Here is a 62379-nt window from a genome sequence, read left to right as displayed (position 1 = left end):
TTTCGATTTTAAAAATTGATAAACATGCACATTTTTTTTTTAAACTTTTGTTGGCAGGATTTGAGAGTAAACGGAAGGAAACATGGATTGTTGCTCCTGAGCAAAAAATAAAATTTTAAGATGGGGAAAGCTAATATTGAATATCTTTGACATTCTAAAACGACTTATACAAATCGATATAAATACTATTGTCAAACACATATTTTGCCACAATATTTGTCAGTTGTGTGATAATAATTCAAAGCAAATATATAACTTTGTCGGGTGTTTTGTTGATTTTAACTAGTTACTGTTACGAATTACAGTTTTAAATATAAATAAATGTGTATAAATATTATGCGCATCTAACTCAAAACGTTGAAAAATTATTTTTGTAGTACAATGTACCTTCTTATGGTGTTTGAGTTACAATTCAGAATAGAATAATGTACTATTAACGTTTGTCTGAAGCTTTAAGCACAGAGCGAGGACGGAAAAACGAAATAGCACCAAACAGAGATACATCGTTTTATCTAACGTGCGTAGAGAAAATGTAACATAAAGACATCTTGCATAAAAACAATGACGATCCTGGTCAAAATTGTTGGTTAATTAAATTCGATGAGGTTGAAAAAAACGGACATGCATACTTGCAAAAGCGTATATTGCTTTATAGAACGGGTTCGTGCAAAATGAAATGGAACTTAAACATTGAGTACTTATATGCTGCATGTCTATTTTAAGAGACATATGAAAGGAAACGTTAAGCACTTGCATCTAAATAGGATATTATTTTAATGTTTTTACAACATATATAATTAGGTGTATTTATCTTTTCTTCTACGTATTGAATTATATACCCGTGTAATAAAACCCTGCTTCAGCGATTTGTTCCCAAGTTGGCCTCTGAAATCGTGAATGCTGGTTTGCAAATGTATCTCGTCGAGATTGTAATGGTCGGAACTGCTCTTGCTTTGGCATGGAAGCGTCTTTCTGTGAAATCTAAAATAAAAATATACATACTCGTGCAGATGTTTCTGTGAAGTCTATTTAAATAAACATTATAAAATTGAAACATACTTTCAAATCAATATATACACACTTTGTCGAATATCAAATTTATTAGTCTAATTATTTATTTTGTTTGTTTTGCGAATACTATAACAATGACGAACGTAATTTCAATGGGTATTAGAAGCGAACAATAATAAAAAGATGTTCAAATTATATTTTGTTTGCAGAAGTCTAAATGTATCATATGCCACCGTGCAGTTTTAATCCTAGATGCATGATTTCTAAATACATGTAATATTCATTTCGATCATAACCTTGTCGTTGCGTAGAAGCAAGCTTATTGTCTTGATAAGTTTTCTGTATGATTGTGACCGCATGGATTGGGCCAGTTTAAATTTAAGAGACTTGATTCGAACACTGTTGGAATACAAGCATACAACGAAGAAAACATTTGCCAACAGATAAAGCAATATGTAAACACCATCAAAAAAGCTAGTTTGTCTTTAACAACAGAAAACAAAACAAATACTGTAGGTGATGCGTTAAGAGTAAATCTTTACATAAATTGAATTTGGAAGATGATAAAAAAGTAACATAAAAAACATTATAATACAAACTTAAATAAAAATAATAATTTACGCGACCTACCTTGAACGGGAAAAAACACATATATTACTTTCCACGATGTTTTCCTCTGCATTGCTGCCTTGTCTGCAAGAGCAACTTATATTGTTTTGGAATAAGCAGATGTGTTTTTTATGAATAATAATTCGATAAAAGTAAGTATGTTATAACACTTTTCATCATCGCATCATGTACATTTTTCTCTTATGTTTTGCTGCAATTTAATTTTGGCGAAGGCTTAATATGTCTACTTTTGGTTAGAGCAGACTAAATATACATGCTACATGTCACATATTGGAAAACAAAGAGTTAATCGAAATACCTGTCTGACTGTCTTTGATATAATACAATGGTTGTGGGAATCTCGTCTTCTAAAAATAAATAAAGTGTGTTTGAATAATGAATCTGTTGAAAGAATCAATATTACATATTTCAACCGAATTCTTACTTTACGTATTCAAACAAAATGACTGATGAGCAGGTGTTGTGTTGTAATATTAATTTGAAGGATCATTTTTACGCTGTTGATACATTGACAAAATGTTTTTCTTTGGATTTGCTAATTTTCGTTGTAGTTCTATTTTTGCTAGGACACAGTAATATTGAACATTTACCATGCTCTGAAATATAAATTGTATTTGCGTTGGTTGCATAACACAATTTTAATAAATAATACATGACATTGTTTTACATCTTAATAGAACAAGATGAAACGAAATTTGCAGAATGTTTTGTGCTCAAATTTTTTTTATCACGTCTTACATAAATACAAAAAAAATGCTGAACGAAATTAGTCAGTAATCGAGTTAATAATCTTTAAAATTTTAATTAGATTTTTAAGAGTCTGATGTGTCGCATGATGCCTTAAAATAAAGTGAAATATGCGCAATTATGTAATAAAGTATCGCTGAACAGTGTCTGATATTATTTACACAAGTTATATTTTGTGCGCCAAAGCGTTTAGGAAGAATCAGGTACCACATAAGTAAATTGACGTTTAATCCTTTCACCATGTTGAAAATGTTTTGATTTTATCAAGAATTTATTGTCAATCTCAAACAACTAAATCGATGTTAAAATGACAGCATTTCAAATGAAACAAAATAAAATGAGATTCACTTGTATAAAACTGAAATAAATTTCGTTTAAAACAAATACAGTCAATTAAGTGTAGTTTTCAAACGCGCTTAGCGCAAATAATATATATACATAACTTCAAGTGTGTTACGAATTTAATAACTAATGTATATATTCCACAGGAATCGAACACACACTTAAAATATATACCTTGTGTTATAAGAATTGAAACAAAGACATATTATTTATTAATCGCTAACGCTTTAGGAAGAACTCTACATTATAATCCGTAATATAATATGAATAATTATTATATGAACAAAGTATGGCATTTGCAATATGGCTTGATACTTAAATTTATAAACAATTATTAGACTACTCATACTCGTTTTATTGCTTTGCTCTTGAAACTGTTCCCGCTCATTTCGCAGGCGTACTTCATTTGTCTGAAACAATGTTGAAACCAATAAAATCAATCACCAGCATATTCGAATTAAAAAAGATTATGTACAGCTTATTAAATGTTAACAATTAATGGATGCTCGCTTAAATCAAAATCTAAAAACATCCTTTTAAAATATCAAGTAACCCTTACAGCAATAAGGCTGAGATAAAATATGGCTTCTAAAGAAGTAGTAATACGGTTTCTCGAAGATCTGACTTGTAACTTACTGCTTTTTTTATCAGACCATACATATACTAACCCGTCTAAGATATTTGGAATAAATGGTTATTATTATGACTTTTAGATTGGTAACAGGGTTTAAATAAGTTTTGACATAAGTGGCATTGTTAATGGACACACGTAACTAAGATGTAAAATTGGTCTTGATATTGTCACGACAATATTCTGACCAAAGGTGTATGTTTAATGTTTATGTTTAAATGAGTCGTAAATATGGTTTCTGGAACGTGTAATGTTCCGTTTTCAACCGTTTAATCTATGTTTTACACTCAAGCCACCCGCAACTTAATATATATATCGTCAGAATACACTCACATCTGTAATGATTTATAACTGTCACTTATATATTGTTAATAACGTTTTTTAAACATAGCATTATGACCCACGTTGTGTCTCCCATTGACAAGATTTCGAACTTGGCTTATTGCCAAGATAGCGTTTCTGACCAAGTTTCCATCAAGATTAAGCAGACAATCTGAACTTTTGAGTGTTAATGACCTTGACGTTGATGACGCGACTCGCAAGACGCACAACGATTGACGCGCTAAATTGGATTTTTACTTTTACAATAGCTGAACGAAATTGTTTTACATGGAATGTACCATCATTTGATATCAACATTAAACACATTTTCCGATGTACTTTTAATATAATCTAGAATTTAATTATTGCATAATTGCTTATGACAATTGTTAGAAAATTTTACCATATCATAATGATACTATTACACGACATGCGTTGTCCGTTCAATCAATTTAACATCAAATAGAAAACGAAAACCTTTAGAGCAAAAGGTCCATCGCCCTAAGGCGCTCACCAGAGAACAAAATAAAAAAACTATTCTGACTTCAAATATGACATCTAGATGTTAATAACATCTTAAGTTGACTTGCTAATCTCCGTTTTTTGTATCTCAAAGAACCCTGTTTCAATTTTTGCCAACATTTTATAAAGAAAAAATATTCTGAAAACTTAGAACAAGATTGGTCTAAAAATGTAACTTTTCGCTTTACCAAATTTACGGAAAACTTCCCCGATTCCTGGCGGCCGAATTTGCCAACAAACCAAAACCGATTTCAAAATAGGCACAGATATCACAAAAATATTCTGATAGAAATACACAAAAATTGATTTACAAGTTGGACTTCTTCAATGTTATAAGCAAAAATGTCACGCCCCTGTTGGCCATGTTTTTCAAAGGGTCGAAACCATTTTTGAACGCATCTAAGATATCATTAGAACAAATGTTCTTACCAAGTATTATGGGGATTGAACAATAATTATGACTTCTAGTGTCTCAACAAGATTAACTATACCATACAAGGACAAAAATCCCGTCCTCTGGCGGCAATACTTTTTTAATGAACCGAAACAATTGATATTATTTGAAGAAAAGTTCTGTCCAGCTTTTATGAACATTGGACAATAAATGTGACTTAACGAGTGTTTACAAAGTTTTACAATAGTCAGATAAGGAAAACTGTCCCTCCACCAAGTTACCATGTTGGTAACAAGACCAAAATCATTTTCGAACTCAGCTAAGATATCTTTACAAAAATGTTCTTATCACGTTTCATACATATTAGACCATGCATGTGACTTTAAGAGTGTTAAAAAGGTTTTGCTTTAGCCGTATAGAACCGCTCCTCGCGGCCATGTTTTTAACAGACCGGAACCTTGTTCGAAATCGGCCCCGATATCATTAAAGCAAACATTTTGAACAGGTTTAATGCAGATAGGACAAAATAAAACTTCTAAAATGTAAATGAGGTTTAACCATAGGCATTTGAGGTACACTATCCCGCCAATGGCTGGCCATGTTCTTCAACAAACCTTAATCACTTTCAATGTCATCTAAAATATAATTTGAACAATTGTTCTGACAAAGTTTCATTAAGAGTGGACAAAAATAGAACTTCAATAGTGTTAATAAGGTTTTTCTTTAATTTGACTTACTTGATCTAGTATTTGATCTCAAGTGGGCCAGTTTCAAACTCGGCCAAGATATCATAAGGAAAAAATGTTAAGACCAAGTTTCATAAAGATCAACTTTAAACATGGTCTCTCGAGTGTTAACAAGGCAAGTGATGGCGCTGCACGACGGACGACGAACGACAATCATAAAGGCCCACAATGATCACATTACGCTCAGTAAGAGCTCAAAATGCTATTGTATTAATATGAAGTAGAGACTTGTAAGACAAATCTTAAACTGAAACAAATCGTGTTTCTTTATTTGACTGTAATTGCTACGTTAATGATCTTTCGTTCTCTTACCGGTAAGAGAGTTGAAAAGGACTCATCTTCAGAACTAGTTTCACTTTCTTGAAGTTGGTTCCTCACACTAAAATAAAACAATACATGCGTTTGCAACTACACGCTATTTTGCAAGGCGCGTGTTATATTGTTGCGCACCAGCTGCTCCGTGTTCGTGTCAGGATTCTCTCAATAATAATATCCCTTACGCTTATTAAGTTAAATGCAGAAACAAGTCATTTTAAAGCGTTATGTACCTGTATTCTTTATAAGTCAAAACTCATACCATGTATTATGTGGCTGTAACAAGGTAAAACGTTAACATTGCAACATTCTTCTTGTAAATCACATAGAGCTGTAATTTCTCAGAAAATAAAACATGACATCAAGCAGTCAACTACCACAGTAGTATATTTTTTAAGGAATTATACAATCTGTTATATATTAATGAAGCGGACCTCTTAATTTGTTAGGTCTACAGTCTATTGTATTATAATACTAGCCATGGGCACTCAGTATATTTAGAATCTCTAACACTTTTCTGAATATTTAGACATTGACGTTCATGCCCTTGGTGTATAGGCCTGACTGAATTGCTCAACACAAATTATTGGCCATTTTTTATTCAAGTGACCAAAAAGTTGTTCACTGACCACTTTGACCTAACCTGACCAAGAATTCTTGGTCACTTGCCCCAAGATTAATGCTAAGCGGCTAAAAAGTTGGCCATGGTGACGTAAGTCGACACTTAAATGGTCATGACCGCACAATAATTACATAATGCAAAAATACATCGTTATATTAAATTTAGAACAGAACTTTATGTAAAAACAAATTATTGGCACTTAGAAAGATGGTTACACCACTTTAAACGAGAATAAGACATATCTAATCATAAACTGGGTCAGGCTTTGTTGTATTGCTGCCGAAATAGCTTAACATGACCAAAATTGAACGCAACAAAATGGATGTAACTGATCAGAAATCTGAGTGATCTCACACTAACGTACGAAAAATGTACTACTGTATGCATATTAGATAGATATGCAGCTAAGATGAAAAGTACGGTCACTTATCATCGCTGAAGCTTTATTGTGTGCGCACACTTAGATATCATAACATGAACAGTCCAGACACAGCAACCACAACAACAACAACAAAGTGGAATTTGCAGTAAACGGATGAAATGTTTTTAAATAGCTATGTCTATTATTTGTATGATGTTCTGTGAAACAACACACGTTCACAAGGAAATTAAATCATGGCTGCTTAAATAGTAAATCCATGATTTGTTTAAAAACAGGCAAGTTATGTTTCATTATACATGCAGTCAAATGTTAGATCATTTAGTATTCCTATATGCGGGAATATCAATGTACGTTTATATTCGGTTTACATCTAACATGGAAAAACAATCTGGAAACTGTTATTATCGACTAATTTTTATTAAAGAATACTATTATAAATACAAAATATTATTAAAACAGCATTGAAACCGCAATGCATAGCTTTGGGAGTTAGCTACGGTTTTAGAGTTAGTCGAACATCACAATAGCGCGAGATTATACTAAAATGTACCCATGCAGAAAGAACATGAAAACATGGATGCCAAAACGTGATGTGTAAATCGAATACTACACACACTAACATGTAGTGTACTACTGTCGTTATACCTACCGGAAATATATTAAAGCAATTCTGGAATAGGCTTTAAAGTTATAAGTATACAATTATACATGGTCGTCTATTAAATGTTTAGAAAACTTTATAAAAACACGATGTTTTCTACATGACCATAAAAATTGTGAATCAAACTATGCGTTAAAAGGTTGGTAAATATATTTTATCAACGGAACAAATTGCTCTGCTGCTAGTCTCTGAAGATTAAATCTTACAAAATTGAAGATATTGACGGGGATCTAAAGCATATAGCAAATATTGTGTATGCAAATATATAAAATTCACGTAATTTATTGGCAATAAATAAAATTCTATAACATAACACTTCACGATTGTAAAGAAATGTTTTTATATCGATACAAATTGAAAAAGACAGATTCCCAGATACAGATCAGAGAATAAGAAGCGCAAAGAAAGTCGTGGCAATATGTTTATTTTAAGATAAACATAAGTAAAGATTGTTAATTTTTATTTTAACAAGAATGGTATCAGTTAAGAAAGTTCGTGTCAAGAATAAAATGTTTATACGAGTACCCAAGAAAGATCAAGTATGACGTCCTTCTACCGCTGCTCTGAATGTGATCAAAAGATCTCTGAATAAGCATATTTTTGTGTACACTTACCTTTTATCAATCTCTCCTTCGTGTGTTGAGTTGTTGTTCACTAAATTAAAGACATGCGTGTAAAACCAATATTCGTAAATATCATTACCTGAACGTCTATGTAATACAAAACGTATATGTGCAAACAAAAACTTTTGCCTTGCTAAAGATTTTGAAAATATAAAAGCTCATTAAATTACTTTTTGTAATGTTACACGAACTGAACTGTTTGTTGATTTTATGTCTAACTAGACATACGTCAATTTATTTCAAATCTCTGAAAGTACTCAACGTTATTTTTCGATATGCATAGATATTTATATTGGAACGTGAGGTGAAGCAAGTTGATATTGCTATTTTTGTTAATGTTAACCAATTAAGGTGTAGAAAATATAAACAAGAGGGGCAAATATGGACCAATATATCATCTTTCATGTAATTGGGCCTGGTCGTTTTTGCCACATATGAATGGTAATAGTTTAATCAATCAATGTAGAACACAACACTCAGATGTTAAATATACATATCAAAACTAAGTTCCTTCTTGTTTCAATGATTCAAAGAGTGTTTATGATATATATTCAATATAAATTATTATTTCATCACCTAACACACATACAATGCTGGTTAAGACCGCTGTAAGAAGTAAAATGCAAAATGTTACATCTATTTGCCTTATTGTTTCAGAGACGAATATTTTTTAGAGTTAATTCATTAAAATAGATAACGTGACCCTCGGAATAGGCCACTTTTAACCTGAGGGATATGATTGGAACAGTGTTTGTAAAGAACTAATAAAGATTGTAACAGACAACCTAAAAAAATTGTTGGCATTTTTGTTTCAAAGAAAACGAGTCTTTAAGTAAGCATGCTAACTACGTCTTTATAGATCATATGACTCCTTGAACATGGCCTATATCGACCCATTGACATGTCTTGGCTTAAACAAAGGTAATTAAGGATCATTATATGATAAAATATGCCAAGTATTTATCCCTTAACTGTTCGGTTTCAGAGCAAATGATTGTCTTAAATATTTACTATACGTCTGATTAGATTTAGTGACCACCGGGGCGCGGCAATTTTGACAGGAGGGGCATGATTTAAACAATATTTGTAGAAAACCACTACTACCTGTAACACACTTAATATCAAATCTCTGACCTTCGCGGTATCAGAGTATATTTTAAAGTAAACCTCTTCACAAGTCTTTGAACTGCACATGAACCCTTTGGCATGGAAGATTTTGACACCAGCATGTTGATTGAAACAATCGTTCTACTGGACCAGTATCTGGTGTTACATACACAATATTAAATCTATTTGAGTCGTGGTTTTCGATATGATTTTTTAAAATTACATAATATAGAAATTTTAGTTTGTACTAGGACCCCTGGGGCTTTTGCCAGTTGTAGCCACGAGGTCATCGTAAAATACCACTTCAGGTTGTTATATGTTAAATATAAAACTACCTGACTCTTGCGGTTTCAAAGAAGACGATTTCTTAAGTAATTTGCTATATTAGGCTACACAAATCATGTGATGTATGGGAAGAGGTAATAATGTGCTCAAATGGACCAGCACAATCGCATGTGGCACGTCTTTAAATAAACCCCTATCCGTTCCGTTTCAGAGAAGAAAATTGGTAAAAGTCATATGTCATATAAATCATGTTTACGGTCCGTTTTTATCACAGGAGCACGATTAGCACAACGTCAGTTTTGAACAGCTACACAGTGCTACATGCCATATATAAAACATCGATCCATGTAGTTTAAGAAAATATTATTTTTAATTTATTTAATATACTGGAATCTATATTCAGTACGTAACATTATGGCGTGCCCAGTTTTCTAACTAAGGGCCAAGATTTCATTTGTTTATTGAAGGACCACTATACACATAAAATAAATCCCTAATCGTCGAGATCTCGGAGATTTTTTTTTTTATTTTATCGTTTGTACATTTATTTTTAGCTCTGAGTCATATATGTACGAGTTGAGCGACTTTCAAAGAGGTTGTCCAAGATTAATGCCTGTGTAGTTTTGTTAAAGTCTTAACAATCCTAAAAGAGATTTTCTTTGAATAAAATTTATTTCGCCTACGCCAACACATGACCGGCATAAGGTGGTCAAAAGAGTTGACATCGTGTATTTGATAGGTAATATTAAGAGGTATTTAAACGCTCGTCGACCATGATGACTGTAAGTTAATGGATGTTCCATGTGCAAAGACGCTTGCAACTGCATTGGGTTTTAGATTAACGTTTTAATTTAAAAGCAATAAATACAACGAGCGTCATACTCTCCAGGTTGGCCAAATTGACGTCATATATGAAAGCTACGCCCTTGCAAAATGTATAAAACGCTTTTTAAAATACCAACTGTTCAATTTGCAGGTATTACCTTGAGAGGGATCTACATACTGGCTAGGTTCTGAAGTGCTTGCTTGGCCATTACCATTCCCACAACTGCAAGAAAAAAAAACATTTGTGTGATGCACTAACATACACGTTATTACGTGGATTACGTGAATATAAATGTACTCCTTTGATTTAGGCAAATCCAATTATCTTAATTTAGCGTACTTGAAGTATGTGACATGTGAATTGGGATCATTTGTGGCAAGGCAACATCATTATCAACAATACCTCGTTAGTTCTCTGGGATCTGTCGCACCGCTTGTCGGACGCTCATCTGTAAGAATTAAAAAAATGTTTCAACATAATTTACATACGTGGCGAATAGTCGACCGATACGATTAATAGAACATTTTCCATCACGGAATAATGATTTAAAACGCAGAGAGACATATACAACAGCTCCTGTTAAGTTGGTTGCATTTTGTTTCCCTTGATAAAATTACATCTAACAGTTAACATTAAATATATGAACACAACTGAATTAAACGAGACGCTGTATGCATTATGCAAAGTTCATTTCATATACACCACTATTTGTTCGTAAGCCAAAATGACTTATTGTTATTGTGGAAAAGCAACGAAACTAGATATGACACGTGTGAGCGCATCTCTGAGCTATTGTATTAGTGAGCCTTAAGTGTCTTATGTGAAATGGGGGAAATTGTGTGAGAAGCGAAATATATATCACATAAGTTATTGTTTTACCTAACCTGTTTTCATGATGGTATTCCAATCATAAATGATACTAAAGCACATTCATTAGAACACTGTGTTTAAGTGAATGTTTTCTTTGAGATCGCAACACGTTTAAGCAGCGAAGATACACAAATATATTTTATTCGTATGTTTTATCATATGATTATCCCAAATAAAATGTTATATCAATATTTTGTTTTATAATGAAAAACATGCTAAAATGATTTTAATTCAAAACACGGAAATAAATTATATGTATTTAACTGGTTATTATTTGGTTTAAAACTAAAGCATTTCGTTTGTTTCTTTTAAAAGCGGTTAACGCAAAAGAAATGTGTGTGTCAACATAAACTTTGGTACGAAATGAGTGTTTATAATATCAAAACCACAGCAATCATATGCATTTATCTGTGACTAATACTATTGTGTTGGAATAAGTTGCGGTTCTTTTAATTAATGTGAAAATGTAATGGAGTGTGTAAGTTAATATATATGTACATTTGATTACACATGGTACTAAGCTGCAAAGTAAAAAACAAACATAAAACAATTATATTGCGAAAGCGACATTGTCATTTGCACGAATTACCTTGCGAGGGACCTGCACGCTTATTAGTTTCAGTTCTGCATGCTGCAAGGTTACCATCTTCACAACTGCAAAAACGTGCATTGAATTTTAACAGAAGAATATACAAATTATGTTGTACAAAATCATATTTGGCGAAAGTATAGACATATTTAATGTCTATTAGGGAAATACCTTTAAATATTGTTCTCAGTAATATTATAAAACAAATAATTTCATGATCGCGTGCGCTAATGAATATCATAAATGTGTAAATGTTATCACTTTACTTAGATAAATATTTCAGGGTTTTACCCCAAAAGGACACATTTATTTTATGTTCATATTTATTGCGTGTAATACATTTCGCGAACTATTTTCAGAATGGAGCCGTTGTAACTGGGTTTACAAACCAACATTTCCGTTCCATACTGGACATAATTAAAACTGCCGTAGATTTCAAACGTATTATGAACGGGCGTCTCTACAGGTCCTTCATATAGGCATTGTAACCAGGGCCGTAATGTATTATGGTGGTATTAACCCCGGACAGAAAATACAATGCAATAGAGATGACAGGTCAGTAAAGGTTACCGTCACACATTGGAAACACCAAAGTGTTTTTGAAAACACGAATCGAACAGAGCAAAGTATGCTCTTTAAAATTCATAACTGTCAAAGATGTATAATGGTTATAAACATAATTTATGGTAGGATTTGATTGAGTTTTCTCTATTAATTGTAATTGAATTAGAAAAGTGACTTGAAAAATACGATGACGGCAAAGCACAACATCCGACAAAATATGACAAGTTCTTATGCTTGTTAAATTTCGTCAGTACTCTAAAAACATGTGTCTGGTAGTCACTTTGGCTCAATACGGCTGGAGGCTAAAGCCGTGTGGATTAATGTGGTAAAACGTTCTTGAACATATTTATTTAAGTTTTCTTAATATAAGACATAACTATAGTCATATAACATTTAAAATTCAAATTACATTGAGAAAAATACATACGGAATTATTTTTCCAGATCGTTTTTATTATTGTATGACTTAGGTAATGTATCATGTTCATACCTTTCACCATAACCACTAGTTTACAAACAATCTTTTATTATATGTTTGCGATTTGTTTTATGGAATATTTAGTGTAATTGACAATATTTGTAACAAGATAAAATTATAATCCTCAATACCTATTCGGCAGTCTTCGATCCGTTGCATCGTTGTTCTGTTCCTCGTCTTAAATATATCAAATATTATATCAAAAATATTAAAACGCGGAGATTAATGGAGTAAATATACATTATCACGTATTTCGTATTTTAAACAGTTTAATAAAAGATAAAACATTTGCTTACAAAACCATAACCTTTTGAATAAGCTAATTTAAAATTTAATAATTTTTTGAATGATTGAAGCCATGATTTTTTAGCATATTATTATTTTGCTTGTTTGAATTTAATTTCTTAAAATCTTCGATAAGTTTAGCAGGAAACTTTTATCTTTCATGTAAAAATGTTCGAACAACACAAGTAGTTGTCTCATTATACTTAATATGTATGGATACATTAAACTCTATAAACAATATCAGGACAAACATAATTTGTTTATTTGTTTCAATTAAAAGCTTAGGCTTAATTTCTTATTATATACAAGACAATTCATACTATGTGACATGAAAAATGAAAGTATGCTTAGAATTTGGTTCACCTCCTTGGAGCGGTACAAGCAAAACAAAGAGGCTTTAAACATTTTGAGGCTAGCACTGCCTTAATCTTGGAACATCAACTATTGCTTGAAAGGGAACGTTATAAACGACAGCATTCGCAACGTACACAGATACATAAAATGATTTAGCTGCGGTCATCGGCATAGTTCGGTCAATGTCAAAACACACTGTGGGCTTAATTCTGTTGATGACTAGCCTTACATCACACGTAGCCTAGAATTAATAATAAAGCACACACGTGTAAATAAACATTAACCCGATAGGAACTTAATTCAAATTACAATTAAATAACCCAATGGTTAAGATAAACCAAAACAACACAACATTATCCTTTTCACATATAACACATTCGAGATCATCGTTATATACCTAAGGCTTTTTTAGTTATACACAATATGACATGGCAAATGTATCAAATGAACATTTCTAGCGAATACAGCAAGTTACAAAGATACTTATATAATTGACATTTATAACAAAATAGGGAATTTATAAATAAGACTTAGACTGATTTTTACTAGACATTTCTCACATTACATTTTAAAAGCCAACTTCAAGACCAATTATGTGATTAACGTGGTTCATTTCTGACGAGATAAGAATCACAACATTACATTTACATAATCTTAAAAACTTTTAAACGTTTAATATATCAAATTAAAACATTGAACGATATCACGGTCCATCTCATAAAGCAGATTATGTACATGTAAACACGATCACACAAGTTGTCAAAGCGGTATATATTACAGAGTGCCGAAACGAGCAAAGACGAAGATTGTGACGCACATCGCGGATGGCGAGAATCGAGGTTACGTTGACAATACATTGAGTCAACGTTGTCGATACCAATTACCCTCATCGAGTTTCCGTTTACAACAACAACGAACATGACGAGATGTGCGTTATAGTTAAGAACAACAATGACGAAACATATGTTAAAGTTGACGATGATAACGACGGTGATTGAGTAAACTTTTAAACCACTGATATCGGAATTTATTAATTTGTAAAGAATTCTTATGTACAAGGTGTTGTCCGTGCAGCAAATCAGCTTAAATTTACTGAACGTAATGTTTTATTTTGAGTCACGATAGTCAACATATTTATAATGCTTTTAGCCCATATAGGATGATTACAAAACATACTGATAATGTAATCAAATATATATATATATATATATACTATTGCATTTAGTGTTATATTAATTCTGAAACTATTGTATATCAGCGATTTTTACCGATTCACAATATCTTTAAACGCCTGTTCGTTCTTGAATAAAGACTGTAACGACAAAAATTCCCACAAAGTTTTGACTACCCACTATTTTTCGACATGAATTCCTAACAGTACTCAACTAATATTATACATGCGACATACATGTATAACATGAATATTACATGAGCGTTGCTTCTATAGATGACGGTTTGATACCTATATTGAAATAACATATTTCTAATAAAGCCATATTTTAGTTAGCTCTTGAAAACGTACACGTTTATATTTACAATGTAAACACATCGCTACCACATACAGTTTATTAATGTTAACAAATCGACCTAACTGGCCTATTTAAAGCTTTTGTGATCCATTGAAGAAAGTTCAGAAATTAACAACCTGTGCGGAAAGCTACAACAACAGGAGACTGCAATCAAGAGGGCGATCAGCAAAGCTACACAGTTATTTACAACGCTTACGAATGAAGATCCGGAGAAATGAATTCTCATTCCAAGATCACGATCTTCAACGACAATGATTTAAAGGCTGATTTTAGGGAATATGTATCCTGTCGCCATGCACTATACCAGTCGGCATGTTGGTACTTTAACACAGAATTGTTTTGTCAGTTTGACAAGCACCGTTTTGCTTTTAATCTTATCTAAGACATTTTCATTATTATTATTATTAACAAAATCATCATCATCATCATCATCATCATCATTATTTTTATTATTATTATTATAATTATTATACTTGGAAAATATGTGTGTAGTAAACAAATGTGTTAATTTCAAAAAAACAATTTAACAATTAATGCGATCGGTATTTTTACCAGAAATCCTATGTTCCCAGATCAGTGCCTGAATCCCGTGTAATGAGCTGATAAAATAGGGATCAAAGCTGGTTGCATATACTCATTGTAGACAACCGCTCTTTTGTACTGTTTGTTTTAGAAAGGGTCGATTTTAGATTGACTAAACTTGTCCTTTACGTGTTCTGTGTTAAGGATCTTAGTGCTTGAATACCTTCGTCAACCTGGAAAAAAACACTTTCTTTCGGAAAAATGCCTTACACAAATTCTCAATATAGTCTGGCCTAAAACCATCCAGGTGAAAACCTACACATAAGTACAGGGATGCCGACAATTACTGAAAACAAAACGAAAAGAAGGTGCCTCCTTGTTCATATTATAAGAAAGCCTCCCGACTCGCCCTTTTGCCAAATGACTGACACCATATGTGAAACATAACATTTTACTTTATTTATGTACACATATAACAGCCCATGACGTTTCTCGACAAATATTGAGTGTATTTCATGTTTCAAAATGGATCGGTTACGAAGAGAAACAAACTAGCCGTCACATCAAGACTGTAGCATGTTGCAAAATGAAAATACCAAAAATATTAATTAATAATTGGAGTTTGTCAATAAAGAAAAATATAAACGTTAATTGCTAATAAATCAATTTTTAAAACATGGTATTACCTTCGGAACTTGTCGAATTTGGCCGTGAGTTTGATTCAACTCCAGACATCAATAACAGAATTTGAGTGATTTTATGCCTGTATGCGTGTGGAGATTCACATCCCGTCTCGTTCAACCTTTAAATAATAATACATATGTGGATTATACCAATCGATCAGTTCCATCGTTATGTTATATATGTGACTTACAACACAAACAACACAGCTATTTTGTCATAAAGTTTCATTTTATGTGATGTCTGTTTGCATAAAACATACAATTAACGAGCACTTAACGTTTGTCTAGTGATGTGCGTATAAAACAACATCACATGCGGAATTTTGCTGACTTTCCTAATATTTTTGTTTTCACACATATAAGGCATCGCAACCTAATTTACTCAGAACAATAATTAAACCTTGTGTGTGTATTTTTAAGTTTATGAGGTCCCTCCGCGTCTAAGGCTGCATTATGTGAGGACCCGAAGTGTGTCCCAGCACTACAACTTATGTAGCTTAGACTCACAAAAATTGGGACGAATTTTGAATGAAAGCTGCAATTTCCAGCTATTTATTATTTTTTACTGAAGATTTTAATTTTGAGGTGGTCTTGTGCTGTGGATGAAAACCGTACCCGGAGGAAACTCCACCTGTCCGATATGGTGACCACAAACCAGTCTCACATGCGTCAGGAACGGGAATCGAACCCGGACAGTCTTATTAAACCTTGTAATTTAAAATTTGAATATGAACACGTCTTACCAATTGTAAAGAAACACTAATTTTTGCAATACTTTCGTTATGGCTATATGTCAAATGAGAGGCCTATCATTATAATTCTTTAGCGCATTCAATAGAAAAACAACAGCAACTTCCGTGGTTCATAATTTTGTATTATCCAACTTAGCGAGTGTGTTCCGATGCCCTATATTCGCTAAAATAAGGTTCCGAATAAGGTACCAATAATCATCAGGTCGACAAGAAGTAAATGGCGTGTGCAAAAACCCCACCTGTAGACAACATTTCGTATTTAGGTTTAAATCTTAGGCACATGAACGTAAAACTAGTATTCTAACGTACACCAAAGAAATCAATCCAAATATATGTTTACGTTTTCAGGCATCCCAAGTATGGCTTATATAATATATTATTCTATGAACACTTTTTATTATGTGTACTTATTTCTCTACGTAAACATTCGACCATTTATTAATAGAACTTAACAAATGCTGGAATCCCATTAATGATAAGTTTTTTGGGTGTGCTAAAACTAAACAGGTAACGGAGGAAATTGAAGTTCGTAATCGATACTCTCTGGTACGATATTGGATCCCATAAACTATAACTCGCATTTCTACGTAAATTTTAAGACGAACCAAATACATTTAGGAATTCATAATTGACGAACTTCCTGGTTCAATGCTGTTCATGCACTTCATCAAAGGACATTTTATATTTTATTTTGCTTTCATTAACTTTTCTTTCAGAATGTTGAGATAAAATCAACTCCAGATATAATTACATTATACAAAAGACAATTACCTTACAGACACAGACTATGCCGATCAACCTAGTCTTGTCTTTTATTCGTTAACCTTTTACTCATCCTACTTCCGTAATTTGTGGTGGGTTTATTGTTCGTTGTGCAGCTCTATTTTGATATTGTATTACTACATAAGCTAAGCGCTTATGTTCAGGAGTCCTACATTTTAAAAAAATAAATAAAGTTCAAATAGTCATAATGTCGACAAAGAGACAAAGGCACTTAAACATATAACTAATATTCCAACAGGATCAGCAAATTTGGCATCTAAATGCTGTTTATTGTGCGGGACAGGGGTAGGATGGGGGAAAAAATTGTGAGGCAAGAAAGAGTTAATCATTCATTCAGTGTGTTGAAAACGTGTGTTCCAAAATTAGCTGAATTTCGAAGTAAACAACAGTTTTATAGTATGTCACTGAAAAGTATTATACCTTTTAGAACAATATTGAATCTTATTTTTTAAAGTTATATGGCCTAGATTGTTTGTAATGCATTCTAATAACACGTGTAATGTATGTTTACGGCATATCTCTGAAACACAAATAATGTGCATGTAATTCTTCTTGATATATTGTAAATTGTCATTATTATTACATTCGCACATCTTTATCTTCAGATTGTGTAATATTGATGTCAAACAAGACTAGTACTTTATTCTGTGTATTTGTCGTATTTGTCGTATTTTTCCTATTTGTTTGGATTGTGTTTGTTTAATTCTACGAGTTGAGTACAATTTACACTACAGTATGTGATGAAATTGTTATGTTTGTACAATTATAAAAACAATTTAATTTTGAGATAAACCTTACTAAGATGATAATTTTTTAGTAACCAATCATTTAGGGACATACGTAAACTAGTTTGCGTGACATCCCCCAAACAGATGCATTCACAATAACAATTTATGCTCTAACAAGAATCCTATTTCAACAAATACAGGGTATAAAACATTGATTATTAGAACCGCTTACGCGCGCATATACACGAAATATATTGACAACGTATGCGTGTGATATAAAATATTGGAAGTCCGGCATAACCAATGTGTGTTGATCATATCCGTATACATAAAGAATATAAGGCTACTAGCATACGCATTCTGCTTTTCTTGAAGTATCGTTTTTTCTAATATCAAAAACAGGCGGTCGATGAATAATGTTAACACAGCTTCTTGTTGCAGTTAGTTTGATTGTTCAAATTCTACATCTTTCTTTTCCAATTCTTAACATTCACATGTTTCTTGGTAATGGCAACCTTGTTAAAAATAACAATGTTGTTTTCTGTTCTGTTCGTTTGAGCCAACGAAGAGTTGTACTCAGTCGAACTACCAGACACATATATGTATACTAAATTAATTAAAGGTAGGAATTAACATTTTTTAAATAGCACAATGTACGTGTTTCGACATGCAAAACATTATGTATGATTTTAATGATTATTATTGTGTTACTAAAGCAAATGAAATGTACGGCACTAGTTTATGTGTTCACTGCAAAGAAGAATGGCGTGCAGAAGGTTTGAATTTAATAAAAATGGACTTGTAAACTTTAAGCAGTTTTAACACATTAATTTGTAAAAGTTTTATCCAATAGTACCCATTGGCTCTTTAAAAATATATCTACTGCAATGTATCACTCGGAATTTGACGTATTTGTTTTCTATATAAAATACTACATGTACTGATTTGCGCGTCTTTTTTTAAGTTTATCACCTGGTATTTAGCAACACGCACGCTTTCAATGCGTGTAACTGAAAAGACGACGGCAACAATTTAAATTTCATAAATAAACATTTTTAACTTAACAGTATTTTACGATATTTTTTACAATAGAAAGGCGTGATGATGATGCCCGACATCGTCTTCAATGTACTGTTCAATTAGCCGGCTACCGGTTTACCGACGTCAATCAAAAGTAATAGTCGCCCGTTTACCCCGCACTCATAAGTATGCTTAGAACCGATTGGACGGTGATCATCACAGTTTGGCGACTGGAAAGGTACCTGAAAATTTCTTTTGATGCAGCTGTGTCAGCATAAATGACTTTGTAATGTGACTTGAATATTCGATAATAAGTCATACTATCCCTTATCAGTTGATTATCTTTTACCACTTGTGGCGTTTATTGCGATTATGCGCATACATATGTACCGAGCTCTCTATTAAAGTAGGGAATATTGATACATTTATAGAGAGAACTTGATTTATTTTTACAATCGCCATTTCCTTCACATTTTCAACTTAAATCGCAAGTTGAAAGATAACTACGATATTTGCGACTTGGGCAATCGGAAACGCTAACATCGCAATAATTGTTTTAGCTTTCTATTATACCTCTTAATTGATATTCACACATGACATGCTTATTTCAAACTATCAAAGGCGGGTATGTACCTTTCAATGCGAAAATCTGCATTTGACTGAAATGTTACAAAGCTTCGCTAATGAATATCTCCTTGACTGTTCAAGTTAAAATTAAAAAGTGAAATTAGACTTGTACATTTTTATATTACCCTCAACAATGAAACTATATTATACATATTTAGAAAGAAACAATAAAGTTATAGCCAATGGCGGATATGTACTTTTCAATAAGAAAATCTGCATCGGCCTGAACTGTTACAAAGATTCGCTAATAAATATCTCCGATTATGTTTACGTAACAATCAAAACGCTTTCTTAGTCTTGTATATTTTTATATTACCTATAAACCGGAAGTATGTATAAAGAAACAATAATGTTATACTTTTCAATAGTCTAACTTGGCCTCAAATCTCTTAAAGTATAGTTATTTAATACCCGCTTAAAAAGTTAAAAGGATAAAGTTATAGACTATACATGTTGATATCATATATATATATATACTTTTACTTCGTTCATTATTTCCAAAACGAAATTATTAAGGTTTAGGCAATAAATAATATTAACACGTATCGTTATGTAGCATAGTTCGTGGGGAACACAATAACATAAACGTCCATTTCAGTTTTCTTTGCGATTTATATCCGACTAATTTTTGCTTATGAAACTCAACCCAACGTTTTCCAATGTTCGTTAAAACAAGATAAAAGCCTTTCGGCCTCGCGACACAAGAATTTGTTTGTCCGCTATGCCCAGTTGTGGTACTGTCCAGTTACCTAGGTCAAAACAGATATAAACAATTGAACAGTCGATTGTAACGTGTGCCAGTTCTGACCGGCCGTGTGCAAATTTACATGTCTAACAGTTGCAACGTAAATATGACGCATGCAACGGACACATAACGAATACATACGGAATTGACCGGTGCTAATTAGGATAAGTAAATAAACAAGGACTCATCAAGTATGATAAATGCCCTGAGAGTCCGACACTTATGGACATTTTATACCCGAGGCAATGAAATGATGGTTTAGGCGTGACTGCCTGTTGGAGATTGTATGTAATTTGGGTTATAGCGTTGATCAAAATTTCGATTATTACATTTATTGAATGATGATCCAAATATTCGTTACGTCAAATTGCTTACTATTGGTTCAGAGACACATATTTTTTTTCTAATATGTTATGTTTATTTTTAAATCGCGTTTAATTTATAATAATAAACGCGGTATAAATATTGAAACTTTTTTCATCTTTCACATGTTTTCAGTTCTTTTGTGAGAAATGATGATATGTGTATTTGATTCAAGCAAGTGGATACGCTGTCGAAGCTCATGATTACGCCTGATAACAGAAGGAAATAAGCGAACTGCCAAGTGATATATATTTTTTTTTTCGTTTTCGCCGCGCGAATTTCCGATACTTTCTTTTGGTCCGAATGAATGTCATTCAATCTTAGTTTTGTTTATAGATCTTTGCTTAAATGTAGCTCGCGATAGTAACTCCGCCTTGTTACCCCTACGCATGCGCAGTACTAGCTAAAGCTCTCATTTTTAACTCCGCCTTTTCACCCGTACGCAAACGTAGAGTGCTAGCATCCCTTTTTAGCCCTAGCAATCCAAAACAAACCGTTTTGACCTCCAAAAACTCCCGTAAAACTCGTAGAGTTGATTGTTAGAGATTAATCCCTAAACAACCCGGATTGTCCGACATTAATTCCCAAAAGTATTTATCTCTTAGCAACCCTTTATTTGCGAAACAAAATCCATAACTCCACTCGATAGCTATAAAAAGGAGATGTATTTTGTTTAATTTAGTGTTTTTATTTATGAAAAAAATCGACCTAAAAATTAAATTGCTATGCGTCCCAAATAATTAGGATTAAACATTAAAATGTAAGACACCTGATACAATGAATGCTTCAATGTCCTCTGTCAAACTATACAAAAATCGTAACCAGTTTCATTCCAAAATAGTTCCTTAAAATTCAATCTGTATGAAAAAGCAAATTTTGGTCAACTACATTGCACATTATTTAAAAAGGATCGTCGATGTGTTTTTGTTTATTTAAACTGTATAATATCATGAAACCTTTTGGTTGTGAATATGTATAATATATTAGATTATGAGCTGTCAGAAACCGTGTGTAGATAACATAATATTGCTCAATAAAAATATGCATTTAATTTGTATAGAAGAAACATAAAACCTGCTTGATAGTATTTAATTTAATAATTAGGTTAAAGGAAAACAAATAATTAAAATAACTTACTGCGATGCATAGTTTGATGCTTTGCAGTATATCTTAGCTTAATCAAACATATGCCAAACAGTTTGAAACGCACAATGTTTTACACAACTGTTTACTACCAATCCCCTCTGGAGGTTTCTGTCACTTCCAAAGCTACCTTGCACACTGTATGACCCAATGGCACCGATATGTTTTGATATCAACCCCCATCGTGCCTGCAGTGGAAACAAACGTTTTGACCATCGTCATGTTTCCAAGAAAACTTGTGCGGCATGAATAATATTTTATATACAATAAAGTGTACAGCGACAAGTTGTTAAAATTGTTTGTCCCTTTAAAAAGTTAATGGGTTTCATAGAGGGTTTATTAAATAGACATTAGGCAAACAGTCCATGAGTATACATGTTCAAAACATAAAAAAACATATATAAAGGCAGGAAATCAGTTTTGAATATTATTAATTGTCAAAAAAGTATCAAAACATGAAAAGGTATAGGACAATTGGATTACAGATTTTAGAATCAATTGTACAATGTTATAACGATAAAATAAACAACAACAACGGCAATTTACAAGATAGCGAGAAGTCAAGTTTAAGTAATAAATTATACATAATTAATCAAATTAATATTTATACAGGTTCCTTTGACTAAATACTTTATGTTCAAACATGACCAAGTTTATGTTGGTATTTGTTTTATCAGATTTCATTAATTTAATAAACTTTATAACGTTTAGTAGTTTCCAGTATTATTTATTTATATAAAATTTAATATCATCATATAATTAACATTAAAATAAAAATGATTTTCATCCTCAAGAACATTTAATTGTTGAAAATTTCTCTTTTAAAAAGGTATAGATTCAGGTGTATGCCATCTGCCTGATTCAACTTCTATTCTATGAGATGAAACCCTTAATATACATCGATCAAATCAAAACTTATTTACACTAACATTTAAAAGTTATTTAGCAATTCAAATTGACAAAACTGATTGTTACTTATTGCTCTTAAAGAATAATAAAGTTCTGACATCCAATTTTCAATTTTGGATAAATGTATCATTTAATCTAATATGAAAATCATTTATTTCATATTCAAAGAGGTATATAGTTTCAATACGTGGTATTCTACGGTCTTGAAATTTTACCGCAGTCTAAAACAGTATGAAATAAATAAATATTTTTAAGAATATTATTTACTTAAAAAAATAAAATGCACGTACGCTTTTCACAACATCACTATTGCATATAAAACAAACATTTTAGGGAAATATTGTATTAAGAAATAGTCAATATTTTAACGAATTGAGAAAACGTATTACCTTGGTAAAACAATAGCTTCTACCTTCCAAAATCGCTGCCAAATTTATCAATTTAAATTAAAAATAAATCGAAAGTACTTTCGTTTACACTGCAAATATACGAGTGCGCGACTTACCAAATACCCAATCATAAGCAAACTACCGGAAAACCCTTTAAATAGGATTAGCTGTTGAAATGTGTACTGATCCTAGGGGGTGGTGTATTCCTCTGTACAGACAACGCTTGCTCAATTAAATAATCTCCAGTAAATAGTGCGTTAGCTTTTCACACTACACCTCCGGGTAAGAATTAAATCAAACAACAACAACTAGGATAACGGGTGCTTTGACAAAACCGAATTAAACACTTTGTTAACGAATGTATGAACGCTGTAGTTCATAACAGAGGAGCATCTATTGACACCAACTTGTGTTAACGTCTGTAACGAAAGCATCAACATAAAAGTGTGAGTAATAAGAAATAATCGTCACAATCATATTGTTTACTTTTTTCTTAAGTTTCACAAGTTTAAATGAGGGCATTTAAGGATTGGCGCGAGAAAAAAACAGTTTCATTTCAAATTCTTAAAATAAGATAATGTGGGACGGATTATATATAAATTGGTTAGATTGCCTATCATGCCTGATTTTTTATTAGAACTTACATTTTCGAAATCGGCCGAAGGTCGGCGCATGCATTGAGGTTAACCTTACCAAATTACATCATTCATGACAGCCAAGTCAATGTACTATCATTGCAATGCCTGTTACTATAACATGATAACCACATAGGTGTCAAGAAAAACTATATCTCTTCCAGACATTCGTATCACATGTAATTCAAAAGAGTGGGCGAGAGAGGAGGTTTTTCCTTCAAATGTAGAGTTTATCGCGGCAGCTATCCAGCCATCTATCAGTAAACAACTTGATCTTTATCATTTTGAATAACGTCATTTGGTGAATTTAAGCTTTTAAATTCCAGCCGATACCTTTTAAATTTAAAAATGGTTACATTATTAAAATCTTACAGAAAAACGAGCAAATATGAAATCTTAAATATTTTTTTTGCATCACATTTGGAGAGTGGCGTATCAGTTCATACCAAAACACTCATCACGTCTTAATATTTCGCCTAAAGTGGAAGTCAATCCACTTATGGATATTTGGCTTGTTCAAGTATGCATTTTATTAGGCGACAGTGTTTAAATTGTTGCATGTATAACATATGACTGACTGAAATATTGCAGTTTAAAAAAACAAAACATTTATATTATTCATGTATAATACCAAATGAACATACATTTTTCTTCGTGCACATCGTGCCTACGCGCGACAAATGTTAAGGGCCCAATTTAATATCAATGTTATGGATTTCATTAAATTGACATTCACTTTTTTCCAACAAACTCTTCAATCGTTTTACTCAATAATAATTTATTGTTTAATTTGTTATTATCACAATGAATTTGCTGTTGTTGTTTTAATTGTCAGAGTTTGTCATTGTATCAACATGAACAGATAAATACGCGGTGGATAATTTTTAATTCAAATCAGCACATGCTCAGATGCCCTTTTAAGTTTTCAAAACACATACGCAAAATGCAAGTTATTATGAAGCGTGTTGTAAGGTAGCAGGGTGAGCTTAATTGCGACATAAGATTACTTAACACGGAACTCAAATTTTAAAAAAATTAGTTCATCGAATTTTAGCTAGCTTACAGTTATTAATCTTTAAGAAGCTAAATATTTCTGGTTATGGATGGTAAGCTTAAAAGTTTTAAATGAAATTAAAATCGTACAAGTTTGTTTGATCAATTTTAGTTAAACCAATGTTTTCTTGGATATATATTCTTGCGAGATTGAAACGAAATGTTCATAGATCATTCATCTTGTCAGTACACGGATATCGAATGTATCATAGTGTTTATGTCACATGACGTTGTTCATAAATGTTTACTAGAATCGTATTTTGTCAAGTAACGAACAGTCAAGAATATACATGTGTTACCTATTTTCAAAAATAAGACATAACTGAATAGTAACACTAGTTTTATCAAACATGTATTCGAACGTTCGGATACTATTCAGGTCATGAGTTATGGAAAGTGTCGAAACCAACAGGAAGTTAATTTAAAAAAATCAAATCAATCTAAAGAAAACATATTATTTATAATCGACCCTTTTTAACAAGCTGTCACAATATAAAATCAGCCTAAATTATAAACAGTTGTTTAATTAGTGTTGCGAACATACGTTTGACTGAAGACTAATCCTGTTTCGACCAAATCCGAGAGCTTTCTTTTATTTAATTTTATGAGCAGTTACTGAATAATGCATTGACTTCTACAACAACCTGATTGAACCAGACTCGAGTCTCCTTCAGAATGACCTTAAAACAGAAGCGGACGACAAAATCTGCCCATATACTTAAGGCAGAGGTGGCGGGGGCAGAATGAAGCCAAGAGGAAGGAAAATCAGCGGTGCGGGTGGTCGACAATGCTCCTTCCGATCATATTAACACGGAGGAGAGTTACCACTGTATTAATGGTGGCACTATGCACTGTGGACAACAAGACAAACACCAGTACAGTTACTCGCGTTTTCTGTTTTTTTATTATTTTTCTGCATTTATTAAAACTTTTGGCGATTCGGTTAATATCGAAACACAAATTTACAATTTCAATTCTGTGACAGAAGATACAAATTTATAGTTTATCATACTATGTACGCTAATACAAAAATGGCTACAAGCAGTAGATCATCTGAAGTGCGGTAAACGTAACTTCCTTTATGATTTAAATAGAGCATTTCATAAGTAAATTTAAAGAAAAAAATACGAACGCGCCTCTCATGAGAAACAACTACATGTAACTACAGCCAACTCGACAAATAAGATGTTAGAACAACATTAAGAATTAAATCATATACACGAATGAATTAGATTTATATGTATATGACCATTATTTGGTACTAGTGCGGATTTGATACAAACACTATTTGTGATTGCGTTACTGACATTTTCCTTAAAATAAGCATTAACTTTTTTTCAATATAAATTCACATAACGAAACACAATCGATTTCAAAAAATTAGCTTGATATAATTAAGTGATGACTATAATGATCAGGTGAAAATCTGTAAGCCTGTGAGTAACTAAGTCAAAACAAAGTTGAATACTGCGGCTTGGTCAAAGGAGTGACAACATAAACTTGCTGAAAAAAAGATGTTGGAGCAGGTCGCTTTTAATAGCCGCAGTTGGAACAGTTTGTATATGCATATTTTAGTATCTTTTGAAAATGTTTATTTGATCTCGAATGAAAAAAGTAACGCGGCTATTCTTCGGAATTCTTTTTTACAAAAAGGACATTATGGACTGATATTTTTTAATATTGTATATCCAAATTATATTTGTTCATTACGTTTAACGCATTAAATCCTTTGGTCAAAGGTGCATTCTGCTTTAAGGTTATAAAACCAAAATTGTTTTACGGTGATTTTGGCCACACCTACCATATTTACTTCAACACTTTCAAGGTTAATGTAAAGCTATAACGTATTATCGAGTATTTGTATACAAACATCAAAGAATAATCTAAAGTAATCCTTCATTTATTTTGTACGCGGAACTTTCTCAATATTTAGTTATGGATACTTAATTGTGATCGTACCCCCGCCCATCTTATATGCAATAATTAGACAATGCAATAATAAGACAATATCGATTTTAAAACATCTATCAATGAACCTTCATACAAATAACTAAGTATATTTTTCAATTATTGACTGATGAAAACCATAGCTTTTGAAAGCAGGACTTAATAGGGTTGTGCTGTAGTTATTCCACTTTTACAAGGTGTCGTGAATGTTCAAGCGACACAACGATTTGCATTTTAGAGGCAAAAGAAAAAAAGGTGTATCGATACAAGAAATCCGCACACCAACTTTCATTTTATACTTTTTATTTTGTTTTCATTAGAAAAAGCAACACAGTTGAATCAAAACTGTGAGAAAAAACAGGAAAGAAGAAAGCTAAAAACACACAACATTTCGTAAAAACATTGTCGATCTACATGAAATTCTTTTATTCGCAACGTTCTATTAATGAGATAAGACATATGTATTTGTTAACATATAAGATATATTATTACATGAGTAAGATTAAGTAAAAATAAGGAAAAACTATTGATCACGAACTGTTAATGCTTTAGTTTTACCGTTTGTATCACACTAGTTAGCCTTAATATTTTACCATAATTTTATTGATTCATCTGGATAAAAAATCCACTAAACGTTGAGAACAACAATGCAAATTATATACATGCAAAACATACACTCAATTACGTAGTATAGAATTAACCCAAATCACACTGATTAAGATATTAGAACAACAGTTTAATATCACGTTTAGCGGTATTTACTCTTACTTTGTTTAGTTTAAAAAATATTTGTTTGTATTAAGGGTATTTGTTTGCTATCTGTGTAAAACAGAAAGCTGACACATCTTCTTATGTATTGCTTTATAGTCGTTTTGTCATAGTTTTTACATTTATACCCGTACACGTTAAACATACATCCCTTATTCGTTAAGGCTGCTTCTAGCTCTACTGATCGGCATAATAACCTTCGTGGTTGCTTCTTCTCTTTGTTTTGATAGAAAACTTGCATACATTAACCTGTATACAATCCGGTTAATATTTAGAGAACGTAACAAAGGTCTCGGTCACACAATTGAAAGACATATGTGATGTCGTGAACAAAATGAATAAATAGATTATGCTTCTAAATAGTAGACTTATCAAAGATGCGTGAATATAAGTGGAAAGGCATATACATTTTTTTCTCTTATTAGGTGTATATCCTGACATTGAAAATCAAGGTGGGAAATTAACGTTTCTTAATAGTAACGGTAAAAACAAAGGTTCAATTACTGTTGTTTTTCAGCTGTTAGTGGCTTATCGACTGCATTCATTGTTTATGTAATGTTGAGCATAATTGTAGGAACAATGTTATTCATGTTTAATCATTTTATCAATCAATATGGTATTGTATTTTGTATGTAGATATAAATGATATAACAGTATCGATGTAATGAGTTCTTTATCCCATAAATGTTCGGATCTTTTCCTTAATTGCTCGGCCACAGTCAGGACAGCTATCTTTGTGTTGTGTGCAGTCCATGCAGTACTTGTGATGTGTGCAGGGTAGAAACAAGGCGTTAACCTGGTTCTTGTGACATAAATGGCATAGAAGTATGCTTTTTAGTCGTTGATTTTGATCCATCAACGTCTCTGAAATAGTTATGAAATTTTCTGTTAATAAAACTAACTACAACATCCGGCCTAACATAAAAATGTGCATTACACGCAAATTTAAATAAACTGAAAGACACCATGCACTTAACAATTCCAGTTTGCAAGATAAAACAATATGATTAATACCTAATGAGTATTATCATATAACGGCAAAATCAGATACATATACACAGTGATTTGGGTAAAAAAGCACTTCATTCTTAACAATTTCAAAACAAAAACAGCATTATGGTCAAATTCATCGTCTGATCAAGTAAGAACACATTCAAGACTTTAACCAAAAAATAAGCCTACTTACCATTGAATTGCGACTACAAATAAAGCATTGACTTCAGATAAAACATTGACAAGAAGTAAATAATATTATTTTACTAGTTGATTGTGCACATGACGGTTGCTGTCTTATGAGTTTCGCATCAACAGATTTTCTTTCACGAATAACCTCAATACGTGTAACAATTTCCCAAATGTCTGGATCTCTGCTGCCTAAAACGGAAATAGAAAACTTGAATTTTAGTCATAAATCGTTCATAACCCGTATTTTGTCATAAAGCTCTTAAATTATTTACATCTCCTAAAACTGAATGTTTGACAAGCCGCAGTCTTTCCGCGATCAACGTTTGCAGTAGTGTAACATAATACTTATTAAACCAAGTACTGTAAACTCCTTGCAGCGATCTCCCAACCCTAACAAATTTGATCACTCAGAATACCCATCTAGATCTGCAAAGATTATATGTTTGTTATGATAATTAGTTCAGTCGTCTACATACTGATCATGTTACAAATATTTTATAGACATAAATGAACACGCAAATTAAAAATAATGAATATAATTCAGATATTATTGAAATGGACTCTAAACAAGGTGGATTTCATGGAAAAACTAATAACTTTACGAGCGATGTTTTTTTAAAAGTCATAACTCAGCGACGAGACTGATTACACAATAGACATGAACAACACGGTTAACATGATACAATAAAAATCAGATGTATGAATTATGATAGTAAAATATGCAATATACTCATGCGTGATATACGAACGAGACTAAACATTACACCTTTAGTTGCGTCACGAATCATAGATGAAAATGCATTCGTGTGAAACTGGTACAAAACGAATATTACCTTGTTGAAAAAGTTCCAAAACAGAGTTTTCAACTTCGGCTAATGGAAATCCCATGTCATATGTAATAATTTGTCGATGTTTCTTTACAATTGTTTGAGCGAGTGCATCATCGATCGTTAAAGCAGCCATATTTCCGTTTACTTCTTCATGTAGATCTGATGCAGTTTCCTGATTGAATGTAAAAGCATTTTATTAATCATAGTGCCTTCAATACTTAAAAAACGATATTAACCATGCATTATCTCTCTGAAATATCAGGCAAATATACTTACACTTGCTACAAGATCGGCAGACATTTGAATAAGATTGATAAATTCATCGCCTTTTATTTCTCTTGCATAAGGGCAAGCCGGAAACCATCGGCAGTGTTCTATCCAGGGATCGTCGCCTGGTTCCCATTTCCTCAAACCGCCATCACACCCGAAGCAACGACAATGGTCATCTACACCTGTGATGTGTACATATTCACACAGCGCATACTCAACCACCATATTATGTCAAGCAAGTGTTTTCTCCAAATGTATATGCAACAACACAATTTATCATAAATGAAAATCGAGCAAAACAGAACTACAGTCTGTAACGCATGCGAATTTTCACAGTCTATAAGCTCCTAAAATGTACAAACTAGAAAGGAATGTTACGTTTTCCGTATTTTGTCAGAGGGAATAAAAACTCATAGTGCATTGTTTTACAAACCTACGTATCTGTGTGTCGATGTTTTAAACAATGTTATGTATGGCCTCGATGTTATATTTTTATGTTAATTATCTAAAACTCTAAAACAATCTACGTGACGTTGATGTCATAAAGCTGTTTATTTGATTAAATAAAACGTATTGACATTTGAACAACTTCATCGGTATCGGTTTAAAATTATATGGTATTTGAACCATGTCAAACGAACGTGTAGTCATATGTATGTATTATTTTACATGTACCCTATTGTTCACAAGTTATGATAAGTAAATATTGTACACCCAAAATAATAAAAAGTATATCATAAAAACATATGCATTTGTTTATTAAGTAATAAATCAAACTAAAATTATTCAAGAATAATTCATATTATGATAATTTTAATTATGCATATGCCAGTTAGCATTTTAATTAAAGAACAATAAGCTGAAACATATAGTTAGTACTGTGTATTAAAATGCACTCAGTTACTAAAGAAAAGTTTTTAGAAAGTTTTTAATAAGAAGGTTGTATTCTGCTGATTGCTCCATATGTTGTTATACACCGTCACCAGAATTGTACCCACCTGTGTAATACAATCCTGCCTCTGCTAATTGTTCTGGCCTCTGGGATAAATGAGGAGGCCACTGTGCGAACGTGGTGAGCCTTGAAGATAAAGTTCGGAACCGTTCGTGCTTTGCCCTGTAAGTTGTTACTGGTCGACCTTTGACATAAACGTAACACAATTAAACAAATTGTTGTTCGATGTAAAACAGTATTACACGTTATTTCCGATACTAATTATTTATGAAAAATTGTTCCTTTGTGAGAAATATGTTGGCAACCAGGCTTTTCATATCGCGACCTTCTTCATTCATCAATTAATTGTGAATTTAAGTATTTGAGTTATTCGTCATTAGCCTCAAATAAGCACAATATGAATGCTAAGCAATTTCTCTCTTCATAATGTTTCGGAAGAATCCTATGTCAAGCAGAACAATTGAAATAAAATGATATTTACTGACACTGTTGGTAGTTCTTGTAGAATAGTTATTTATCAGGTTGTTTACAGATGTGTTACATGTACAAGTATTTCCATAGACTTAAGTATATATTGTGAATTCGATACATCTTGCACAGAGGCACTGCAATCTGTTTGTCTTGTGTATATCAATAATTGGGCTTTGAGGTTCTTATTCAAATGTGAAATTGCAACTGTACCGATTGTTTTCTTTAGGCACAACGGTTTACACCCATTAGTGCTTTTCATAAACCGTTCTGACACGATGATCCAAGCTTAAACGTGTTTTTGTTTATAGTTGCTGTTCTGTTATAAAAGTGGATAAGAACAATAATTTCTTTCCCCATAGCGTTCTCCGGTTTCATTGTTTGCTTTGTACAATTGTTCCAACATTTGATTTTTTTAATGTATGGATGCAAGAGAAAGTGTACCCGTTCATTTCTTCGATGTTGGCATAGTTCAGTCTTCATATGCAAGTATTGTAAGCATTGGGGTTATGGTTTTATCAGTTTATATTTATAATTATTTATAGTTAGGTGTTGTAGTAAACATGTATAGAATTTGCACAAGAACAAAACTTTTGATAGCATTTCTGGTGTTAAATATTGTTTTATACTAAACCAACTGTAAGACTTTCGGGGAAATTATAAGTTTTTTACTTCGATTGCATACATATCTACTCAAAGCATAGACTCATTTTAGCTGTTCTTTTGAAATTAAGTTAAATAAATATGTTCATAGATGGATACTGTAGATATGGACATGTTTGCTGGTATTTAAGGTGACCTGTTAATCGGATTGTGTAAAAGCGCTAATGAAGACTAAAACACCTTGTTGCTGTTGGTACAGTTGACGCTGTCTTCGTCTGATGTCTTCTGGGTCTTGTCGTACGTTGTTCTGCTGTAATGTGTATCCACATAACATTAGTATATCATGCATGTGAAGATAATAACTTATTGTTAAGAAAAGGATTATTTGAACTGAAAGTAGACTTGTTCAGTCAATTGAAAAACAACCTACCTTATATCGCTCTAACGCTTGTCGACTACCAAAATAATCCAGGATGAACGGACAGTTAGCCGAGTGTTTAACGTGCTCCATAAGGGGATTGTCCGTGTCTGTGAAGTCTTTCAGGCCGATGCCGCAACAAAAACATCGTACTAAATCATAGCTTTGACCTGTAAAAAAAGAACGTTTGATGTTAATCGACAAGTTAACCACGTTGTGTTTGAAATGGGACTAAATGGGATTTAGAACTGTATGATTTAATTTACAAAATCATTTCAACAATGAAAATGTGTGTAGCTGTGTATGTGTCGATTAACCGTCTTGCGCACAGTAATAATAAAGAGCAAACAATCAGTAAGATAAATAATCAGTATAAAGCAAGCACACCTGTAAAGAAAAAACCTGCATTGCAAAGAGTTTGAGGATCTGGTTGTTGTAAAGGCCATCCACGATACGTTTCCCTCCTCTCTCTTTCATTTTCATACGAACCATATTTAGCCGTCTGTAATAATGCCATTTATTTTGGTATAGAAATACTAATATGTTCCAATATAATACTATTTAATATCAAATCTACTAGGTTATTTGTGACTTAATTATAAGCTAGATATATTACCTCTAACTTGTAGAACATGTGTATTGATCATTAATTTGGGATTCTTGTGATGAAATATGTTGAATAATCTAAACCCATCAATACTTACCGGATATCTTCTTTGCTGCAAACTAGGACCCATGCGTTGAGCAAGCACTGTGGTGTTCTGATCAAAGTGTGTTTCATCACCCATGTGATTGAAATGTTCCATGTTCATCTGAACTTGTGGTCTTTCTGTCTGGTCTGGTTGCGAAGTATTTGAACCAATGTCTTGAAAAAATGTGCTAGCCTGATTTACATACAGGGATGTTTCGTTTTGATGGCTTGTTGATGGATGTTCATCTACTGAGGTTTCTCCATCTGACACATCACTGACATGTTGATCTTGAGCTTCAGACACTTGGGTTGGATATTTTAGTTCCGGTTGATTTAGAGGTTTATCGTTGCGTTGGCCTTCGTTCGGGTAAACACACGCATTGTAGCATGTAATCATGTGAAACCCACCAAAAGGGTTTGTAATCGTTAAGTCACAGAAGTCAATAGAAGACACGCGTTTATTACTTATATGTTCATCTAGCAAAGATATTGTAATCTTATCTCGAAAGAAAAAGGTTTCTCTAAACTCGTTTCTGTATGCGAGTACACCCGCTGGTATTGTTCCGACTGCCTTGGCGTCCAAATCTTTCCACCATGAAGCAGACGGTAAAACCATATACGCGATATTCTTTCGCAAATAAAACAATAGCGGTATTTCCAATTCTACAAACTTGCCAAAATTACATAGTTCATCTAAAACTCGACTGATCGCGAATTCTTGTGCTTGTGTATTATTCTTATTCAGAAGCCCTTTTTGTAGGTCGTCATTTAGCTCTATTTTGAAAACTTTTGTTCCGAAAATGCTACCGACTGAAAAAGAAAAAAATATGTTAAACATTCGATGATCATACTCAAAAATGTATAAAAAATCGTTTATTAATTTGATTTTTTTTCAATTCAATACCTTTAATGGAACCTGTGCATGCTTGTACCTTCCCAAAATGAAAATATGTTTCTCTGCAATATACGAACACAGCATGAGACAAATTATTGTTGACATATTTTCGAATATGCCTAAATACAATGTATATATGGTTTTAAACATTAAAAGACAATAATACATGAAAGGCTGACATTAAATTGTGAATAAAATCATACATCATACAGTTTAATAAACCTCAACAGTTGAATAAACCTTTAACCTGTTTATCTCGCCTTATGTGATAAGATAAATCGACAAAGAAAATTTGTTTTAAACGATGTTTTAGAAGTGATTATGTTTAAAAATTTAGGCCTTGAAAAATGTACATTAACCAATTGAAATTTAGTTAAACATTATAAAACGTTGCCTTTTATACGTATATGTTCATACCTCGTTTGCTTTTTTGCCACCAATCTTTTATCTGTCTCTGTTTCTATAATTAAAAGACATTTTATATTTTAAATATAATTTATAAAAGAAAGCTCGTGTGATTAACTTGCATAACAAACCACAAAAATGCATGAACAGACATATATAGTTTCTATGCACATACTAGCCAACACTTATATAATGTATTTATTTTATAATGTATTTATTTTGAAACAAAATTAATACAGTTTCCAATTAACAATGCACTCATTTGACGGTTCATTTAGATAAATGATCATCGTGAATTTGAGCGCATATACCGTCATAGACATCAAAGTAACATTAAACAAATGAATATTACAATTTTAATAATACTAAGGGTAATCTTCAGCATCGCTTCATGTTATCAGATATTGAAAGTTGTGTGTGCGTGCGTGCGAGCGTTTGTGTTTGTGCATGTGTGCCTGTTTAACGTATCGACATGATCTATTTACAAATTCAAACACACAACACACTCCTCGCCATTAATTAAACATTTGTGTTAGCATAAGTTCCTCTCTTGAGGCACAAAGTTTGCCTTCATGTGAAAAAGATGCTTAATGTATTGATGTCAACTGGTTTATTTTAAACAGTTTGCATTTCCTACGCAATGGGATACAAAAGCATCTTACCTTCGACATCGGTCAAATATACAGGTCCAGGGTTTGGTTCTACGCCAGAACTGAGCAATTGAGCCTTTATCACTCTGATTGGCATCACGTCATCCCACGCATACAAAAATTCATTTTCACCTTCATCTCTAAAACAAAAAATTGAAATAAACGACTTTTGTTCGATTGTCAGTGTACTGACTTTGGTAACCGCACAGTACATGTAAATGATATAGTACTTTCCTAGATATGACCTGTTTGTTTTCCATTTCAACTGCAGTGATGACCCATAGTTCAAACTAGACATATATAAGAACATAACAGTCAGTTCATATAACATCATCCAAGCACTGTCATCGTATCGCTTTTATATAAAATTGCGTGTGGAAACAAATAACATGTAAGCGAAAACAAGAAGCAAGTCACGTGGGCACAGACAGCGATGTCCCTACCCACCTCTCTCTCTTTATTGACCCTTTTCTGTAATCTCCTATTATGTCGAAACCAAGCTGATAATGACCATATTTGACTTTACACACCTAAGTGTCACATTGTACTTAAAGGAAATGGGACGGTTGGAACATGAGATTCTCATTGTTTTCATTATGGTCATTTGTGGTAAGCTATTTTAAAACTGTATGATTAATAAAAAATAGACAGTCCGTTCATAAACACGCAGTTCATGGTTAAATTCTACTTTAGACTTCTTAGTGTGACCGTGTACTTAAAGGTAGAGAGACATGTGTTACGCACGATATTCCATCACTTCAAGGTGGTCATTAGTGGTAAATAATCTTAAAATAGCACAACTAATGACAAAGTTACAGTCCGGAAGATTTGTTTGATTTTTAAATTAGACCTTTTACCTCTCAGTATTACTATGACCTTCAATATCGAGAAGAGTGTAACAAGAGACACGTCGTCTTATCATGGTTGACGTATATGCTAAATACACGAATGTATGGCAAAGTAACGACTGATACTGTTATGCTAAGCTGTGTGTTTTCCAAATTTTACATGTGACCTCTAAGTGTGACTTTAACACTTGAGATAGGGAGAAATCTGTAATACTGGCTTACATTGTCAGAAAGTTTGGAGACAATCACTGATTTAGTAAGAGAGCGGACATCACCAAACAGCAAATGTATATACAGGCAATGACCTCACAATGCGTGGTAAGATTCGGCTGTATTTTTATCATATTCAGAACGTTCAGTAACGATCAGATGCAAACTTGTATGCAACGTTCCCGAGCAAAAATAAGACAATAGGCATTTTTTTTAAACATATACCAAACAAAATTGCGAACATTTTGATTTTCTAGCGTTATCGACGATGGTGAAAATCTTTAAATGTACGAATTGTAGTATGCAATGTCGACTGAACCTTACATACTTGCTATTTAGAGTTTATATGTCATAAATGTGATATTGATATTGTCGTCAATTTTCCATTTTTGAAATAAACTAACATCATATTGAAAGAAGAGACTTACACGACGCATAGAGCTTTAAATGCATAAAGACAACCACATCACAGTAGTTTACCTATTGAAACTTGTGTCCGTTCCCAACGCTGCAATGAAAATTGCGTCATGCTCACTTGCATTGCGGAGTGGTTGGTGTGGATCAATACATAAATTGGTAGGCCCTGTATCTATACAGGAACTAAATCAGAAAATTATTTTGATCAGTAAAACAATTATATTTGAATAAATGAATATATATAGTAAGCTAACTTTACTGAATAATGTATATCACGTCAACAGAGTGAAAGTAAGACTTTCTCATAAAATAGAAAATCTGCAATGGTTTATAAAATAAAGTCCCCGTGCTTAGTAATATGCACGCGAATTTCACTCGTTAATGTATACAAGTGTTCGTTATGCATATGTTGTTAAATTTATATATGGTAGTTATACAAAAACAAAAGTCATTGTTGTGCTTTTGCTAATGAAGTATTATGCTATATACATACAATTTACAATGACGTTATCTTTCGACAGAAAACCTGGATAATTTACTACACATGGACAAGTCGGTAAAATTTGACAATAAAAAGTGTATGATGATGGGAACAAATGCCCATAAAACAACATAAAAGTGCCTTAATGTCCATAAATTAATTACGTGCGATACTTATATTAATTATACCGATGGTGTAAAATGTATTACTTGTTGGGCAAATGAAATCTTATATTTACATATTTCTTTCTGGAACATATTTTTCCAAAACGTCACAAAAGGTTTTAAAAATAACTTATATTACAAATATCGACCAATGCGCAGATATATTTGAATCAACAGTGCCATGTCTGTAACCGGTTAGTTGCTAACGTTACTTAAAAGTCATTAGAGTAAGGGTCGAGCCAAAATACAGGGCAGTTTTTTTATAAGTAATATTAATTAAAAATTGCTAACAAATGTTTACGTATATGATTAAATTTCAAAAGGGTTGAGCCAATAATCATGGAAGATTTCGTTACAAGTAAAATGAATCAGATCTTGCTAGCAAATGTTCAATGTACATAATTACATTTCAAATTGTTTGTAAAACGGACAAAGCTATTTAATTTTAAAATAATATAATTGCAAGAGTTTACGATTTTTTTCATAACTACGAAAGTGAATGTGAGATATAGCAAAGTAAATCTGCATACACAAGAATTTTATCTTTTGGCAAACAGTATAAGGTAAGGGTTAGAAAGAAGGGTTCTTAATGAATATATATAGACCCTCACTGTTAATGTATAACGATACTACAAAATGTATTGACATTTACAAGCGTTGAAATGCAAGCGCCTTTAACTTTACCTTATTGTAACATATCTTAGTTCTTCGTGTATATATTCTTCAAAACTAAAATCCGTAGACTGAGCACACGGTTCAAATTTATGAAACAAAGAGTGCACGAAGCAGGCCAAGCCGTCATTTACTGTCGGACAAATTGCAAATAGTTGGAATGGTTTTGGTATATTGGATCGAATGTTTGACAAATTAGGAAGCATACGCACTAATTTTGAATGTGACTTTGTCCTGCTCATCCTGTGGAAGTATGGATAAGATCGTGATAAATTTGATACAAGATATTCTGGTCAAAATGTAAGCGTTTTGTTTATATTTACAAAATGTTTCAACTATAATACATTTTACATTGACACAATATATGTAACTATCATAATAACAATGAATGAAAAGTAGTTATTACAATTCTATTGCAATAAAGTTTTAATAGGTTCCGTTATTTATTATGTATGCAGAGACGTTGAGTCAATAAAATTGCATGGTTTGACAAAATATTACGTTTATATACTTCTGTAATAAATATGCGATTGCATTTTAATGTTATACTATGCATAATCATTAGATTATGTATTATTGTTTTTCATGGTAATAAATCCAATATGTACACTTTACCTGACGAACAGTTTCTCATAACTCCGGTCCAGACTTTCGGTCAAAAAGCGAATGCTGACTACATCTCTACAAACATGCAATACAATGCCAATAGTAAACACGTCTTTACACAGTATAATAAAGTTTATTTGTATGTTTAGAATGAAGCATTAAATGCATCATAAAACTTTGTTTTATTCTAAGGCAAACTTTTTAAAATTAAATCTTGGTTAACCTTTGTCATTGAAATTATAAAATACAAGTCCAAACAGTAGCTGAAGATCTTTCATAAAAGGCATGTTAAATGCACTTCATAAAACTTAATGATTTACCTTACTCGTAGTAGCTCTTCGAATAATTGAATGTTCTTTTCGATTTCAGTGCGAAGTAATTTCAAACGTCTGAAAATACATCAAGTACATCATTCAGTCGACTCATTTTACACTATAAAGCGGAAAAATAATATATTGTATTTTGAACTCTTTTTACAAGTATCTAATATAGATCCAAAATGTTTATTTGAAACGCCGCATCCGTTGTTTATGTCATATTTTTTTTAAATTTGTTTGCCACATATTCAAACACAAAAAGTGAAACTTTTTAATTCAAAGTAAGACGATTTAAACCTCGGCGATGGGTTAAGTTGCTTGTGTTTTGATATTTCTCTTTTAAGTATCAGTGTTCACAGATATCACTTAAAAGCATATATGAAATACTTTGAACATGCAAATACCTTTGAACCATTGTTTTCAAATTACCTTCTAATTTAACCTTATTTTGGCAACGTTTTTCTTTCAATAAATGATATTGTGAGCTACACACAACAAAAAATTTCATTTTATACTTCAAGCCCTTTTGTACATTTAATTGGAAGTATTACATTATAACGATAACAGGGAAAAAGTCATTTGTCTCTCGTCTGAGACCTCCGAGCAGCGTGTGTGATGTTGTACTAACCATTTTAGAACTCTACCAAGATATCATGAGACCTCATTTTCTGACCAAGTAGCAATATCAATGTGCAAAAACGAGAGTTTTCACGTGGTTTTACTCTGGTCTTAAACTGCTCCGCCTTCTGGTAGGCATACTTTTAAATGAACCAGAATCGTTTTCGAACGTGACAATGATTTCATGACAACACATGTTTTTAAAAAGCTTCATGATGATTAGGCAACACATGTGAGTTTGTGATTGAGCTTTCACAGCTTTCCACTATAACAATAAATACATCACAATCATCCCGACACTTGGCCACCATGATTATCACCGGACCATAACAGTTTTTTGCATTCGATGCAGATATAAGAACACAATTTAATTAGCAATGTGTATAACAAGGGGGCACATAAAGTGACATCTAAAGTGACATCTAGAGTGTTCGCTTGTACTGAAAGCTGTCACTTCTTCTGCCGGCAATGTTTTTACAGACAAAAACATTTTTAATGTCATGAAAACAAATATTCTGAGTAATCTTCACGAATATAACGAAAGCGAATTTGACAGCCATGTAAGGAAAATTCTACCGCACTCAGTCTGTTCTTTTAAAGTCCGGACGTATTTTAAACCTCGGCCGATATATAAATACAACACATTTCCTGATTAGGTTTCCAATCAAAGAATGTACCATACCTCATTTGGGGAAATATTGATTGAAAACAACACATTTTCAAACTCTGCTGAAGTGTCGTGAAAATAAATATGCAGACAGTTGCATGATGATTGGGAAAACAAATGTGACTTCTAGAGATATGGTAGTAGCTTACGTTAGCAATGTAAGGAAACCTGATCCTTCCACTGACTATCCGTTATCAGAAACCTTTTGAGCCAGTTTGATAAAAAATTGTGAATTCTTAAGTGATTATAAGGTTTACCTATAAATAGGCACACTTTCCCAAACCCTTGGCAGCCATGTTTTAAAAACATAACGAACAATTTTTCAAACTTTGCCGAGATATAATTAGACATAATGTTCGGGTCTAGAATAATGCATATTGATCAATAATTGAGACCTCAAAATATATCACGAAGTTTAAATATTGTCATACAAGAACAAGTGCCCCATCCTGGCATTAATATTCTTCAAAGAACATGAACACACTTTGAACAGGACATAAGGACACTAACTATGTTTCATGAGAATTAAACAAGAAATTGACTTCCAGAGTAGCTTAAACCTATTTTCATAAATTTTACATACTGCGGTAGTTTTTGAGCCAACGTGACCCAGTTTTAAACTTAACATTGATATAATAAAGACAAATGTTGTAGCCGAGCGTGACGAGGAGTGTGCACTACATACAACTTCTATAGAGTTAATCAGGAAAATGTTGACGACGGACGATTCACATCGCAAATTGCACGATGGACAAAAGTCGATCAATATCAAGGAAGACATACAGAACACAACATGAAAAATATATATGCATCAAATAAAAAGTTTATATATTCATCCATTATATGTAGAAACTTATTTAAATTATTTTTGTAAGCGTACACATATTAAACACATATAATTCAAGACCTGTTATATCTAGTGATAAAATATACCTGTCCAAATGTACCAGTTTTTCTTGTAACGCTCCGGTCGCACAATACATTTTATTGCGCATACGAAACGTTTTTAACGGCGCCAGTGATTTTTCATGTTCATAAACATAGGCCAAGAGGTCACTAAAGGGCGAAAAAAACGTTTATATACAATGTATGTTGTACATTGAGAATAAAAAAACATTTAACAGTTTTTTCGATACATTAAAATACCATCTATTGGAAACAATATAATAATTATAATTATTTAATAACAACAATTGCTCTTTAAATAGAAACGTACTTGTTGAATACGATGCTTGCAATATTTTTCAAATTTGACATGGAAGAACCAATGACTTCTCCAAGCATTGTTTCAGTGACACTCCAAACTGTGCGAGCTGAAGGCAGTTGTTGTTTGAAGAAAAACATCACTCGCTCAGCTGTTCCACTTATTGAATTTTTACTAATCATAGAGAACATTTACTGGTTAAAAGTAACAATATAAACACACACACACTATATTCGTGGTATATTATACATCTTCGAGGGCATGTGTATTAATCGTTATATATATGTGTTTACATAGATAAACCCTACCATACATAATATTATATGTAGTACAATGAGGAAAAGTTTCATCATTGTGTGACTATTTTGTTAAAATTGAATTATTATGAAAACATGGGGCGTACCTATATTTTCATACAATAATGTCAAACCGTTTGTAAATGTGTGTATTGCGCCTAGAAATATGCTAAATTTGGTACAGAAAAATACGTTTCTTTATGAAAAAAGCAAAAGTGAATGAAGATTTTGTCTAAATTATCTTACTTAATGCAATACGCTTTTATGTCAAAATAACGAAAGGAAAAAACACCAAATGTGTTCAGTTACTTAAGAATCACGGTAGAATACGTGATAACGTGTATTCTGCTTATTTTTACTATCGATATCTTAAAACAAAAATGAATGATTTGGAATAACATGATATGAAACAAAAAGCCATTTGCATTTATTCACACATACTTATCAGTATAACACATTATCATAACGCGTTTATTGGATAATGGAAATCAATGTTTGCAAAAGCAATGTCAATAAATGTCAGTCAATTCGTTTTACTTACTTACTTAAACGCCTTATTCCTCAGATTGCAAGAGAAATGATAGAAATATAGAGACAGACAAACTACGAGGGCGATGGTATGCAAGGAACCACGTGTTCGTCCACGTTCATCACACTGTATTATTTTACATCCATTGCCTTCAGAGCTGGGTTTTTTGCAACTCGTATAGCTGAATGTTCCAATTCTACAGCGATATGTTTGAATATCTACCCCCATGATTTTCTGCAAAAAAACAAATATTTCTTGAGAACAATAAGAAACATACATAACAAACATGAATTTATGTTTATGCAATTCAAAAAAATCATACATGAATAACGAATAATACTACATGAAGTGTGACATTGGTTATTTCGGCATTATTTCAAAAAATGCTTGAACATTACCGAACAGATTATGGCAACGATTGTCTTAATGTTTCATTTGAGAAAAGGAAGGGAAAGGAGGAAAATAAATAAAAGGTTTTAGAACGGTGGTCGGTAATAACAATTTTAAATTTCACAATAGCACAGTTTAACACGAATAATGTATTGAACCTGCATATATATATATATAATCAGGCCACATGACTTATGTTCGCAATTTATATGAAACGCATCGTGTTTTCTTCGTAGAATCTGTTCCAATTCATTTAATGCAAAGTTACCACATTGTATCAATTAAACGGTGTTACACTTTTCATTGTTTTCAATAGTAAGCATTTATTAGATCTACTTATATATCGGGCTTTAAACGCGTTGAGTTTAAGCCACAATAATATCATACATAAAGGATATATACTCAAATTTATAAAATATTACATCGATACAGTATTATACTGAAAGTAGAAAGGTACATTTATTTGTTGTTTTTATTTGTTAACATGTTGTTTACATTAAACAAACAAACATAAATGTTATCGTTACAACAATACGTTGTTTAAATATGACATAAGTTATTAAAAAGTAAAATTAACATACTCATTCATCGTGAATTGCTGTTTGTATATTTAATTACAAGCTGTTACGATTTACATAAATGAAAACAAATCGGATTTATTACTTTTTTATTCAAATATTTCAAACTATACTAAACACATACGAAACGAAAGTATGTGCTATGGTTGATACAAATAAATTAAACTGTTGATATTTACCACACGCCGATTAATAAATTAACTGTTAACATTAAACCAAGTTCAATATTAGATCGTTCGTCGTAAATAAACAATGTTCGACGAATAGCATCAACGTTACGTATACTATTAATTATAATCATCCGCATTTTCGATCCTTCGTGAATTTTACTTCCTGGTTCGCATGGATCGTATTCATTCTGGTTATCGATCTTTACTTTAGGATCTAATCCGACTTTATGTACCATCATTATTTCGTGTCCTATCGAGCTACTCAGCCTATCGTCTGCTCAGTCAACAAAACGGTATAAATCTATATTTTTCGGTGTTTTCCGATAATCACTTGACTTGACGCGATACTTGTTATATCCTCATCTATGGAACACCATAGCTGTCTTACGTTGTTACATTTCTTTCTATCTTGTTTATATTGGTTGTTGTCTTGTCAAAACACAGTCGTAGTATTTCAAACCGTCTTGTAACCTTGTTTAAATGTGGTACTGACTTGTCTAAATACAGTCTTTTTATGTCAAACCGTCGTGTTATCTTGTTCAAATGTGATGTCGACTTGTCAAAACAAAGTCTTATTATGTCAAACAGTAATCTTGTCAAAACGTAATGTTGACTTGTCAAAAGACAGTTTTACTATGTCACACCGTCGTGTCATCTTGTCCAAATCTTGTGCTGACTGGTCAAAATACAGTCTTATTATGTCAAACCGTCGTGTTATCTAGTCCAAATGTGAAATTGACTTGTCAAAACACAGTCCTATTATGCCAAACAGTCGTGTTATCTAGTCCACATCTGGTGCTGACTGGTCAAAATACAGTCCTATTATATCGAACCGTCGTGTTATCTTGTCCAAATGTGATGTTTACCTGTCAAAATACAGTCATATTATATGAAACAGTCGTGTTATCTTGTCCAAATCTGGTGCTGACTTGTCAAAATACAGTCCTTTTATGTCAAACCGACGCGTTATATTTTCCAAATTTGATGTTGACTTGTCAAAACACAGTTCTACTTTGTCAAACCGTCGTGTTATCTTGTCCAAATCTGGTGCTGACTTGTCAAAATACAGTCTCATTATGTCAAACCGTCGTGTTCTCTTGTTCAAAAGTGATGTTGACTTGTCAAAACACAGTCCTTTTATGTCAAACAGTCGTGTTATCTTGTCCAAATCTGGTACTGACTTGTCAAAATACAGTCCTATTATGTCGAACCGTCGTGTTATCTTGTCCAAATGTGATGTTGACTTGTCAAAAAAAGTCTTAATATGTCAAACAGTCGTGTTATCTTGTCCAACTCTGGTGTTGACTTGTCAAAATACAGTTCTACTATGTCAACCGTCGTGTTATCTTGTCCAAATCTGTTTGACATAATAAAACTGTGTGTTGACAAGTCCACATATGGACTAGATAACATGATGGTTTGACAAGTCAACACCACATATGGCCAAGATAACACGACGGTTTGACATAAAAGGACTGTATTTTTACTAGTCAACATCACATTTAGACAAGGTAATACGACGGTTTGACATAAAAGGAATGTGTTTTGACAAGTTAACACCACATGTGAACATGATAACACGACTGTTTGACATAATAAGACTGTATTTTGAGAAGTCAACACCACATATTGACAAAATATCACGACGGTTTGACATAATAAGACACCTTCTAAAGAAGACAGAAAGAAATGTAACAACGTAAGACAGCTATGGCGTTCCATATTCATCATTAAAATCAATGTTTGAATGCACTGCAAATATGCCCTAATTGTTAATTAGTAGTGTTTTATGACAACCCATTGTGTTCACAAATATATCTATGTAAACGATTAACACCGCTTACAACCCTCATATTTATATTCGTAAATTCGATCTGAATGTAGTTTAAAATGTCCAAATAATAAAATAAAATAATCCGCACATACACGTTACTTGTGTAATATTTGTTTAATACTAAACATGATTCGGTCATATTCTTCATTAGTGGTATCAATGCGAACAAAAACATAGGAAGTGACGTCAATACCATACAGAAACGTAAAGTCATTTGTCGGAAAAATGTATAACTCATACTATTAAACACAAACTTTTACAATATACAAAGATTAATCAGTGATACATCGGCTTTTTAGTAAAAATATTATTAATAAAAACATAGTTATAGGCAAACATCATGTGAAGCATGCTTATGTTTTATATGTCATAAAGTAGTTTATTATTTAGACCGATATGAATCATAATTTATAATTTATGTATCTTTCTTTGGATAAACGGTCTAGATTGTTTTCAACAACATCAACAGATCAACAAGAGAAATTATATAAAGTGCAATAATTGTGAGTAGATCCGAAATGTGGAGCATAATGTGAAATAGGATTTATTTAACAGTTCCTAAAATCAAATATTATGGCTATTCATTCTGTGGCATACATTTTGATTAGTTTGTCCGAAGTATTGTTTATAACAATGTTTACATTTCATAAAATATATAACAATAAAATGTATTGCATATTTTTTTAAATAAACTAGATCATGATTATGATACGTTTATATCGCTTAGCCTGACTGTGCGGAAAACCCTGTTAGCAGGACATGGGGTGAGATGACGTTAAATCTAAGTATAAATGAATATAAGTAGGTTTACATAAATGTATTTGTAACAACAGTGTCTTGTTCACTTTTTGATAAAGATACATCAAGGAATGACTAAGCCTGTTGAGATATACTCACATTTTACTAGAGGTAAATTTAATGATTAAAGTAAAATCAATATCCACTTTAAATCGTCTGAAGACCCATTCTATATCATAACAGTGTCATCCAAAAATCTAAAGCAAATACATGGTTTGATAAGCGTATTGTTACGAAAATCATTCTCAAATTTTCCCATACATAAGACGGTGCCATATGACCAATCAAAGCTGTACCCATTGTTTGAAAATTAGTATCATTAGTTGAAATAAAACTTTTATTTTGAAGAAAACAACTTGCAGTAGTATGCTTACATCATCAACATTTAAATAATTATGTATAGTCTCTGCTAACATCATCAACATTTAAATAATAATGTATGATTTCTATTCTTCGAAAATAAGAATATTGTACAAACTTCTATTCCCTCAGTGTGTGTATTGTTCGTGTATAAAGAAGTTTAACAAAGTGGCCATATTTGTTTTATTCAATATTCTTAATTTGGTTAATACGGTCTGTTGTGTATTTCAAATATGATGGCAATTGCTGCAAAACTGGATAGTAAACCAAAATATTTATGTACTGGAACTGCATGCTGACACGACGGGCCGATCGGGAAACCAAGTGGAAGGCTGTAATCAAATGGCTTGTGCGTCTTTGGAGAAAAATGTAGAATCGAGGACATTGAATATGTATCATAACGAAGTCAAAATGTTTACTTATACCGGGGTATTTAATCTTTAATTCTTCAAAACATGTTTGGAATTTTTCGGCCGCTGACTGGTGTTGTTTTATTCACTTTTTTGCAAAAGCTTACATAATTCAATTATTTAGTTTCTTCTTTAAATTATTTATTGTTATCCATTACCTCAATAGTATTTGACTTGTATAATAACAGTATTATTATCATTTGCTAAACTGTTCACAGATTGTAATTGGCCCTTACTCCTTAGAGATATTTGGTCGGAAATGTTTCTTCTTATCGTTATGTAGAATGTCATAAGTTATAACTTCTTGTAAAATGACGGTTTAGTTTTTAATTCATCATTTTCAGTATTACTTTGTATAACGTTTAATTTAGTTCTGTTACATATTCTTGTAAACGTAGTCTTCCGGTAAAAATGAAAACATCTACCGCTAATTGAATTTTATCATTGGATTAAAAACGAGAACATAAACCAACTCATTTTCCTAATAAATTGTAATCGGTTTCTGTTAATGTACGGTTTGATAAATTTAAAACGGTCTCCTTACCCTGCTGAATTTATGTTGTTGCTGTTGTTTTCTGAAATTTCTTATATTCCCGTATGCTTTTGAATTTTGTAAAACGCCTTGTCTTTTAATTTATTTTTAGGCATAACACGTTTAAGTCAATGTGTACTCTTCATATGGGACATAGTTTGCAAATACAACTACCTAAACAGCATCATTAATTGTGAATCCTAATAATTAATGTTGATGATTGACCTATTTAATAAATGCATCTTAAATTATTATTTTTTTATCTAACATAATTATTTTTCCGAATATATATTTAATTACAAAAATATATATCATTTCATTATTTATTTGTCTATAATCGTATAAAGCATTATTATTAATGCATTGGCGCTTATGACAATGATCATTATGATTGCCCATTGTCTCTTCAAACGTATGTTGCATGAAATCATATAACAATAACATTGACACAGTCATTACGCTTATTGGGTGACGAGTTCACACAAGAGTTTCAAGCTAACGTTTTGTTTTGCAAATGGGAAAGACACGGAAATATGACATATACATTGCAAAATACAAGTTGTTCTTAATATTGGCTTAAATAACTTAAAGTCTGAATTTACACAGTTCATTTGATTTAAAATAATTTATAGGACAAACATTAACCGCTTTCTACCGAGTACGCAAAATGCTTAAAATACTTATTACATTTTTTTCAATGAAGTTTACCATGTTGGCCCGTACCTACATTCATTTCTACAGATTGTTTACCACCCGGTATTTTCTTGTGCGTTATACCATCAATTATTGGTTTACCTGATTTTCGTTGCAATCGAAGCGAATGCCTCAATATAAACGATGTTACTCAATGTTAAGGAAAAAAGAGCATCATTCATATTTCATTTTAATAAATCTAATAGAAGCCATCCGTGTATATTATTATCATCCCCATTCCTCTTTGGACACTTGTATGGCCGTATATAATTGCTAGATAGCAAGTTTTAACGTATCCATAAATACAGGAACACAATTAATTCGGAAGAAATTTATTTATTTTATTTTGTTCCACTATTTGTATTTACAAAAACACACACACTTAAATAAGTACTAAAGCTAGCTTTTAACCGTGATGTTTTTTCTGCCTTGAAATGATGAACTTACAATTAAATACAACTAAGCCACTATATACATTTATCAAAAAATGATGCATAAATCAACATAAGCACATAATAACAACAAACAATCAATGTATATTTAAAGGCCCATTCTTTTATCAATATAACTCAATTTTGTATTGCTTCTGTCAGTCCATTAATTATTACCGAAAACAACCGAAAAAGACCGAGTGCTATGATAAACTGAATACTCCTCCGTTATCGGATGTAAATTATTATCATTTATAGCACTCTTATCCCTATATTTAATCAGCCTTTGATAAATCGGGAAGCCAGTTGCTTGTCCGCAATTTTGCTCGACAAGCTCTGTGTCGAGATTTAACTTATATTTTAACGAGTTTCGTCTATTTCTTCGAAAAAAACAACAACCAAGTATTGGTTAACGAAAACATAATGGTTAATGTTTCTCGGACAGTCGGTATCCAGAAAGATCAGTAGAAATCGTTAAATTTTTACCATTTCCTAACCGCATGTGATCTCAATATATTCCAGTTGCAGCTTCAATATTTAAATTACCGAATTCTACGCTATAGAACATAATTTCATTTTTGACAATCATCAAACGTATCTTTTGTATTGCACTTTACATTATAAAGATTGATAAATGTCACAAACGCGATAATAGTTATGGTATATAGGTAATTAAAGTGAACATAATGTAAACATTTAATGAAAATCAATTCATTAATGTGCCATGCTCGATTCGTACGTTTTATAAACAGAGAATGTGAGAGAATGAAAAATGTATCTCGAAACATGAAGAAATTAACTTAAGCATCTATTAAGGCACACATGATTATAATCCTGTATATCCGAGTGGGCTTTGCAATTAAATGGAATGGGAAACAATATTTGCGGTCCCAAGTTCTGTTGACGTGTATTGCAGATTGCGTTAAGTTTAATTGTTAGAGTGTCATTTTCTGACATTGGGATAGAGAAAACACTTACTCAGCCGTCGGTTATGTACATTCCTCGACATTGTATTTAAAAAAATATGCGAATGTATTTACCAAACACACGTGTTAGCCATTGAGAGTGGGTTCGCAACATCATACGAACACGCATTACAATCAGTACAACACTTACCGTTTTAAAAAAACATTGATGCGTCAGGCGGTTGTGTGTGTTTATCACAGAATGATAGTGGCATTTAGTCCGTGATGACCAACGATATGGTTGATGGACCAATCAAAGCAGTCTATAGTTTGGCGGACAATGTTTATTTTTCATCTGGACGCCGTCTTCTGGAATAGAGAATAAGCATAGACATGTCAAAGGATGCAAGCAAAGTTACTGTTTAGTGTTACCAAAGTCATGGATTAAAGATACATTTTCGATATACAGGGACCATCGGGTTGCATGCAAGTTTCTTCCAGTAATTAAAAAAGGCGTTATTTAGTTTTTTCTATTCAGTTGTTTCGTTCTTCAAAACTCTGCAAGATGTACAGCCATTTCATAATTCAATACAGTTGCATTAAATTGAAACTTCCATTGCAAAAGATCAATTATCACATGCTATACCCTGTTTCCCATGAAATACAACCATTACATATTTTTTTAGATTACACATGTGAAATACAACATTTTAAGCGTTTGGATTGGCTTAGTTTTCGTTTATTGACCAATCGCATTTTGTTATTTTGCTGAAATGACGTTGCAACGTCAAATGACGTCACTAAATGTAAACAACATTCGGGATTTATCATTATGTTTGCGTAAATATTTATTTAATTTGCTCATTTAAAAGCATGTGATAAAAAAGATCTCACACTCGTTGTCATATCAAACCATTTTTTATTAAACTCGTCCAGGAAATTCGTTAGTAAGCTCGCCAAAGACTCGCTTACTCACAAAATTCCTGAACACGTTTAATAAAATATGGTATGAAATGACAACTCGTGCCAGATCCTATATTAACCAAGTTTCATAACTCTGACCTGCAAGTTAGGAGGAATATTACCCATTTTATACTTTGAAGTTTCATTCATTAAAACGTGGAGCTTCTTCATATCACTGTTTGAACTATAGGTATACATTTGACTCTTCAAACTTGTATTCGGGGTCATTGTATGAGATCACTTACCAAATAATATAACTCTGAAAACCAAGTGCTATAATTATGACCTTCAATGAAAAATTATATGTTTGCCACCCCCAGCCACGAATTAAACGGGGTGTACTGTAATTACCTTAGACGTATGTCCGTGTGCTTGCCTGTCCGAACGTCTGTACGTCCGTGTATCTGTCAAATCAAATCTGTGTGCCTGCGACCTCGAAAATTGTTCAACGTACATCATTCAAACTTGGAAGCATTGTTCATTGCAATATAAGGTGTGCAATCCTAAGTTCAAAGTGTCAAATGTCAATCTATTTGTTAACTAAAAGTTTTTATGACTAAATGATTAATAATACCGGTATATCGTTTTTTCCAAATATGGAACCACAAGGTTTACAAACATGATGTACATAGAAATAAACATGTCTATCACAATAACTTTAATTAAATATATAAGAACCAACTTTAACTATTAAATATATAGTATTGCACGATGATCTTTGAGAAAGTTTACTTATACTATGCCCCTGTCATCAAACCTGTCTGCGCTCCAGTGGTAATTTTGTTTTCGTGTCAACTTGCTGCATTATACGACATGTGGCGTATTTTCCGTCACGATTGTGACACGCTTGACTTTAACCCTTTATACTTAGTCATCACATGATACAGTATAAAACGTGGTATTAATTCACATGTCGGACATGTTGGGTACTAGTAGAATCACAATAGAAGCATTAGACGTTTAGAGCCGTGTTCTTTATCATAAATGTTACCCACGGTTAAACACAGTTTAAATAATAAACCAGTCATATTATTACTAATATTAAGAAAATGACGTGGCGCTTTAACTGGATTTATTTCATATAAAACACTTGTCTGTGTTATTAAGTTCGTCCTATAAATTAATTTTCCCCGAAAAAAGACAGCACCTAACATCTCTCTCCCTACCTTTTATGTCAAGGTCAAACGTAATGGTCAGAAGTTAAATTTCGCCATAAAACATCTTGTTGCAGTTTGTCCTTCCTGTAACTTTGTCATTCATCGTTCTACAAATGAATACCTTCATAAAACGATTCGTCGCGTGTAACATCCGTCTCCCTACCTCAAACGTAAAGGTTACACTTAGATGTCAAACGTCAAAATTTCCCCTTAAACAGCTTGTTCGGAATGTAAATTTGTCCGTCATTATGCAATTTCAAATAAGATACCATATTTATCATTCAGTTGTTTTTTACAATAACTAACCACACATGAACACAATGAAGAGACAGAGTTTAGCATCCGTTTCCCAACCTCAAAGGTCATTAAGAGTTTAAATGGCAAATTGAGTCGTAATAAAGCATATCCAGACTTTTTTCTGTATCATTCTTCATACAATTGAAATAACTTAACTACGAGTGTTCGCCATGGAAATGTGATGTATAGAATGAAACGTTATAACATTACATGAATAATGTGATTGAAATATAAATTGAAATACAGCAATTATTGATAAAAATATAATATTATTTATATTTATAGTCAGAAAACTGTATCCAACTTGGTTGCAACACGGTCGATATGTCTTTCTTCCAATGAAAGTCTGAGCATATCACTGTAATCAATAGCTGTATTATATAGAAAAGCAAGTAAATACTAACAGTGAACGATAGTGTCCAACTACTCACTGAGCTATTTAAACAGTATTGTGTGTATAGTATTTAGAAGTGTGTCATAGCAGATAAGTACAACGTTGTCATTATTAAATATAATGAACCATTTGGAATATGATAATAATTTTACACGCTGCGTATGCTTTTTCTTAGTATATTGTTCTGTATTATCGTAATCATGGATTATCACTTCCCGTGAGTAATGTCTAAAAACACAATTTAACATCAGAGTCATTTGACATTGACAGAAAGTCTCAATTGATCTTACTTGGCCATTGTGACGCTGAACCACATTTTTATCTTTACAAGATGTTTTAAAGACCGAATTCAAGTGCCACCAAAAGCTATATACACTTATCATGATGACTCGCATAGATTATTCACCGGAAATCCCATCCAATTGTTTGTGTATAAACTATTTATAATCAATTGTTATAAAAACTGAGGATAATTGTGTTAAAATGTTTACAAGAACACCCGTTATTAAAAGCAATTATTTGAGAAGACTATAGTCTAAAAAGATGGCATGCACTGATTTGTAATTCAATTCACCCATTCAAATAGGTTTAAATTGCACTATCGTGTTTTGCTTAATCGGATTGTCGTTCGTAAAGGCCGTTCTTTAGGCCATTTTGTCCGTTTGACATATAGAGAACGGTTTTACCCGCGAACATGCACATTTGGGGGAGAGGGACGACTTTTGATTTTGAGGTCAAAGGTAAAGGTTTAAGGGGCGTGAATCATAACTATTCGTTTAATATCAAGTTCGGATGGGGCTTGAATAATAAAACTGATTTGGCTTTAGTATAGTATCTAAAGAACAGTGTATTTTTGCAATCATGCAAATTTGTATATGATTAACAGAAAGACACATCTTGATTTGGGGTCATCAGGTCAAAGGTAAAGCTCACTAGCGCTTGTATAATGAACTTAGGCTTTGACGATATGTAGAGAATGCTTTAACCTAAGATCATTGCATATATGATGTCTTTTACATTCCTGTCATTTATCTTGATATTATTTTGCAAATGTCGTTCAAATCAAATGTTTAAAAACGTATTACAAAATTGAGTGTCATATTTATTTTTTTTCAGTGCTAATGTTAAAATATTTGATTATTTTTTATTAAATTAATATGAATCTTTTCAAATACGTTTTTGCTATATATATATATATATATATATATATATATATATATATATATATATATATATATATATATATATATATATATATAAATCAACCGATTCAACAAGATCACTGAACAAAATGAGAAGAAAGATACTCTTTTATAAAAAGCCAAATATATGGAACTATGTATTTACATACATACCATATTTAAAGCCTATGTTCCGATTGATTAGCTAAAGCACAACCTCAACACACCGTATCTGGTTTAAATCTAGATTGTGCAACACTGTACCTGAGTACATTACCGACGCCTGTGTCACATGTTTATAAGTCACATACTTACTGTATATTAGTTAAGGGTTCACTTAGTTTTGGGTCTCATCTTTCAAATCTATGATCGTGTCATATTTCAAAGTTTAATGTCAAACATACATGGTGAGCGTTTAACAATAGCGGTTTACTTCACGAAAACACAGTAATCATACACCAAGCATGTGTAGAATGCAGTATTTCATATAACTTAAGAGTTTAGCACACGAGGGTATTCAAAGTAGCACGTCTACAATGAAGTGTTTATATTAAAAGTGATATAATCCACACATGATATTCGATCGGATTATGAAATGATTCACAATGGTTTTTGTAAATCACCAAATCACTGGTACATAAGCTGGTTATGTTCAGTCGATTTAATATGCAATCACAATATGATCCCCGATTATAATATATGACACTTATGACTTTATTTAGGTACATAACGTTCACTGATGATATATCCTCATTGTATATTTATGTTAGTTTTTATTGTTCAGCTTATCAGCGAAAAACAATCTAGTTTAATCAAATTTAAAGAGATTTCCTTTCCTGGAGCACTTTTACAATCTGAACAAGTAAGCTTTCTTTTTTATCGATCTAGTTGACAAGTTGTATTTTTATCAGTACGTTCATTTTATTCATTTGAGAATCCTGGGTTGCCTGGAAATAAGGCTTTTGGGATGGAACAGCAGTGAAGGGCTTTTGTAAATACCGAAAACAAGTACCGCTAGTTATTTTTGCTTTCGATTCAGTCTTAAAGCGAGACAGTTCTGGTTTGTAAGAATGAAATGTCTCTTATGTAATCGTATTTTTTAAAATATCGTCTATTTCAAATCAATTATTTACACCAGGTTTCGACTATGGTCACTGATAGTATATATTTAGTAAATCCAAACCGTTACATACGTTAACAACACTAAAGGTTACACATGCGCACAACGAAAGTGATGAAAACAAGTTTGTATGCCAACAGTTCAATAAAAAGAACTAATTATTTGGGCTTGATGGATATAGTTTATAGTGTTTAAAAAGTCAACAGTCTTATGTTGAACTGACATATTTCAATGTCATATACTTAATTTAATATCGGTTTGGACTTGTTTGTGAAAGGAAACATAAATAACTAAACATAACAAAAAAAAACAGAATACAAAATACGCATAAAATGTTACATATTAGATAGTTTATATTAAAATTTAAGTTTGCGACTTTATAATATGATTGATCATACTGAACAGTCCCTTTCACTTTGTCAAAACAAATTCATCCATAACTTTGTATGCCATGTCGCTTAACATGATTTATATCCCAATAAGGCATACATACAATACTTTTCTACAAAGCCAACAAACATAATATTATATTCATGGGTAGAAAGGCACTTCCACTGAATATCGGATCATATTATGTGGTTCTCTAATCAACAATCGTTGTATTATATGACCTCCTATGGGCCGTAATTTTAACTGACTTAATACGCGCATTTTAGCAACAACTAAACCCTTTAACAACCCATAATCTAGATAAAATCATCGTATACGTCCTGGCGTTGTTTGTCAAAACATTACTTTGTCTTGTAACGGGACTCAACGCAAGTAATGTTTAAAGCAAAAAGATTACTCTAGAAAACCCTGAGTTTCAAGAATTTGGTATTAATTCGACGAAAACTGTCTCAACCAATGAAATAATGATTATTTAATAATAAATTGTAATAAAAACATGAGTGGACCTCAAAACGATTAAAGGGGTATTACAACAGTATAAGTCCGTATAATAAAACAAACTCGTAAGCCGTTTATTGAAATGCATGTACAAAAATACACCTTCATGAGAAAATGATTTTTCAATAAAACATTCACATAACATTGTGGGGTGTTTATATTACAGTTCGTATATTCGGCATATCGGCCTCGGTTCACATCACTCCTCAGGGTTCAACAAAATTGACAATACCCATCATTTGCCTATGATATGTATTGTTTATATATAATATACAATCAACGAATCATAATAAACATTTATTCTACATAGGCAGGTGCACAAATCAAATTTGAATGTAATGGAATACATGTATGATAAAAATGCCAACATTTAAAAAAAACACAATCCAAAACCGTGATCATCTATGTTTCTGTTAGTTTTATTCTGCATTTCTAATTTTTGTAACGAAAATACAAATGCCAGATGGGTTTATTAAACTTCAATTATTCAATTTTTACCACGTTGCATCCACGTGATGTATCTCTGAGCCTTTTGAAAATCCCTTTACATATATCGTTTTCGCTACTATATATTACTCGATAACGAAACTAAGATACTTTGTATCCAATCTCTCTAAAGTTTACTTTAAGGAAGTTTTATTCTGTCACTTTAACAGGAAGTAACAATTTAGCATTACAATCCATACATACATACATGTGTAGTAATCGAAAGAAGCATAAATAAAAGCAGATAAATACGATACAAGACCTTTAGGTGAAATGATGCCCTTATTCCATATAGACAGTTTTAGCTATATAATTCAAAGCAAAACTAACTGTTAACGTATTATTTTTGTGGTAGAAGAACAATTTATACACTTGCTAAGAGCTCATTGACGAAAATAATGTTCAAGTCTCAAATACTATTGAAAAGCAATAATGTTTATAGTGATTTTCACAACATTAATCTTACATTTAACGAAATCTTAATTCGATATGTACGTACCTTTGCCTGCCAATACCCAACATCCAATACACAACTTTGTTTGTTTGGTGTTACCACCGATAAAGTCGAACGATCAAATCGACGAGTCAATAGATTTAAATCGTAACTCGCGCGCTGTGGGTTTTTCCGATTTCTGAGCGCGCGCGGGAGGTACAAAACTTGTCATTATTACAGTAATGTATGGTGTACAGATAGGTCCAAAAGTCTGAATCGTATCATATGGTTGAGCTAGAACCTATGGTGTACGGACAGGTCAAAAAGTCTAAACCGTTTGATACGATCGTATCAGACGGTTTAACTAAAACCGTATCATAGGGTTTTGCGATCATAAATCGTCTGATACGATCGTATCAGACGGTTTTTATTTTGCGGACCTATTGTACGCTTTACTGTTTTATGCGAGTCCGTATGATACGATTCGTATCATCGTCTGATACGTCTGACACCGTCTGATACGATGGTATGATACAAATCAGACTTTTTGACCCATCCGTACACCATACAATTGGTCCTTAAGTCAAAACCGTCTGAAACGATCGTATCAGACGGTTTATGATCGCAGAACCGTATGAAACGTTTTTTTTTTCTTTTTCTTTTTTTTTCTTAACATAACTTTCTTTGCAAGATCAATTTCAGTTGGTTTACATTATGCTTATCAAAATTAGTACATTAACAGAGAAGAGTGATTATGTATTTAAGGTTAAAGATCACGTTGACATAGCAAAGCAATATAAATAATCGTATTAAAGTGGCTTCACATTTTTACGCATATTGTCTTGGAATAATGCAACAAAAAAAACACAAACAAGCAACAGAAAGTATGTGAAAATTACAAGAAAAAAAACACTATGGTAAAGCAATAATGATGCATATAGAAGTAAGAAATGTGTCAAAATGTAAAGTTACATCAAACTATTACATCATTGCGTAAGCCCTATGTGGTAGCATAGGGAACAGCGATGTATACAATGTTACAATTTAAAAGATTGAGACAAAATATCCTATAACCGAAATACGGCAGCATTCAAAGCAAAAGCGAAAAAGAATAGTGTCTTTCGGTTAGGGCGGAGTTCCTGTTTTGGGATTTAAACAAAAATATATATAAATAAGCACTATAGGTTAATGAGGCATTATGCGTTAATTATTCATCAGTTCTTTTAGAAGGGCTATGAACTTAGATAATAACTGGTGCTTGGTATAACTTTTTTTGTAATGTATTTCCAATATTAGTAGACCGTCCAGGAGGATGCTGGACATATTAACTTGACGTGTTCGTCTTTCACTTTTCATATACGCTTTGTAGATTGTGAAACATATTTCACTTAAAATTATATTTATATCATTATATGCTGCGTATTGTGTTTTGTAACCTATAGTTATGTTGTGTATAGTATTCATAGGTATGTTTAGTCCTATACCATTAAATATGTGATTAATATACGTCCAGAATTGGGTGGTAAACGGGAATTCTAAGAAAAAGTGTTCGAATGTTTCTACTTCCTGGCAAAATAAGCAGCATGGAGAGTTATATATGTGCTATTTAAAAAGATTCTCATTTGTGGGGATTATTCGGTTTAAAATTTTGTATTTCCGTTGTCGAACTTTCGTATTCACAATTAATTCGTGTATAGTAAAATATAGTGAGTGCCAGTTTATTTTTTGGTTAAACCTTGTTTCCCAAAACTTGTGCAGGTAAGGTGAGGTGAAGTGTTTTGTTATAAGTACAGACCTTATGTCTTTGCTGCTAAGAGTCTTCAAGTCAAGGTTTTTGCCGTAAGGGTATGTAGTTTTAATGTTTACGTTTGAGTTAATCGATTCATCTGATTTGAGTATGTTCTTCCATGGTGTAGGTATAGCTAATTTAATGATGTTCGTTTCTGCTAACCAGTTTCGTTTTGATTTTAGTTTCTGTAAGAAACGGTTTTAGCTCAACCGTCTGATACGATCGTATCATACGATCGAGACTTTTTGACCTGTCCGTACACCATAATAATGACCAGTAACGTCGATATCCGATTTGCTTCCCATTCAGTAGTGGATAATAAGTATTTAAACGACTGTAGTGTTTCTTTTCGGAAATGTGACAATTCAAGTAGTTTGTTGTGATAACTATTACTATTATTAATAATAATTACACAATACAAATCTTACACTGATATACATGTATGTCAGACGTTTAATACAACATTAAAGTCTAAATACACCGTTCAGATGTACAGCCGCCTATACGAATGGGTCCAGTAGCTAACATCCTTCAAATACATGAAAAACAGACTTTGTCAGCTGTATGGTAATGAAAGAACCTATACAAATAGCTTGACATATGCAATATTTCTTCTGAAAAACATTGTTCATTTTCTTGTTTTTTCGGCATGCTTAATAGATTTAGCAAATAAAAGTAATGTATGGTAAAGTTCGCTAGTGATGTGACTTCTGATCTTAAGGTCTTAGTCTTTAGCGAATAATTTTCTTTTCTTTTCAGATTAAATGAAAAAAAAACATCAAAAAAAAGCTATATCAATAGACATATATATATCCAACTGATTAGTTCTAGTATTACGAATGGACTGAGGATAGTAAGGTTTATGTTGTTTGGTACTTGTCTGTAGGATTTTAAATACATATGAATAGAATAATATATATATACGATGGAGTCAATGTATTGATAGTTTCGTTGACAAACTTCCATTAAAACTGTATGCTCAGGCCTACGCACAGTATATGCAATGACATAGTTACGTGACCGAAGCTGTTTACATGTACATGCAGCATTATATCGTGTTACATAGTATTCTTACAAATTAAACACGATCGAGATTAGATAATCTAAAGAAAAAATGATTACATCATGGTATTTTTATCAACTATAACGAACGTTTGAACAGAAAAAGCGGTGTTTACTATTCATCGATAAGAGAAATTATTGATTCACTCTCTTTCAAAGTATCCTAGTCAGCTTTTGTTGGTACCTAACGCGCGTGCGCAATTATCGGAAAACCCCCGACTGGAGAGTTCCAAATAACAACTATTGAGAAGCTTAGTAGTTTAAAAACAGCTTGATTAAAGGCTTGTTCGGTTTAAACAAAGATTTGATTTACTTTTCAGTATGTGTACATGTCGAAATGTTTTCTAAAAATATCAACTTATAAATATAAACATGCAACTATTGTAATGGATTATGTCCTTTGCCCATACTGACCAGTTGTTACACATTTGTATTGCTTTTAAACAGTTTATCACATGACATATTCTCTAGCTTATCAAATATAGATTTTTTAATTTTTTTTTATTGTGAGCAGCAACTTAGTTTAACACTTACGCTTATATTATTTGAGAAAGGTTAGTTATATGTGAATTGGTCGGATTGATAATTATTTATGTATGACGAATGATTTGCAAATGAGTTATTCTCTTTTTTGTAAACTTAATGTTGTTTGTACAGAACCATGTTGTCAAGATGGACTTGTACATGCCTTTCTGTCCACTTTGCACCGTTATTCTAATGTTGATAACATAATACGCAAAACGTTGAGTGTAAGAGTGGTAAAGTCAAAAGCACGTGTATTACGTAAATGTGTGTCAATGCATACGTGTGCGAGAAAGGGAAATGGTATTATCATGTGCGTTATTTAAATAATGGTGTGTTGCGTTGAACAAATTGTTTTATAGTATAATGCTGAAAGCAGACTTTGTGTATGGTGTGCTTTTTCTTCAAATTAAGTAGGTCACAATTATCCGACCTCGGAGATCAAAACAGTTTATAATTTCAAATTGTTCGAGCATTGTTTACATATGTACATAAATAAGGAAACTGTTGTCATATGCATCGGTTTTTTATTGTTATATTAATGTGTTGCTTCTACTTTAAATGTAGAAAAAAAGCAGCTATAATATGCACATTAATAAAGTGAGATAATAACACAAATACCGACCTTTATTATATACTAGTTAGTCCAATGATGTACTCAAATAACGTAAGTGCACTGTAAATGTAAGCAAACTCTTTCTGGTTAAGCTTAAATGTTGGAAATCAATATACAACTAATTGTGCATTTAATGATGTAGGTTGAGTGCGGTCATAACTTAACAATGTTCAATTCTATTATTGTTTAAACTTAAGTTTCAAATTGATTGTCAACGTATTACCTATCAAGAATGATCACGGTTAAAACTTGAAAAAGCATTTTAAAAGAGTGAAACAAGGTGTAATACTGAAATGTGTACATGTATCACAGTGAGACATGTTATATATATATATATATATATATATATATATATATATATATAATTTAATACTGCCGCTACAACGTATGAATAAGAACGTTCTTGAAATGTAAATGTCAATGTATTTATTTATCCAGAATGATAAATTAAAACATGAACAATGAGAAACTCCAGATGCATAACCAAAACATCATTTTGTCACATAGGGTCACTTTATTGAAGGCAAAATACTATTTGCAATGCAATGAGGCACTGACAAAAGTACAATAGTATCGAATAGAATTTGCTCATCTCACCGTATTGGAATGGTAATTGAAGGGCTAAGCATTGTATGGTTATCATGTCAATATTAGTCGGGTAGAGTTTATGAAAAATTAATTTACATTTATGCATTATTTCAAATGAGTTTCCTTTTTCATCATCAATTTTAAATCGCATAAATGTATTGTTGTGGTCATCTGCTTGCAAGTCAGCGAAAGCCAATTAATTTGAAAAGCCTACAATACGCTATTCGAGTGCGATAAACAAACTTCACCAATAGATAAAAATAATAGTACAGCAAGTTACAGAAAATAAAAAAGTATGTTAATTCTAACTTAAGGCTCATTTTGTTAACCTACCAGTTTGCTCATCATGTCCCGTCACTATGTGCATACGCATTGTTTCCTGATTAATGTAGAGTAACGTGCAACCTCGTATAATACCGTGCTGATTCCAACAACCCGATCGTGATGATAATCTCGAATAGAAACTCAATAGCGGACTCATTGAAACACTACCATCAGATCATGACAGCTGTAATTGTCAAAAGATCGCAACAAAAAGCAAAGCTGCGTATCATACAGAACGGACACGCAACGCATCGTATCTATGGCCGGAATGTCAGAAAAAGACCACTAGCAATTTCTTGTGGCAAATCATGACGTTCTTTGCAGATCGCAGTGGGCAATAAGCATAAGTTAAATAGTTATAATCGCGGAATATTTTTCAAACGATCAATCTTATATACGATTAAAACAATCAAATGCAATTAATTGTCCCTCGGGATCATAATATCAAATCGTATAATATTGGATTGTAGTAAAGTTTGACAAAGTATATCTAATCAGAACTGCGCTTACTGGTAGTGGTGATAAAAGACGATCTTAGAAAGCAAAACGACAGTTTCTGTTATTGTGTAATGCAATCACAAAAAGGAAAGCCCAAACGAAATACAACTTGGTATGACTAAATGTTAAAGATGGTGAACAAAACATGATTGGTTTGCGATTCGATGTCGATCTAAGTGGTAAGCAAATTACCCAATGAATCATAAAGAAATGGAAACCAAATAAGCTTAATAAATCAGTTAAAAACCCGTTAAAAAACGTAAACAAATCGGGTTATTGAAAGGTAACACGTCAGGAACGAGTTGTTAACAAGCCGGACAATGATCGAATAGAAATCGAATCTACCATGAATCATGCATATGAATCGGTTACAAAACGACAAACGAACACTCGTTAATATGGTGCAATATTTCTATTTTGAACAAGCCAACATGAAAAACAAATTACAACAATGAAAATATTTATTTCGATATGACATAATATTTAAACCTAAACGAATCACATTATAAAAGACACGTTCTAATGTGATGTACATATTATGAAGTAAACGAAGTCCGATGAAACTTGCAAGCCACACTTACACAAACACAAATAGGGTTTCAGTATCTATTTAAGTCGGTTTGAACATATTAGTCAAAATACAGTGGAGAAAACATATGCCTGT

At 32.3% G+C, this 62379-nt stretch overlaps 2 protein-coding genes across 10 annotated transcripts; both read right to left on the bottom strand.

Moving 5' to 3' along the window:
- Positions 1-1637: 1637 nt before the first annotated feature.
- LOC127849739 (uncharacterized) lies at positions 1638-23620 on the bottom strand. Its single transcript, XM_052382490.1, has 12 exons — positions 23498-23620; positions 22282-22387; positions 16042-16157; positions 12797-12842; positions 11625-11689; positions 10568-10613; positions 10323-10387; positions 7939-7978; positions 5657-5723; positions 3080-3140; positions 1940-1988; positions 1638-1704 (listed from the first exon to the last, which is right to left on the bottom strand). The coding sequence occupies exons 3-12, from the start codon at positions 16088-16090 to the stop codon at positions 1638-1640; spliced, it is 555 nt and encodes a 184-aa protein (XP_052238450.1). The 5' UTR covers positions 16091-16157; positions 22282-22387; positions 23498-23620.
- A 3798-nt stretch (positions 23621-27418) lies between these two features.
- Positions 27419-56524, bottom strand: LOC127850802 (uncharacterized). Of its 9 annotated transcripts, none has more exons than XM_052384116.1 (21): positions 56383-56524; positions 49609-49766; positions 42313-42530; positions 41484-41645; positions 41201-41323; positions 38986-39054; positions 38675-38740; positions 38072-38302; positions 36806-36925; positions 35280-35407; positions 34630-34672; positions 34222-34274; positions 33331-34127; positions 33014-33128; positions 32639-32796; positions 32449-32518; positions 31184-31321; positions 30192-30367; positions 29919-30087; positions 29161-29274; positions 27419-28764 (listed from the first exon to the last, which is right to left on the bottom strand). In XM_052384116.1, the coding sequence occupies exons 3-21, from the start codon at positions 42522-42524 to the stop codon at positions 28574-28576; spliced, it is 3135 nt and encodes a 1044-aa protein (XP_052240076.1). In that variant the 5' UTR covers positions 42525-42530; positions 49609-49766; positions 56383-56524; the 3' UTR covers positions 27419-28573. The 9 variants fall into 9 exon arrangements, with proteins under 9 accessions (XP_052240076.1, XP_052240075.1, XP_052240077.1 ...); XM_052384115.1 differs by lacking the exon at positions 56383-56524 and adding an exon at positions 53705-54224; XM_052384117.1 differs by lacking the exon at positions 56383-56524 and adding an exon at positions 53564-53702.
- Between the last annotated feature and the right edge of the window lie 5855 nt (positions 56525-62379).

This window comes from Dreissena polymorpha, chromosome 11, assembly GCF_020536995.1.
Source record: "Dreissena polymorpha isolate Duluth1 chromosome 11, UMN_Dpol_1.0, whole genome shotgun sequence".
Taxonomy (NCBI): Eukaryota; Metazoa; Mollusca; class Bivalvia; order Myida; family Dreissenidae; genus Dreissena; species Dreissena polymorpha.
This window is presented reverse-complemented; position numbering and strand designations above follow the sequence as displayed.

Bases quoted from the DNA above. Each gene is read 5' to 3' on its own strand.
- LOC127850802 (XM_052384114.1), bottom strand. The intron at 41,324-41,483 runs GTACGTTTCTAT...TTCGCCCTTTAG, and splicing joins GCAAGCATCGTATTCAACAA to TGACCTCTTGGCCTATGTTT. The intron at 36,926-38,071 runs GTAAAGTTAAAG...TTTCTGATTTAG, and splicing joins CTAAGATATGTTACAATAAG to TTCCTGTATAGATACAGGGC.
- LOC127849739 (XM_052382490.1), bottom strand. From the start codon at position 16,090: ATGTCTGGAGTTGAATCAAACTCACGGCCAAATTCGACAAGTTCCGAA. The intron at 10,388-10,567 runs GTATTGTTGATA...TTTTTCTTGCAG, and splicing joins GATCCCAGAGAACTAACGAG to TTGTGGGAATGGTAATGGCC. The intron at 1,989-3,079 runs GTATGAGTAGTC...ATTTATTTTTAG, and splicing joins AGAGCAAAGCAATAAAACGA to AAGACGAGATTCCCACAACC.